This window comes from Brachyhypopomus gauderio, unplaced genomic scaffold (assembly GCF_052324685.1).
Source record: "Brachyhypopomus gauderio isolate BG-103 unplaced genomic scaffold, BGAUD_0.2 sc57, whole genome shotgun sequence".
Classification (NCBI taxonomy): Eukaryota; Metazoa; Chordata; class Actinopteri; order Gymnotiformes; family Hypopomidae; genus Brachyhypopomus; species Brachyhypopomus gauderio.
In genome coordinates, this window is record NW_027506880.1 from 2,321,230 (window position 1) to 2,393,318 (window position 72,089).

General features: G+C 45.0%; 2 long non-coding RNA genes across 2 annotated transcripts; one reads left to right on the plus strand and one right to left on the minus strand.

Annotated features, from left to right (window-relative positions):
- Positions 1-14,969: 14,969 nt before the first annotated feature.
- Positions 14,970-48,876, plus strand: LOC143488951 (uncharacterized). The gene is made up of 3 exons (XR_013124595.1): positions 14,970-15,005; positions 38,811-38,952; positions 47,866-48,876. It is a non-coding gene; the product is annotated as an uncharacterized LOC143488951 (long non-coding RNA).
- On the minus strand, positions 38,597-39,352 carry LOC143488950 (uncharacterized). Its single transcript, XR_013124594.1, has 2 exons — positions 39,141-39,352; positions 38,597-38,875 (listed from the first exon to the last, which is right to left on the minus strand). It is a non-coding gene; the product is annotated as an uncharacterized LOC143488950 (long non-coding RNA).
- Positions 48,877-72,089: the final 23,213 nt, after the last annotated feature.

The window sequence follows — 72,089 nt, forward strand, 5'->3', positions numbered from 1 at the left end:
CGAATCACGGCAGGAGCAGTTTCACGTGAAGCAGTGGAGGAGGCCTGGCGCTCATTCGTCTTTAGTGTCACGTGGGACCTGAACATCAAGGAACTTCTGGAAGTGTAGAGAGATACTTCACTTTAACTCCTTTACATCCAATCAATCATCCAGCTGCAACGTTCTCAGGCCGATTTATCAGTAACAATAAACACAAGTCAATCAACACCTATGAAAGACCATTACACACGACAGAGTGAAATCAAACAGACTTAATGGAGACTGATGGCACAAGATGCCAATGGGTTGGCTTCACTGGAGTGAGCATGTGTTCAAGTGACTCGGGTCAAGTGCTTTATGACTCTGCCCTCAGAAGGCCACAAGGGCATAGTGGGAATCCCCATTATGTTGCATGAGGGAGTGGATTGGAACGTGGCCTCAGAATGAAGAGCAGAAATGAATAGTGCTGAAAGATGTCTTTGAAGGACAGGAGGTTTAAGACTTTGACAGGCAGTAAAAGTGAGAGAGAGCAGAGGGTTGAGGGGGAGGAAACTCATCACACATGACACCCATCGGCCAAACACAAAAGACATCTACTAACACATCCAAGACAGCTCAGGGTGCTAATCATAGAGAACCCCAAAACTCAGCTGTGTTCAAGTTAGGCTGGGGTCTGTACATTTCCGTGACATCACTGTGTCTAAACTCAGAAGCATACACAGCTGCCTGGAAGGTCAGTGTTTGTATTAATGATTTCAGGGAGAGTTCACAGGACGCAGCAAAATATGTGATAAAAATGCTGCAAAATAGTTTTTTTTCTTTCCATGGCCTGATTTCCAGTATTGTCATAAGAGCATGTATTCTAATTCTGCTCCCAACTCCAAAAGCACAGTGGTTGTGGTCTTTAGCTTTTCTGTGCACATATACACCCACTTTCTTTCTGGCTCCTGGAGGACTTCATATCCCAGGGGTCTTTTCTCTCATACGTCTGCTCTAGTGGTTTTGACAAGTTTCCATGGTAATGAGTAGAAACAGGAAAAAGGAGAATGAGGTTAGTGAGACTGTTTTGCAATTGATCTATTTGGGCTTTACAACCCAGTCAGGGGATGAGAAAAAAAAATTATAAGCTCCTCACAAAAACGTCAAGGCAAATTTATTTCTTGTCTATGTCATTATTTCACTCACACTGCACATATAGATTATGACTTATTTAAGAGCAGTAAAATTGCTTGTAAAAAAAAGCTGGTGTAGGTCCTGCACAAACCAGAACTAGCATTGTCGTAAAATTTGCAACGGTTTCTTTGGATGTTGGTGGTTACCATTTATTGTGGACACAGGTGTGTTTCGAGTGACCTCTAGTCTGCTCAGGGTCATGACCCCTTTGAGCCATAGTTAGCTGGGTGTTTAGACATCCAACTGGCAAATTTCCATCCCTCCCACCTCGTTGTTCAGCATAATCCACAGTAAGTGTTCACAGACCCCTTCTGGACCATGGATCCTCAGTCAGGTCAACTGGATGTTCTCAAACTTTCCCTCATCCCACTTCAGCAGGAACTTGACAGAGCCGACGCAGAGGTCAACCAACCTCTCCAAAGCTTTATCACGTTTGTGTTTATTTAGAGCTCAGTCAAGCACACAGCACCACAAACACAGAGAGCAGGATTAAGGCAGACACAGCTTGTGAGGAGAAAAACCATTAAGAGAATTTGGAAGGCATCCACTTCCAGCTGTGCTACACCTGAGGCAACGTGTGGTGTATGATGTGCAGAGGAAAGTGTCTGATCTGAAGGTGCTGAAAAGTCATGGGTGTGGTTTCTGGGATTTTGTGTGCCAACATGTGTGTGTATACACACAGCGCGCGCACACATACACACACAGACCTACACACACAGACCTAAAGGGAAGCAGTTTGCCATGCATATGTATAATTACCAGGTATAATTGATTTATTTATCTTATGTTTACCTACTCCAGATTCTCCTCATTCCATCTGATGTGTAGAGCCAATTTATCAGGGGACTCCTTTCATCTCATGATCATTCATGGAAGTGAAAGAAAAACAGGCCATGAACTGCATTAGTCTTAAGGGTAAATACACTGTAAATTCACATTAGTCTTATGGGTAAATACACTATAAATACACGCTAGTCTTAAGCATAAATACACTTTAAATGCATATTAGTCTTAAGGATAAATACTGTAAATACACTTTAGTCTTAAGGGCAAATACACTATAAAAACACATTAGTCTTACGGGTAAATACACTAAATACATGCTAGACTTAAGAATAAATACTCACATCGGGAATACACTTTGATCTTAAGGGTAAATACACTATAAATACACGTTAGTCTTAAGGGTAAATACACTTTAAATGCACATTAGTCTTAAGGGTAAAAACACTGTAACTGTACTGCGCGCACGCACACCCTGTCCGTCCGTCCTTGGAATGGTCCATGGTGTGCCTGTGTTTTGTGCATGTCATTGTGCCACGCTCATTGTTAGCTTGTCTTAAGTTAGTGTGTTTCACCTGTCTCTTGTTTTTCACCTCTTTAGTCAGTTTTTGATTGCATTTGTGTTTGTATGTTTATTGTTGTCCTGTGTCCACACTGTTCTCTCTTGTTTATTGTTGTGTGTATTAAATGTCCTGTGTCCACACTGTTCTCTCTGCTTCCCCTCCCTTGCTCACCGTGACACACCGTGACACATGCAGCTGTGCTCTTTCTCTTTCTGACAGGTGCATGTTCTTTGTCTGCTTTGTTTGGGGACAGAGTTTGGCAGTTTGGTGGGTGGGTGTTACCATCTTATCATTCATTTATCTCTGAGCCTTCTTTCTCTACAGATTAATGCAACGAAGCCCTCGTGCACACACAAAAAAAATTATTCCCATGACATTTTCTAAAATATTGTTTGAAGAGAGAAATTCCTTTAGCATTGCAGAACAGTGTTTTGCAGTCTTGTTTTCTGCTGTGCACAGAGTAAACAGATGTTTTTACTGTGTGCATTCAGGCTGTCCATGAGATCCACACAGGATACCATGTGATTGGTGCCACTACAGTAAGAACCTCACAGCACACAGGGTGAATGTTTAGCTAACCTGGATCCCTGTAGTTTCAATACTGCTCCATGTTACACTAGTTGTGCTAAACCAACACACCTAGCTTCCTCTGAGACCCACGCTAGGCCCGGGATTACAGAGCTGATAATGTGCGCGTCCCTCAGTGTTAGCTTTCCCCCTGTGCGAAAACATTCTCGTGAACTAACATTTGAACTCATAACACTCCCAAAGGGTCCCCAGCAACCATGACTATGAGATAATTAGTTCCCATCCCAAAAGGATGTGCATAATTATGGAGCTGGTGGTATAGGTTTATGCTTTGAAACTGGCCTACCCTGCCTGACCTACGTTTTGATAGAACAGAATGAAGAGCGTGTTCATCTTACTGTGAAATATTTGGTTTATGTAAATCTTGGGCTTTTCATTTTATTTCTATTCTAAGCATCTTTGAGCATTGTGGAAAGCGCTATATAAATAAAATGTATTATTATTATTATTATTATTATTATTATTATTATTATTATTATTATTATATTCTCATTATATTATAGTTTATAATACCTGTCTTAAATGTATTCCTCAAAGGCTACAGAATATTACTTCTGGTCACTGCTGCACACTGGAGTTGACCTTTTGGGAGTGCTGATTGATTGCTTTTGGACTGTGTTTGTGGCCCCCATATGACCAGGATCAAATGTTTTCCGTTCTTTGCAAGACATGCAAATGGAAAATAGCGCGTCGTTCATATGTATCTAGTTACTCTCACCTTCACGGTGGAAGATCTTAATACCGATGCCAAATCTGTTGGATAGCTTTAGAGACTCCGCCTGAACTTCCTTTGATCTCTCTTCGTCTGTCTCTTTCTCTCTTATTATCTGTCTCTGTCTCTCTATCTTTTTCTGTCTCTCTGACTCTCTCGTTATGTCTCTCTCGTTATGTCTCTCTCATTATCTGTCTCTGTCTGTCTCGTTATCTATCTCTCTGTCTCTTGTTATCTGTCTCTGTCTCATTATCTTTCTCTCTCATTATCTGTCTCTCTCTCTCTCATCTATCTCTCTGTCTCTCGTATCCATCTCTCTCTTTCTCTTTCTCTCTCTCTGTCTCTCTCTATCTGAGGAAATCTTCCTAGGTAGTACACACGCAGGCTCCTTCACAGCTCTCCTCATGACTGTGACTCAATGAGCCAGAGAGGGCCCAACCTGTCTGAGCTGCGGGGGTCGTTGTGGAAACGGAGGCCACCTTGGAGCCTTCTCGCCCCCTAAGGAGGAGCAAGCAGAGGACACAGCCAATTGCGGAGTCCGTCACGGTGTCGTGGTGCGCAGTCATTGGGTGGGCACATCAAACGATGAGAAAAACACCGCTCCCGCCTCATGCTGGGCGGAGCAGTTGAAGCCATTGGGACTGAGGACAAACGGCCAACGGCCATTCGAACGGTGAAAACAAAAGCCAATATCAACACGTGAACTGCCTCCCATGGAGCCCTGTGTATAGCACAGATGCGAAATGTGCTCTGATGTTGTTTCTGGGCTGCTCTTCTCTGTTAAACTGCCATGACAGTTTAAGGAAGGAAGAGAAAGAAAAAACTTTGGAGCATTTCTTTCTTTCTTGTAACCATTTTTGTGATAAAAGAGAGCGTTCTATGTCCTATTTAAAAATCCTTACAGCTATTGACCATGATGAAGGAACATTAGAAGATCAGACTCAGTTTTGATGTTCACTGGAGGAGATTTTTGGTTTTTAGATGGAAAGTCGCTGCTGTCTGATCACAGGTCAGGGGAGGGCGACCTGCTCATGGATCCTGCATGAAAGCATCACTCTTCTTCCCGAAGGCTAGAACCTGGGCGGAGTGGACCTCCATCTGAGAGACACAGACAGGCCAAAAAAAACATTTACTAGGAACGGAACTTGAAGGTTAGATGTAAGAATCCTGGCTGGTAACTGTACGACATTGATCACTCAGCATCTGTTTCTGCTGAATGGCCGTAGCATGAAAAGGTCAGGAGGTCAGGAGCCAGTGTTGTCCTGTCAGTGGGGATATTTTTGCTCCCCTGAAAGGATGCCTCAGACCTCTTGCTCTGACGGTAGCTCCTCACCCACTAGGGTGAGCATCCCTCCTGCTGCTGTTTGTCCTCCTCAGCCAATGCCAAACTGGCGCAGAACCCTTGTGTGTGGGGCTGGCCTGTGGGGCTGGCCTGTGGGGCTTGCCTGTGGGGGAGGCCTGTGGGGGAGGCCTTTGGGGGAGGCCTTTGGGGGAGGCCTGTGGGGCAGGCCTGTGTGGGAGGTTCGGACATGACGGCCATGTACATATTTATTTCCACAGTAATCATGACCTTGTATAATCATGTATGCCTAGAGGACTACATGAGAGCCATTCAGGCCGATCTTGGAGAATTTAAAGGAGCTGTGTATCATTAGAATGTAAACTATTGTACTTATCTGCTTTTACTATAAATTGAATTCTGTGTTAAATATTAATGTTTTCTTAAAACTTACCATTGCTTATTGTTTTTTTTCTCTTGAACACAAAGCCATTCTTGTATTTAAACAATCATTTTAATCTACCTAATTAGAATTTAAAACATCAGATTGCTTCTTTGAGCTAGCCTTTTTTTTTTACTGCATTTTTAAAATAATAAATTGAGGTTGGGACCCTTTGCAGGTATCGTCATGTCATCCAAGAACAGGGAGGCAAATGACTTATGGGAGGACACTGATTTAGATTAAATCTCAACTTGTTGCCTTAAATACGTAATGGCCTCAGTCATTAGGAGCTCTTAACCTCGCTCACAAAAGCAAACAGAGCCGAAGTGTGAGGAACGGAGTGTTCAGCAGGGACAGGCACCCGGCCGGCAGTGCTCCAGTGTGAGGTGCCGTCTCCCCCGGCTGTATTGAAAGCAGCCGCCGGCTGTTTACAGGCCCCTGGTGACGTCACAGGAGCACGGGTGGTGTGCGAAGCTGAAGGCAGTACGGTCCGTTCCCCCGTCCGGACAAGAGCGCAAAGCACCAGTGCAGTTTACACAGATCGTTTATTTAGTCTCCACTAAAAACATAAACTCTTACTTACGCTTGTTATTAAAAGACGAGATTTTTCCCTCCCATTTCTGAGGGTGCTTGTTTAAAATTCCACTAATGACAAAGTTTTTTTTTCTTAATGTTGATAATTTATTGTTGATCTTTTACACTAATTTAATAGTTTAACCAATCATAGGATGTTTAGATTACAGAAGTAGAGTTTCTCGAGTTCAAACTGCATGCGTCTTTCTTCGTTCAGGACTGTTTTGCATCACTGTTTTCACACTTTGTGGAATGGTCTTGTGTCTGAGAAAGCTACTCTGCAAAATCAGGATTTCACTTGCATTTCCGATCACGTCAGGAGACAGAGAGGAGGCGTCTCAACTGACTCAGCTCTTTACATGGCCATTGGCACATGCGTTCAACGCTTTTACTCGCACGCGGCCATCTCACCGCAGGGGGCGAGCGCCAGAGGATTCAGTCACAGTGGCCTGATCGCCACGGAACAGTGTGGCCTGGTTGCCCTGACAACAGGCGGGGACGCTGAGGACGTCTCGACTGAAGTGCGTCCAGCACAGGACCCGGGACGACATCAGCTCCCAACACCGGGCCTAATGATACGATTATTTTGATGACGGAAATTAAGCCAAAGTCAGCAGCTGTGCGCCTGAGAGTCTGAAACGCTTCAGTGTGAGCGTGAACTGTGGAGAGGGGAGAGCACGCTTGCACACTGGAATTTGCACACTGCACACTGCTTGGATAATTATTTCATGATTTTTGGATTTTTTTTTTTTTTTTTATATCTTTGTTTTCCTGTAGGCTACTAGTATCTGATCTTGATTGAAATATTTCACAAATGTAAAGCTTTGGCATATATTTGTTGATATATAATGCCCTTTACTTTTAAAACAAAGTATTTGCGGTGTTCATGACATCTAGTCCATATTTATTGTTATTCATGCTGTCCTACATATTCCATCATTCCGAACCTGATAAAAGAGATCAAAGCACTCCAGGGAGCCGTGCACGTGCGTGCAGTAGCTTGGTGTGCTTGGCTGAAAGCGTATTTGTTCCTGTCACTGCTCCTATGCCCGCTCACATGCCCGCTTCTGTGGCCATTCCTGAGCCTACACCACACTCCCGTGCCTGTGCCTGCTGCCATGCCCGCTGCTGTATGAGTGTTCTCTTGGTCACACTAGTACCAGCTAGTCTAGGCCAGCCCTGCAGCCTCCTGTGGGTTGTAGAGCTGGCTATCCTTTGAGAGAAAACATCCTGTAAACACTGACAGCTGGATAAAAGCCAGACGTGAGCAGTTTCCAGCACCACATGCAGCTTGAACTAGGAGGTGCATATTGATAGATGGGACCCAAAATGCAGGCCGAAGCATGCAGCTTCCCTGATGCATCCAATAAATAACAACCACGTGCTCGGGAGTGTTTGGGTGTGTCTCTGTTTGCTCAAGCCCCACTCCAATCATTATATTCCATTATATTCCTTCGTACCATTTCCTAGCATGTAGCGCACTATTTCCTTCAAAAAGAAAAGCGAGGCGTCGTGTTCTTTGCCAGTAATAAGGCCGTGACGGTGAAGTAGCTCTCTGGTGGAGGATGACCACTTTGGCCGTGGTATACACACGACCTTGGCACTTCCAGCTTATGCTTCTTAGAACAACAGTGGGAGACATGATTTGATGCATCGTACACATTATGCTCCATCCTGGCCTGCGACTAACTGCAGGAAAAGTCCATAGGCACCGAAGGAGGAGAATTCTGCTCATAACGTTTGCTGGCACACCACTGTGGGCCAACGTCGTGCCGTCCGGCTGCCTCTGGGGCCCATGACTTATAGCTCCCACTCTGGCCTAAATCAGCCAGTGCCAGCTCAAAAATAACACTGGGGAGAGGGGAGATTAAGTGACTCAGGCTTAAGCATATATCTGCACTGAAATGAAGTGTGTGTGTGTATGTGTGTGGGTGTGGACGTGTGGGTGTGCTGCGGTCCATGTATGCCAAAAAGATTATGCTAGCATGGGCAGTGTTGGAAGTAGATCAACCAATCAACACCATGCAAACATCATATATGTCTCTCTATGTGAAGTATATTCGATTTTATTAAAACATGTGATATCGTCTGCTCAGCACAGTATGCTCGGAAACAATGATTAAGTGATAGATATTCTATTCTTATATTTCCCTGACCACTTTGAAAGATGAAACAGTGACCATACTGCAGCAATTGACTACAGGATTGACGTACTCCGTGGAAAGAAACCAAACCCCGAATTACAGGCGCCTCCTGCTTGCCAAACATGAGCTCTACAGGCATGGCTGAAAGATCTTCATCTCCCACCAGTATGACACCACCTTCTGGCTGCATGTCAAAACATCTCCTCGGATCTTTGGATAAGGAGGCTTCTCCCTAACTAACAAGCGCTGAAACAATTCCATGAACAGGCCGTGTGTGAACGAGCATGTCAAATTTGCAGGTTCTCCTGCCAGGCAAGACCCTGGAGCAGGAACCCGTCGCCCGCGTGGTAGCCGGTCCCGACTGGTATGGACCAATCAGAAAGCAGCAGCTTGAAATGTGGCTTAAAAGAAGCCTAACAGCTTCTGCTTGTTTAGCACCCCGTGACTTACAGCAGAACCAAACACCATGGTGGGTTTCCTGCATTATAATTATTTTAGTTTTATCATAATTAGTAATAATTGTTGATTATAATAATAATAGTTGTTGTAATAATTATTGTTTGGAGTCCAAAATGAGTCTAAATATTTTACACAAAGGTTTACACCTCATAATACCATGAAAATCACTAAATAACAGTGATGCTATTTTCCTCTCTAGAACTCGCACACATAGCTTCAGCCATGATTTTGATATGGATTTTGTGTACAATGTCATCAGTGGCGGATGAGGGCATGTGCTTCTGGTAACATGCCATTTATGTGATGAATTTTATCCTAAAATTATGTGAAAAGCATGTCTGGAGTGATGTGAAAGAGTCCACAAAATTCAAGGAAAGAGGGACAGTTGGTGGATTGTCATCTACGTCAACCCTCCAACCACCACCACCACCACACACACACACACACACACACACACACAGTGGAACAGCCCTGCTGCCTCGGGTCCTGGTCCCTGGCAGTGGATTTGGGGGAGTCAGGTTTTTATTAAGCTGTGGTCTTGGCCACTCCTGCAGGAGTAGGGGAGGGGGGGCGGGGGGGATAAGCTCCTCTTTGTGGAGGCAGACAGAGGTGAAAGGCTGTAGGGCCGGGAGCACCTCCTCCCCCTCCCCCCGCACGCACGCTGAGGGGTGCACCGTCTTCCGCCACTGACCGCAGCCCCGTGTGTGCGCGTGTGCACGGCAGCATGTGTATGTGAGCATGTGTGTGCGTGTGTATGGGAGCATGTGTATGTTTGTGTGTGTATATGAACATGTGGGTGTGGATGTGTGTTTGTTTATGTGCAGACATTGTGTCTGTATGCATGTGTGTGTGTGTGTGTCGGCGAGTATTTGTGTGTAAGACATTAAACAGAAGGTCTCCATGTGTGTGTTTGTGTGCACATGTACACGTGGGACATACCTGGACAGCTTTACAGTGAGTGTATTATGATGAACGAAGCCCAGGCAGAATGATGCTGATATCCGCCGTGCTTGCGGATGCTCAGATACGGACGGTGCTCCCACAAACACAGGGCAGCTGTAGCACATGCGCACCACGGACACTGTCTTGCACTTCAGCTCACTTTAGTCCCTGTGTTGAGACCAGGAGCCTTGTGCATGACATGCATCTCAGGGCACACTACTTGAATGACCAGGGGCTTTTGATGTGTGCTCACGGGATGTGTCCCAAAAGACCACATCACAATGAGCAACACTTGCTCCCTCCTTCCTGCATAACTGCCATCACCTGCCTAGTGACTGGGAACCGATTTAGTACACCGGAGAACAGCCGAGCATGGTGCCAGACCTCTGCACTGCACGCTGGGGAACGACGTTGCCATTACCACTACAAACACTCCTGCCACTGCATTTCATTTACAGCGGAATGAAAGATCACGTGTCTGTTCTGCAAAATATTATCAATAATAAATATTTAAAGCCAACAGGCAGCATGTGATGTATATTTGAGTCTGGTGTCTCCTTGTGATACACGTTTGCATTCACCAGGACCTTATTAGTCACTGGGGGGTACTTTAGGTGACCAGATCTCTTTGAGAGAAAGGAGGCCGCACTCTTACCTCACCACCCCCACACTGGTGCCTACTGACCCAACACACCCTCGCCTTCTCTCCCCTCCGCCAAGAGCCTGAAACGTCCTGCTTTAATACAAGGAGGCACCTTCAAACACATGTGGTACAAATTACACCCGCCACGGTGCCACAGGGCCATGGCTCGGGAAGCCAGTGAGCTATGAAACCCTGCCATGTCTGACTCCACGTCCCATAATTCAGCTGGCTCCCAGCACGCACCCATCATCCTTGGCCTTTTTACCGTCTTCTGGTCCGGGTCAGTTTAGATGCAGGGCATTGGCGGCTGTCTGCAGGAAGTCATTAAAGTGCTGATATAATTTGGTATTGTTTTGTGTTTTCAGATGGGGTGATGTGTGTGTGCGTGCGTGTGTGTGTGTGTGTGTGTGTGTGTGTGTGTATAATTCAGATTTTAATGCATATATTTACGGCATGTACAGATAGATCAACTGAAACAAGGATTAACTGAAAGGTAGCTGTGTGTGTGTGTGTGTGTGTGTGTGTGTGTGTGTGTGTGTGTGTGTGTGTGTGTGTGTGTGTGTGTAGAAGAGCCTGGCACAGACTGAAGCAGCTCCTGTTGCCAAACCGGCCCTCACTCATCTGATATGGACACTGGGTCTTTTGCCAGAAGCCTGGGTCCAGCCTGCCTGGTTAACACACGTAATTACGCCCTCATACTCATGTCAGTGAGCGAGCTTATCTGACTGACCACTAATGAGGCAGCGCCAGCATTCTAACTCTCCCACCAAGCACCCTACCTGCCTGACAAAGACCCGGACCAACAAGCCAGACGCACTCTTCTTTGAAAACTTCATAGAACATCTCCATCGCAGTTTCTCATGGGTCTCTGGGGAGGGCGCACAAGTTGAATGTAGATGCCATTACTGTCTGGTTCCAGGCCTGTCGTTCATTAAACGGCTGCCGGTTGTCCAACGAACAGTGTAATCTTATGCTTTTTAAATAGGTTTAAATGGATTTTTTAATGGATTTTTGTTTGCCTCCACTAAGACGAGTAGAAGACCCTTCTGTGTTGGTGCCACTGACACAGCCTCCTGATGAATGCTGCTGCTCCTGCTGCTGTTTTTGGAGGCGAACCCTCACTGGGCGTTTCCCTCCCCAAACGCTCAGCAAAATGAGAATGCAAGAGGGCAAAACAGAACGTCCGTCAAATAGCTTCGTACAACGCCTCGATTCGCTCCATCCGACACCACAGACCAAACAGTGTTTCTCCCTCGAATAATTGCACCAAATTATAACCTGATGTAATGATATGTGAAGATTTGCTGAGGGTAGGCAGTAAATGGAGCTTAATCAGATGCAAGACTCCTGATTCGAGCGCATTGTTTTTACGACTTCTGAAACACAGACCATGTGAGATTAAGACTGTTGAAACTGGTGGTCAAAAGTCTAATGGGACTCACTGTAACAGGAGATCTGATATCAAGCAAAGCCCCTATCACACTGTAACTGTGTGTGTTTGCCAGAACTTTTGAACACATTTGATTAGAACTGCAAAATGTCCCCACAATGTCAGAGCGTTCATGTTTTGCTGGAGTCCTCACAAAAACCTACACACCAAAAACAGGGAACACTCACACACCTGCAGAGACAATGATAAAATAATGTACGGCGCCTGCATCGTTGCTCTTAGAGGATGCTTCCAAACGTATTAAAGAACCTGGCACAGTAAAAGCGAGTGTAAATGTCTTGGCGCATTAGGAGATTTGCTGATTTTGGCTTTTGTGGACCTGAGTGGGCAAACAGGCGGAGTCCTAACTGGCCAGTAGCTCTGGGGGGCACACGCTTGATTGAGCGCTGGCTTTGAGAGGCCGCGGACAAACAGCTCTCTGTACAGCGGACAGTTTGCGAGCGGCTCATATCCGCCAAAGTTAAATAAACTGACTTTGGCTTGTGAACAAACTCTGCCCAAATCCTCTTCGGAACAGGGTGAGGAGATGTCTGGTCTGATATTAGCACATCGAATCAACAAGACCAAATACAAGCCGTGTTGTTTCATGAGGTTATGGTGAGGAAGGATCAGGCCCACTATCAAATTCCCAAACCCTGGGTACGGGCCAAACGTCCCTGTGTGTGACTGCAGTGTCTCATCAAATGTACCTGTGTGTTACTGTAGTGTCTCACCAAATGCCCCTATGTGTGACTGCAGTGTCTCACCAAATGTCCCTGTGTGTGACTGCAGTGTCTCAGCAAATGTACCTGTGTGTGATTGGTGTTTCACCACACGTCCCTGTGTATGACTGTAGTGTCTCACCAAACGTCCCTGTGTGTGACTGAAGTATTTCACCACACATCCCTGTGTATGACTGTAGTGTCTCACCAAACATTACTGTGTGAGACTGCAGTGTCTCACCAAACGTCCGTGTGTGACTGCAGTGTCTCACCAAACATCCCTGTGTGTGACTGCAGTGTCTCACCAAACATCTCTGTGTGTGACTGCAGTGTCTCACCAAACATCTCTGTGTGTGACTGCAGTGTCTCACCAAACGTCCCTGTATGTGATTGCAGTGTCTCACATGGAGAGCCATCTCCACGTGGAACTTTCTGCACATTGGTTCACTTTGTGGCTCAAACGAACGTGACTATACTAACATGGCTGCTGACAGCGGCGGAGGAATGGTCTATGTTCACCCGTCTGAGACATCCCACAAGCTCCAAGAAACACACCTTTCCTTCTTCCCTGACTGAGTTTTCCTGTGTCCACTTGGAAGAGGAGCTTTGATACATTTCTCAATTTCAAGGTGTGATGGATTCTTTGGCCTCGAGTGACTGCTGGACCAGGGAACGCGACTTCCAGCTTCAATGTTCGCTTTGCACTTTGCCTGCGACCACGGCAACATTCGCAAACACGCTGAGTGAAGGAGGAAGATAAACATAAAAGCTAAACATTTCACTGGAAGCACTGAGGATAGTTTCACTGAAAACGAAAACTAATGTCCATTTCAGGGTAATTATGTACAAACCAGACTTCCAGAGAAAGGCTGTAATAGACCAAGAGGAAAATAACAGATTAGGCTTTGATGGTAAACTGCTCCATCTTCAGTTCTAATATGTATAATCATTTATGCTCATGATCCTATATCTATACCAGTTGAGGGGTCCTGTTTGTCTTGGCCATGTGAATGGCGCGTCTTTATTATCATGTGCCCGCAAGCTGATGGGGTCAGAAAACAGGGTCCATTATAAGAGCAGCACTTGCTCTACCTTCAGTGCAGTGATGGACAGCCTGATGGCAGCCAAATGCAGGAGGGTGGAAAGAAATGAAATCGAATCAATACTTGAACATAACTTTTTAAATAAACATTTGTACTTGGCTAAGGCTGTTGGCAGCCTGCTTTCTGGTAACCTGTCCCTACTGGGAGAATTTAATACGAGACGCTCGTGAAAGGCTGGACACATTAGCGGCGATAGCTACTGGCAAGACAGGACGTGAGTAACATACTCTGTTTGCTTTAGGTCGGGAAACGCTGGCGTTTTCACGGGTCGTTACTTATTTTAAAGCCGCTTGGTTTCATCGGGTCAGTGTCTGGCGTGTTCCGTTTCTTCTCTGGGGGAGCGGGAGAGAGCTGGAGCAAGTGGACACGATCGGACCACCCTTAACCGCCGGCGGTCTGATCCCAAAGCTCACACAGCATGGACAAAGGAGCGTATCCCAGGAGATCCGGCTCCGCGGGGGAGCCGGTGGTTCAGGTGATGGACGTGCGGTGGACCTGGATGTCCGAAGCCTCGCTCCCAAACTCGACGGTCCGGATGAGTGAAGTTCATCCTTCTCACAGTGAGGCGGATCACCCTCCCAGCTCCATCTTCTCGAGGCCCATGTTCTTCACTCCCAGGTCTGGAGAGCCACTGTATCTCCCCACTTGCCTTTCCCTGAGCAGCACCAGCCTCGTCGTTTGCACTTCTCGTGTTCGGTCACACGTTGCAGTGGACATTGCACTAAACTGTCCTGTCAGGTTTTTAGCCTGCTCACAGTTTCCCTAAACTCATCAAAATTTGTGGTGGGTGTTAAAACCTTTAGTCTTTAGACAGTGATTCAGGTTTGGTTGGAGAAGGTCAGTTCAACTAGATAAACCAGCACACTGCTCTGCTCTGAGGTAATTCTTAACCCAGGGGACATGACAACCCATCAAATAATGACACATACACAGTCCTCTCCCAATCCAATGTGCCATTTCTTTAGGACTGAGCTATTCCTGGGCATGGATAGTATTTTTTTTGGTTTGCATTGTGTTCTCGCATCGTGACCGCACTATCTGCAGCCTAAGCCCTTTACTGCTGTGCAGAGGCTGTCACAAAGTGAGACACGGAGTCAGCCGCCAGGCGTCAGCACCAAGGTCCAATCAGCAGGACCACAGGCAGGCAAGTAGACATACCACAATGGGAAGTGCAAAGGTCAAAAGGAGAAGGAGATCAAAGACACCAGAGAGACAGGAGGACAAGATTTGCTCTGCATGGCCAGCTAGGCAGAGACGATACTTCACAGTGAGAGACTGGAGAAAGAGGGAAGTTAAATGGGAACAACAGGTGAAAGCAATCTGAACTCAGGAGACGATGAACAAGGTGGGTGTGGTTGCTTGGTGGTTCTGGGAGCGCAGTTGGCAGACGTGACAGAGAGATGGAATCAGCATAATGACTTTTATTCAACAAATAAAAGTATCTTTCACCGAGCTGACTATTTCTTTAAAGGTAGGCAATAAGATTAATTGTAAGTTACCTAATGCCTAACCACTGGCATTCCTCTCACAAGAAAGCATAATCAGCATGTGTTTAAAGACCTACCACAGACCAGAGTACTGTACTAACCTCTGATTTTACATGTTCTTATATAGTACTTATATAGTGATACACTTCAGACAATCTGGATGTTTATTGTCAGTTTGTTTGTTGTTTTGTTTTTGTTTTTTCTTTTTGGTGCTGTGGTATCTGAGCAAATCTGAGCTTGTGATGATGTCACAGTGCGCTTCTGACAGACATGCTGGGTGTGGCTCTGGCAAACCCCACCCCTCTTTCCATGGCTACAACTACAGTGGTCTCTGAATGCACTATCCTTGCTCAGTGTTTCTGGTTACTGGACAACTCATAAACTACAGCCTCACTGAATTTATGTGGTTAGGAATTCTACTAAATGAATAATGCCTGCTACTCTTCTGTTAAGCGACTGCTGCGCCTCATGTTTGGTGTGTTTTTGACACACATGATCTATAGGTCTGTAGCAGCGTTTGGACTGAAATGTCAATAGGCATCATGAGATCTGGACTTGCCCAGAACACTGCGTAGTTGGTGGTTATGGGCCAGTTTTCACTGCGTATAGGATACGTTACCTTCTCCATTTAATGTCTCGTCCAGAGCGCGCGCACGCACACACACACACACACGCACACACACACACACACACACACACACACACACACACACACACACACACACACACACACACACACACACACACACACACACACACACATATTTTCAATGTTATTTATACAGGGATAATACCAGCCAAGACCAAAGTCACTACAGGGCTATGTATACTCTGTATACACATATTAATAGTATAACAAATACTCAACATAAAAATAAAAGTTTTATTCATACACATAAAAACCCCACAGCTTTTTAAATTGGGATCAAATTGTTTAAATGATGTCCTATGATAAAAAATAATTCTGCCTTAAAAACTGAATAAATAAAACAGGAATGTAGCTCAGGACTGGTTGGAGGTGACCTTACAAGCCTAAAACTCATATAAAGACAATTGCAGATCATAGCCAAGGAGCAGGCCCAGGTGCCCAGCTGTGCAGAATATATGTGGGCTGAGTCTGACTGGACACTGTGTAGATACTGCACTGCGTAGAGTGTATGGGGGTTGAGTCTGACTGGATACTGGGTAGAGTGTATGGGGGTTGAGTCTGACTGGACACTGGGTAGAGTGTATGGGGGTTGAGTCTGACTGGACACTGGGTAGAGTGTATGAGGGTTGAGTCTGACTGGACACTGGGTAGATTCTGCACTGGATATAGTGTATGGGGGTTGAGTCTGACTGGACACTTTAGACACTGCACTGGGTAGAGTATGGGGGTTGAGTTTGACTGGACACTGGGTAGATACTGCACTGGGTAGAGTATGGGGGTTGAGTCTGAATGGACACTGGGTAGAGTATAGGGGTTGAGTTTGACTGGACACTGGGTAGATACTGCACTGGGTAGAGTATGGGGGTTGATTCTGACTTGACACTGGGTAGAGTGTATGGGGGTTGTGTCTGACTGGACACTGGGCAGATACTGCACTGGGTAGAGTATGGGGGTTGAGTCTGAATGGACACTGGGTAGAGTGTATGGGGGTTGAGTCTGACTGGACACTGGGTAGATACTGCACTGGGTAGAGTATGGGGGTTGAGTCTGACTGGACACTGGGTAGAGTGTATGGGGGTTGAGTCTGACTGGACACTGTGTAGATACTGCACTGGGTAGAGTATGGGGGTTGAGTCTGAATGGACACTGGGTAGAGTATGGGGTTGAGTCTGACTGGACACTGGGTAGAGTGTATGGTGGTTGTGTCTGACCAGTGTTGCGAATAACGCCGTTCAAAATAACGGCGTCATTTTGTCAGTAACGGGATAATATAATTAATTACTTTTCCTGTCGTTACAATGCCGTTGACGTTACTGGTCATTAAAAGTGGTGCGTTACTATATATTGATATACTAACAGTAATGAGAGCGGACCCCTGCCCAGGCTAGTGAGGAGTAACAGATCTCGCTCGATAGGTCACAGTTCTCTGTGTAACACCTGTTTAACTTAACAAGTCAGTAAGCGATTGGCTAAGGCAGCGTTATGGTAGCCAATCAGATCCAGTGTTTTTACACGCGTGCCGAAGCACACCAGTGACACACGACACAAACGGAGAAGAGGCAGAAATGGCAAGTCAGGAGCAAGCCGAAGAAAAATTAGCATTTTCAAGGTGACGATATAAACATTATTTAAGAAAATACTTGAACTTCCTGAATGTCTACCAGAATGGGTATTTGATTTATTTAATTAAGAATAGAGGTTTTATTGTTAAGTTTACTTCTGTTGTGAACAAACCAGTTGTCTCAGGTTGAGAGAATTTAATTTGATAGATGCACTTTATATAGTGTAACTTTGTTTTTTTTTACAAAGATTTGGGATTTTAAAGGGTTTTATCCTGCACTGGTCTGTTGATGGGCAATAAATATCAAAAGTTAAACACCTTTCTGATCTACTCATTTCAAACTGACTGTGAAAACTGCTTTTTCAAAAAATCCTTATTCATTGGCATATAACTTTTTTTACTGTAATGCAAATAGTTGATTTCCCTAGTAACAAGTTACTTTTATTATAGAGTAATTCAGTTACTAACTCAGTTACTTTTTTGAACAAGTAGTGAGTAACTATTTGTAATAATACTATACTGATTACTTTTTTAAAGTAACATTCCCAACACTGTGTCTGAATGGACACTGGGTAGAGTATGGGGGTTGAGTCTGACTGAACACTGGGTAGAGTGTACAGGGTCTAAGTCTGACTGGACACTGTGTAGATACTGCACTGTACTCAGTTAAGCGGCTCCAGATGGGCCTGACTGTAGTGGAAAAGTGTGTGCTCGCACATGAACACCCGCGCACACACACAAATACCACACACACGCATAGTCTCAGAGACACACACACACTTAGAAACACACACAGATGTGCACACATACCCACGCACTATATTGTGTGGGCTTAAGTGACACAAACAGATGAAGTCTTAGGGAGGACTCCTGCTCCACAGTAGGTGAAGGCTGGAGAGAGTGTGAGAGACATTAATACAAGCATAAAGACTGGCCAGGGACATATAAAGGACAAGTAATGCCAGTTAGCTATCAAAGTCGTCATTTGTTAAAATGGCCAACACTTCTGTTCATGGAGAAAGGCCGTCTTTTGGAGAGATATGCAAAATGAGTAACAAACTGCTTTGTAGTTGGTAGAAGTAGGCAGTAGGCATTGTTAGGGGTCCAAGCACTGAAGGTGCTGGAACCCTATTGTAATTGTTCCGATTATTAGGGTTCACACACGTAGTGTGGGAAACCTATTGTTATTGTTAGGTTTTTTCTTCTTTCTTATTATTATTATTATTATTATTATTTTTCTCCGCATAAAACGCATACTGCAGCCTAAACCGTAAGGCCCAGGGAGACCAAACTTGGCAGACTGGTGTAGACTGTTTGCGGGACCGTGCTAAAGTACAGAGACCCACATTGGCCTGATGGTGGCGCTATAGCGCAGCATTTTGCGTTTTGGTCCATATCTCCCACCCCGTAGGTCCTAGAAACAAAATTCCACTTCAGGTGCATTCCTTGGCTCTAGACAAACAAAAAAGCCTCAAGAACCATTAAGCTCCGCCTACTTAGATTTTTTGCTAATTTGCATAATATGCAAAACCTACTTTTTTATACTAGTCCCTGGTTTTTCATCGGATTTCTTCAATCTTGGTGTCAAAATATTCAGAAGAATCTCATTATCAATAAATTTGAACAAAATTGTTACATTTGCATACATTGTCGTTGTGACATGTCAATCAATAGCTCTGAGGCGTGGCCAAATTTACTTCAGCAGCTATATCTCAACAATGCTTTGACCTATCTTTATGAAAATTTATCAGTTGTTAGGGCACATGACTCAGAGGTCACAGGTCAAAGCTGGCCACGATTGTCCAATAGGGGGCGCTATAACATGGGGAAATTTGTTTCTCAGAAACCATTAGTCACATCAAGCCCAAACTTTACAGGCATCATCAGGGGCCCAAGTGGTATCAAGGCACACAATGATGACCTCATCACTCAAAAAACATGGCCGCCATGAGCCAATTAATTTTTATTTGAATTAATTGGCCATTTGACAGACTTACCATTGGCCAATCAACATGAAACCTCATCACTGTACATATCCCAGGACTATGTGTCATACTGTGCAGTGTTGAAACATTTGGCCACTAGGTGGCGCTATTTGTGAAAATCATACATAACTCCTCCAAATTTTCACTTAGGAACATGCAACTTGTTTCATTTTATACCTTGCAGTAGACCTGACAACTTTGCAATTACAAGTCCTATTAAAAAATGCATACTTTTGTCACATTCATCAATTGTTTGAAAATAGCTCTTTAAGAACTAGTCCTAGGAATTTGATCCAATGATGGCAAAAATGGCATAGGCATAATCTGTAGACACTGTAGTTAACTAAATAAGGAAAAAATGTTGCATTTTTATTTGTCTGATTGGTCAATTTTTCCATTATATCCTTCTGGCCATGCCATAAATGACCTTTATTGCTATCACTCATAAACCATGTAAGTGATCAACTCCCAATTTGAAAGGCTTTTATAGACTGAGGTCCTTGTGAGGTAGGCCAAGTTTGGTTCAAATTGGCCTGTCGGAGGCGCTACAGTACCCAAAAACCTGAGAAATCATAAAAACTCACGCAGCAATCTTGTTATGCAGAATACAGACAAGTAATGGGGCTTGTATGATTCAGATCAATGAGGTCTATAACATTGCAATTACATCTCATAACAAAAAGTGCACTGCCTGACCAGAAATGAACCTTTTAATTCACCAAAATGTCATTGCATTACTGAGATTAATGAGATATCAGTATGATAGTACTTGGGCTCCATCTAGTGGCCAAACACCGAAACTGACTGAAAACAATTGCTCACATGAAACACCACAAAAACGCACACAAAGCTGATCTCAGCATGTGATTTAGTTCTGTGATCTGAATCATTTTGCCAATACACATTATTTTGATCCTTTTGGGCCTTTAGTGCCTCAGTTGAATTGAATGTTTTGTCACATTGATTTACTTATGCATTTTTTCCACTCAAACAGCTTCTATTCACTTTTGGGTCTAAAGGACCTATTGGGCTTCTTTTTGCCTATTGAGGCCAAGAGGCCAATTTGTTGGTCTAAAAGACCCTTTGGGCTTTTTTGCCTTTTTGTGTGTGAACCCGCCAATCGCCGCTTGCGGCTATATTTATTATTATTCTTCTTTTTCTGCCCTAAAACGCGTTGTGCAGACCAAACCGTAACACCTACAGACTTCTCCTTTGGCCAACTTGTAGTACTCCTCTCCGCTACTCAGGCGCAACACGCCAGCCCGATCCGACCATAGGTGGCGCTATAGAGCGCAAAAAATTGTCACGCCTACACCGTATGTCATAAACAAAAAATTCCAATTGCATCTGATCAGTCATCTTCCATTCTACAAAAAATACATTTGAACCCATAAGCTCCGCCCCTTACATGTCGAGCTAATTTGCATAATATGCAAATTTGCACACATTTTTGAGCGCGTACTAGTCCCTGGATTTTTCACATACATGCACATATGTGGTATCAAAACGTTCAGAAGAGTCTGAACTTTAAAAGTTATGGAGCCAAAGTGCACATTTCTGCACATGGGCGTGGCCACATGCATCACAAGTCAAGCGTCGAAAATTCCTTCGCCAAAAATCCACATATTCTGCTGTATCTCAGGCATACTTTCATGTATTCACTCCAAATTTCACACACATGTACCTATTGGGTGTCTAGACCTGCACATGCATTTTGGCAGACATGCACACCTAGGTGGCGCTATAACGGCCAAAAAACTCTCCTGCCCACACCGATTGGCCAAATAACTCCAAACTTGGTACGCATCATCTATATGCACCTATGACACAGGTCCTTGACCTGCACCATCATATGTCCAATATGGCCGCCGCTATCGACCAATCAGCTTTCAGTACACCTTTCACAAGCTTTTCATATGCCAATTTTTTTTCTGCCTTAAAACGCGTTGTGCAGCCTAAACCGTAAGACCTACAGACTTCTCCTTTGGCCAACTTGTAGTACTCCTCTCCGCTACTCAGGCGCAACACGCCACCCCGATCCGACCATAGGTGGCGCTATAGCGCACAAAAACGCATGAAAAAGTTTAAACTGGTGTTTCTCCTAAACCGTATGTCCTAGAGACAAAATGTAAACTTCACCTGATCAGGCATGTGCTCATCTAAAAAAAGTTCCATTGAAGCCATATGCTCCGCCCCTTACATGTCGAGCTAATTTGCATAATATGCAAATTTGCACACATTTTTGAGCGCGTACTAGTCCCTGGATTTTTCACATACATGCACATATGTGGTATCCAGGCGCTCACAAGAGTCTGAACTTTAACTGTTATGGAGCCAAAGTGCACATTTCTGCACATGGGCATGGCCACATGCATCACAAGTCAAGCGTAGAAAATTCCTTCGCCAAAAATCCACATATTCTGCTGTATCTCAGCCATACTTTCATGTATTCACTCCAAATTTCACACACATGTACCTATTGGGTGTCTAGACCGGCACATACATTTTGGCAGACATGCACACCTAGGTGGCGCTATAACGGCCAAAAAACTCTCCTGCCCACACCGATTGGCCAAATAACTCCAAACTTGGTACGCATCATCTATATGCACCTATGACACAGGTCCTTGACCTGCACCATCATATGTCCAATATGGCCGCCGCTATCGACCAATCAGCTTTCAGTTCACATTTCACAAGCTTATCATATGCCAATCAACATGAAACTCACATATTATGTTCATCTACACACCCTCTAAGACATACTCAAGTATGACGGGAATTGCACCACTAGGTGGCGCTATACTAGAATTTCCTGAATTAACCCTACATCTTTCTTACACATGCACACACATGCAATGGCCTACCTATAGGTTTCATATACACATTGCTTCACCCATACCTACCCAGTGATTACACACACATGCTTACGCATCTCAGGCGTGCCAGATGGTGCCCATACCCTGTGCTTGGACCCCGTAATTGCCGCTTGCGGCTATATTTTTGGTTTATGTTTGTTTGTTTGTTTGTTTTTGACTCAGCCACACTAGCAGCACCGGGTTTAATATAGATTCTGATACATGACCAGGCTACATAAAACAGCAGGATGCATAGACTGGTCCTTGCTGGTGTGTCCATTCTCCTTACTTCATGTTTACTCACTGGTCTTTTTTAATGTGGAGGAGCCACCCAGCGTTTACAAGCAGGAAAGACAAACACACGTCTGACAAAAGTCAAACAACCAGTTCAAAATGCTGCTTTAAATAGCACACACTGTCCTGTCAGGGAGTCTGTGGCTACTGGTCGTTCTAAAGGAGTCTCAATCTGCCCACCTCTGTCACTCCCTCCTCTCTCTCTCTCTCTCTCTCTCTCTCTCTCTCTCTCTCTCTCTCTCTCTCTCTCTCTCTCTCTCTCTCTCTCTCTCTCTCTATCTCTCTCCCCTCCCCACCCTTAACTGGAACTGTGGGCAGGCTGTTCTAACTGTGCCTGTTTAAACGCCAGAGGTGATTCACATTTTGTAACCGAGTGCTGTTGGCATGGCTGATCCCTGATCAGGTGTACCGGGGCAATAAAATGGTCGTTAATTAGGGCGTTTAGGCAGACACTGCTCACGCATGTTCTCCATGTGGGTCATGGAGTCAGTATGTCAATAAACAAGGGCATGAAATAGGCTTTGTTAAGACCTCCTCGATGGGCAGAAAAGGTTAACAGTGCCCAGATCACCTGACGTTCACAGCCAGGAAATAAGAAGAGCATCTTCCATTCCTTTCCTGCACTGAAAAAAATAAAGCATTGGCTCAAATGTAATAAAATTGAATTAATCAATCACACAATTTTTTTTTCATTGACTCAATCTAAAAAACTAAATTCATGACTAAATGAATTTAGTTTTTTAGATTGAGTCAATGAAAAAAAAATTGTGTGATTGATTAATTCAATTTTATTACATTGAGCCAATGCTTTATTTCTTTCAGTGTGGAAAAGTGTGCTTGTGTGTGTGTGTGTGTGTGTGTGTGTGTGTGTGTGTGTGTGTGTGTGTGTGTGTGTGTGTGCGAGAGAGAGAGAGATAGAAAGAGAGTGAGTTCTTTATAAGATCGTTCTGGACCACTCAAACGAGTTTTGAGTGGAGTTCTGGTCAATTTTAGTTTGGGCTGGCTTACATGACAGCTTTTGCTGTAATACCACAAAGACACAATTCCAAAGTCCTTCTGTGTTCTGTGTTACAAAGACCTCTGTGGACTTTTTTTGCTGATGAGAGGTAACCAGTTGTCCTGAAAAAGTGTAAATGCCCTGGTTGCTTTAGCTTGCCTTTATACAGATCTTTGAGAATATCAGCTTTGGGCAGGGATACCTTTATCACTGCCAGAATTCCTCTATTCCATCTGGCCCAAGTAAAAATTCCAGCTAGTGAACCCTGCTCATGCAGCAGTGCGTCCCGACTAGTAAACACATCTCCATCTTGCTGCTGTCCCCCACTCTGTGAATCCATCACCAAGACACACTGCCAACTGCTTTGATTGGAGTGCAACTCTGTCCTGGCTTCAATTCTCTGGCAAGATTCCAAAAGAAACATATTTATTTATGCTAATACTTGAGCTATATGACACCTTCACAAGCCTTTCAAGATAATTCACATGAACCTACACAGTTAATTTATTTTAAGGTTTATTCCAACAGGTGTCAGCTGTCAGCTTTTTTATCGAGCATATAAACATTCATAAACACTGATTTATTGATTACGATTAAACGCACACTGAACCTGAAGACACCTTTACATGAAACACTGCGGTGTGTGCATATGTCTACTACCTCCCACTCCACCACACTCACACACACTTACACAGACACATCTTACTGGTATATCTACTGATATATTCTACTGTTTGGTGCCACCCAGAGGAAGGTGGCTTCCCTGTTCGAGATTTGGCTTCTCTGAGGGTTTCTTGAGACTTCAAAGGTATTGTTTTGTGACAGTGTGGCCAGCCCAGTAGGGGTCTGGACCCCAATTTATGTAAATGTACTTTGTAAGCAACCGTGATGATTCGTTGTGACTGTGTGTGCAGACATTGTAAATGTCAAACGCAGAGAAAAATGCAGCCATACGGTCATTTTTCCTAAGTGCTGGACACTCTTAAAAGGACATTCATGTACGTGTCCTGACGTTTTAAAGCGAGACAACAACAGTAGCCGTGTCACCGCGTTCTCAGCGCGCCGCTACGAACTATTCATAGACGCTTTTCCGTGCTGTTGGAATGGCCTAACGAGACGGAATTGGTCAGCCCACAGTAGCGGCGCTGTGTCGGGGCGCAGCAGGTGTGTTCTGTACACTCGCGACTTGGATCCATGCGAGCCTGTGAACGCGTGTCCAGCGGATACGTGCCCGCGTGTTTCCAAGGGAGGTGGAGGCGGGCGGGGAGGGCAGTGGCCGTGGTTCGGGGTGGTCACGGTCTCTCTCCTCGTGCAGCAGGGCTGGAGAAGAAGGCGTCTTTGATTCAGCAGGGCTCTTGTGCTCCTGGAGTCTGATAGTCTGGCTCCTGGGTGTGTTTTTTTGTGTGTGTTGTTGTTTTTTCACCCTCGCTTTGGCCAGAAGTGGTCAGGGCAAACCGGAGGGATGGAGAGAAGGATTTCTGAATCCATACCTCCACCGTGTGGCTTTTTGTCACGCGCAGTAGGGAGAGAGCGAAAGTGAGAGATCGAAAGAGAGAGAAAGAGAAGCTCTAGGCAGTTTCCTTCTAATTCTGATCATATTTTAGTTATCATTTCTGCTGCGAATGCCTTCATGAACACCCCCTACTTTGGCCAGTGTGCTGTGCCGACACCGAATCTGCTCCTCCATTAACATAACATTTTCACAAGTGCCCATCGCAGTGGAATAACAGTTCCAGACGAATTGAAGAAACGCCTCTAGATGAGTGGAGTGACACAGGCTATTAGTGTTCACCCCAGCTACCTCCTTCTCCGTATATTACCTCTTTCTCCGTATATTTTCACTAGCCAAGGAAAAACAGTTAATGCGTGTCTACTTTGTGTATGTGTGGTTGCAAGTGGGAGAGACCAATTTATCTCGGACGAACGTATCCACTTGGTAAACCTGAGTGTATGATGAATAGAGTATATGTAGGTAAGTCATCATTGTCATCAGCTCCTAGAGAACCATCCACCAGGCCTTTATATTGCACAAGCGTGGGGTCCAGGACCACACTCGGCTACAATAATATCTTATATCAAAACTGCCACAATGTCAAATACTGGGACATTACCCTTGCGCAAACTTCTTGTCACCTTTCTGGTCAGTGTGCAGTGAACGTTCGGTAGGTATCACAAGCGAGCCACTCAACCTCTCAAAGCTGCGTGCAGTCAGGGTCTTAACAAGGCCGTTTCGGGTGATTTATGGCTAAACACTCTTATTCTGCCACTTCGCAATCTGATATGAGTTTGAGAAAGACAGGCGGCTTCTCTGTAAGCTCTGTAAATGGAACAAGGAACGGGTGTGTACGGGTTAGGGGGTTGGGAAGCTAGCTCAGTCTGAACGGCGAACACTGGAACCCTCCCTGAACCAGCTCTCAGGCCAGTGGTAAAACTAATGACAAAATTGGAACAATCTGCAGCCTGAATGGAGTGCTTTTTTCACATCGCCGTCTTTATCGTCCAAACGGACAAATCCATACACTAATTTGTCCGGCGGGACTCGGTGCACCATTACAAGACCCGTGGCAGTAGCGTTTCTAATGAATTCAGCACGGGGGTTCCCGGCCACGAGACTGCAACGAGCCGTGTGGGCGGGACAGCTGCCCAGGCCGTGATGTACACAATAATAATAAAAAAATAAAAGATAGACTGTGTGAGAGTGCTCAAATCAGAGGTCTGAGGGAGGTTTGGCTTACCCCAGAGCTTACTGTTGGGATGTGCTCACATCCAGTATGTTTGAACAGAGTGTATTTCATAAGGGCAGCGGGTGTGTGACAGTGTTTCTGTCAGAGCAGGAGCAAACGGAGAAAGCAGGAGGCTCTGGACAAATGAGGAGCTGCAAAGGTGAACTGCTACTGTGAGCTCCATAGTCTGGCTCTGAGCCCCAACTGCAGATCTGCGATGGGATGGGAGGTGTGGTGAGGGGGTATGAGAGAGAAGGAGGGAGGGAGAGAAATATGGGGTAGAGGGGGAGAGAGGAGAGAGAGAGAGGGAGGAAGGGAGTGAAGTTTGACTTTAGCGTGGTTGAATCCACCTGTGTGTACAGTGTGCATAAGCCTTACAGTTTAGCTTGGCACGGCCTCCTGACGGGCATGGAAACATCACTGCCGTGGGGAAGCACACGCATCAAAGCAGATCCAGAGATAGGAAGTGAGGGAGAGGGACCCGAGACTCCCAGAGAAAGAGAGAAGCAATGTCTCAGCCAGGCAGCAGCCATTCATCCAGACACGTTGACATGCCGTCACGTCGAAATGGCAACGAATGAAGACCGGATATAAGCCCTGCTCTCGGGATGCTGGATTTACAGTTTGATGATGTATTCTTAATAACCAGCACTGCTAACACACTTGTGGAACAGACACAACCTCTTTTCACACATTGGCTTAAGTCATGGGCCCTTTAAGTGCTAATGAACACAGGGCCCATGTGGTGAGATTTGGTGCAGAATTCAATGCCACAGATGACTGTTGCCTGCAGATGCATCTTCATGTGTTTGGCGTGACATAGCAAGAACCCAAGTTGTGCACCTGAACTTTTAAAAACACCTGGTCATGGCATTGTCAGTCAAACAAAGAACCTTTCAGGAGTTGAATGGGGTGTATGAAATGTTAAAGGTGGTGGTCCATTTTTGTCAGTCTATGTTTCAGATACATTCGAATTCGAGACAGAATTGCATTCAAATTCCTCCAGCCTTTTGTAAGCTGATACAAGCATACATATTTATTACACAGAGTGTATGTATGATAGAGATCTAATTTTGGTCTAAATTTACAAGTTTACAACTATTAAAAATGGAAGGTACACTATGTCAAAAATAAATGCCATTTCTGTAGGTCACCGTGAGATGTGCAGTTCTGAGTTATATTTTGCACTACATGCTTTTAGGTTTTCCATTTCTGTCATGTGGTAAATGTTTGGAAAAAGGCTAAGTTTATCACCAGAGCCCAACTCTGCAGACGCTCAGGAGTTCTGAGGTAAACCAGCATGCGCCTCCCTGGGTATCAAAACACTTCGGCAGACATCCGTGCCCCAACGTCTCCTCATGTAGAGAGCAAGATTTATTTTATGGCTTCCTTGTGCTTAGTACATCTTTGATGCACCAGATTTGGCTTGTCTCAATCACATTGTGTTTAATTAATATGTGGTCTTATGATGATCTGGTCATCATTTACATTTATGGCATTTGGCAAACGCCCTTATCCAGAGCGACTTACATTTTTATCTCATTGTTTATACAAGTCAGCAGTTGAGGGTTAAGGGCCTTGCTCAGGGGCACCTCAGTCATGGCCTCAGGTCTGGGAATCGAACCCACGACCCTCCGGTCACAAGATCAGTTCCCTAACCACTAGGCCATGACTGCCTCATCATAACATAATTTGATTCTCCCAAGCAAGAGACTTCTCACATGTTTTCATCTGACAACACCATCAAAAATCTCTAGCCTGTGCATACACAGTGGTCACAGTGGAACTGTGGGAGACAGTGAGCAAAGCCGAGCTCCTCGTCCTCTGACAGACCAATGAACACGCTCCAGCTAGTTATGTTTCCCTGCAGGGGTTAGAGGCCCGACCAGGACGTAGCCGAGCTCCGGAACGGCCAGGCGCGGGGTGCTGACCTCATTCACACGCAAAGGAACTCAGAGGGTAAACAAACGAGCAGGTCTCTGGAGGTGTGGCTTTTTAATGGGGATTAGCGCTCCGTATGTTCCCCCAGCGACCCTTCATGCTGACAGCTTTATGGACGTGTGATCAGAGGTGCTAGGTCAGAGTAACAAGACGAGGCTGCTGCACAGGCCAAGTCTGCATTAGCGTGTGCGATGCTCATGCTAGCGACGAGGAAAGCCAATGGTATTTTGTTTTGCTTTATGATCGAAGATGTAGCTCATCCCGTGCCTTACAGGTGTATGCCTCTTCTGTGTGGCTCCAGCAGAGTGCCTGTAGTCACGTACAGCAGGCGTGTTCTGGAGCCCCGGAGGACAGTGACATTTCCCTTTCGGCTGGCCAGCTGAGTCAGTTCACCGGATAGGAACACGGTGGGAACAGTCTCTCCCCACCACTCTGTCAACTCAGTGTGCTGTGTCAGCCAGCCGTTGCAGCAGACAGAGTAAACACAGCGGATCACCTGGAAATCTCCGGGCGGAGCAGGGGCGTGGGGAGCCAGACCCCGCCGGCGCCCTCCGACACACAGGGTGACGGTGCAAAGCTCGTTCCGTCCACAACAGTCGAGGTGGAAAAACACAGATGACATCACCCTCATCGGCGTGGCCTTGCCAACACCTTACGGGTGACATGGTGCCATTTTACGGACGCCAGTTATGTGTGCCGGCAAACACAAAGGAAGCCTTTTGCGCTCTGGCTCAAGAGAACGCAATTTCAGGTGGAGGCAGGGGGTGGGGGCAGGGGTGGGGGCAGGGGGTGGGGTTGCTTGCGTCTGGAGTGGAAACGTGAGGTGGCAGAGGGGCGCCACCTCTCAAAGAACTGACGTCATATGTTTACTCTTTTGAACGTTTCCAGGAGATTTCCCCATGCTTGTTACTCCACACTCAAACAGGCTCTCGCTCTTCAGCGTTTACCTGCTCCAGATGAGCGCCAGTCCAGGAGAGGCTGCTCGGCGGGGCTGGCCTTTCTGGAAGGCGTCTGGCTTTTGCAGGAGGGTGGGGGAGTTTTGGAAGGAGCAAGAGCATGTGTTGTGTAGCAAGTAATCGACGTAATCTAGAAAAGTGCCATTGACGATCAAGCTGCCCTTTTCTTCTCTGTTAAAATTCCCATTGTTAAATCAGACATAATGATTGCATGGTGGAATTTTTTATCCAAGGGCATCATGGTTACCTTGTGTGATGATACAGCATAGCGCAAACTGAGGTCATCTTGAATGCGGATGAGCAAACAAACCCACAATTCTGCCATGTCTGTATTTTTCCACTGATTCTCCCTGCTGTCTTTAGCTAGAGGAACACTTACTGGTCAATATCCAGTGTTTGGTGTGGCTGTAGACAGACAAAGACATTCTGTTCATACACATGACAGCTCACTGAATGCTGCTCAGAATGCAGATGGACTGGTAACAGGTACAGTATTGTTTTTGTACAGTATTGTACAGTATTTTTGTGCAGTATTGTACAGTATGGTTTACAAGCAGGTACTGATATTCACAGGCAAGATGATAGTCTCCTGAAAATGTATGTTCAAGGTAGGAGCATGTGGACAGTCAGACCAGATACTCAGTGCTACTGGTTTTGTCTCCGCTTTACGGTGTGAGACAGCTTCATCCTCGCCCGCATCACGAGCCGGAAACGGTCGGCATGTGCCATCGAGCAGATCAAGGTGTTCAGATTCTCCCCTTTTCAGATCATCTCTCCCTTTTCTTGAGATGGAGGTGTGTTTCTGACCCAGGGCAAAGCAGTTAGAGTGACATTGAACTGAGGTTTATTTAATTCAGTCCAGATATGACACAATACGCCTCCGTCTTCATGTCTACATTTCTCAAAACCTAATATGTTCCGATAAGCCAACACAGTCGAAATGCAAAATATTTCCACACCTAGTTAGGTGTGTTTTTGAGAGTGTACTGACAGAAGCCGCCATCGCTGCTATTGAGATTATCGTCATGGAGTAACTGACAGTGACTTCGATACCATGCCCACATGTTAAAGTTTATTTAAACAAGGCTCCTTCTGGGCTTGTGGAGGTGAGGGCTGAGTCCTCAGGAATGGGTCATTCTCTAAAAGCAGTCTGACAAAAGACCAAGAAACGAAGGAGAAGATTCTCTGGTGGTTCCAGCAGAGATTACAAGGACAGAAGATCGCAGATAATGAGGCCCATTTTGATTCGATCTGTCTTATTATTCCCCTCCGTTTTTCACAGTGATTGTAGATTTCCTGTTCCACATCTGTCTTGGAACAGGATGAAAAGTGTAAATGCAATAAGCTGTCCAGAATAGGGAGAGTTTTAAAGACTTTTTCTGTGTTGGAGTTGCGTTTCATGGTGAAACATGAGGGTAAGCTCTCCTGCAGCACAGACTAAACATAGAGTTGGCTATTGTTACCTGACATGGTGCCGTTTTCTGTGACGCAGCCAAAGATCTGAATCAATCTATGTGTTGAACATTCTAAAACGATTTTACACTGAGCAAAAAACAGAATGTCGATAGTTTCAGACTTATCTCTGTACGTTTGTGCAGTCCGTTTCTTGTGGTCATTTCTCAGGGCTTATGAACATAATGTTGTGTAGGATCGAATGGTCACTTTAACCAAGTCACCGTATGGAATGCTTCAGACCAGCACAAAACCCAGTGGGTGGTGAAACACCATTTAAACCTAAAAGTTCACATTACTGGAAATAGCAGAGAAAAATTAGACTTTACTGGAACATGTGCTGAAGAATGCACTTTTTCCCCTGTCTTAAATTCAGCTTCTGTAACCCTATAGGAGCATTGCAGCTCTGTTGAAGGTCACACAACCAGTTTTTCCATCTGATTCATTGAGAGCTCACAGCCTTGATTGCAGATTTTCGTTTTGGGCATTCCACAGAGGACTACTAGAAGCATGTAATCTCATAAAAAGCATACTGACTACAGTTTTGTCAGGGCCATGGTTTAGCATGTCAGTCAGCATCCCTCAAAATCCCCCCATGCCACTGTTAATAGTATAATACCTGCTAATAACCGTGCAGCTGACAACACATTTTTAGTTTGGTTTCTTCTGAAAACAATGTAAAACTATCTATATCTATATCTCATTTATATCTTTAAGACATTACCACAAACAAACCGCATCGCTATATTGGAGACAAAAAGAAAGAGGTTCCTGCACAGTGCAGATAAGAGAGTGTAAGAAGATCATGTGGGGATGAATACGCCAGAAACACATCCCGCTGGTTTCAAGAAATCTTGAAATCATATTTTGACCTGTTCTCTTTACATTACATTGAATAAATGTGCTAGATTAGTACATTGGTATAACAATCTATTGCACAATCTAACACAGTTTATTTTATAAAAAAATAAAATAAAAAAAAACATTCATTGACTTATATGACAGACTCCTGGCCAAGCAGTCTCCTTATTGTACCATATATGCAGCTGTAGCATGTATTTAACAGCTTTTTAGAGGCACGTGTGGTCCGGCTGGCTATGGGACCATCGTCAGGAAAGTGCAGATATACACTTTGGTACAAATGCGGCTTTAACTCCTGTAGCTGCCCTAACAGAGCAGACAGAGCAAGGTGGTAGCAGTTCCACAGCCACTGGCTAATTCCCCAGGAATCACAAACTCAAACTGCCATATATGCTCTACTACAGGGATGTCAAAGTCAAATACACCGAGGGCCAAAAAACCAAATTTGCTACAAGCCGAGGGCCGGACTGGTTCAATGTTTATTTAAACGTATTGAAATGATTGCACATAGCCTATTGAACCAAGACCTAACACAGTGTATATTATTTAATGCTTAAATGAATAAAGCAATATTTTCTTATGGATCTGTCAGTAATTTCAAGTGAAAACATTTTTCAACAAGCAAACACAGGGCTCTGTGGCGTGTGAAGATGGTCAAATGCGTGTGTCATACGCTCAATGCGTGAGACTTGAGAACACTGAGCAAACAGACAAAAACAAACTTCCTTCAAAGAAAACATGTCCTGTACATTAAATACATTAAAGTAATAAAGGTGTGAAAAGTGCTGGAATTTAGGCGAAAGTACTTGAAAATGCTTGAAATTGTAACGACTTCGTTTCACAACAAATATCTGTCTGACTGAACAGTTCTCTTGTATTACGTTAACAAATACGAGCCTCTTGTAATTCCAGGACGAAACATGAGAGAACGTGAAGACATTAAGATTGGGCGTTTTGAAAATAAACAACCATTAAATAATGGGAATAAAAAAGCGAATTATTTCGAATCATTTCGACTATATGTATAAATATTTACCTTAATTAAGTTTAACTGGTGCGCGCAGTTACAAAATTCGAGAGGTGCATGACCTTGCGAATCGACAGAGTGCGACGCCCTCGCGCACGGGCGGAGCCACTGCGATTACATCATTTTCGCCGCGCAGACTCTCGCCGCTTGTATGCGCTGCAGTGACTTCGCGGGCTACCGTTGCATTGTGGGGAATGTAGTGTTTGTGCGTGCAAAACACCATCGGGCGGCTGTGGCCTGCGGGCCGGTTTTAATAGTAATTAAATATCATCCAAGGGTACATAGATAATCAATTCGCTGGCCGGATCTGCCCCGCGGGCCTTGACTTTGACATATGTGCTCTACTACATCTCTATAGCTCACTCTGTGCAAGAGTGTCGGCAAAGTACTGAAAATGTAATGATAAATCCACTACCCTGGGCCCTCTCACCACCCTGAATTCTCCTCTACTATGACTAACATTACCAACCATCAAGACGTTTGGGACTGAACAGAAATTACATAAAGAACTCATGTATAACATTACCAACCATCAAGATGTTTGGGACTGAACAGGAATTACATAAAGAACTCATGTTTAGCAAGATGGACTTTATTTATCCCTCACATCTTTTCCTTTTTTCTCTCTTTTTAAATTGTTGTCATGGTGACCGGCATCGACCAGAGGAGGATGGGTTCCCCCCCTGAGTCTTGGTTCCTCTCAAGGTTTCTTCCTCATGCCCTTAGGGAGTTTTTCCTTACCACTGTCACCCTTGGCTTGCTCACTGGGGGCTTGGACTCGGACACTTGTAAAGCTGCTTTGTGACAACAACTGTTGTAAAAAGCACTATATAAATAAAATTTGATTGATTGATTGATTGATAATGCAGTAGTCCATATTTGTCTGACCTCTCAAATGAATTCAGTAGCCTGTTCATTGAAAGCACCTGACATACAGGTACACCTTGTAGGTATACCACAAGCATCTGCCATTCTGGACTGTTGGAGACAGGGAAGGCATATTCTGCCTATTTCTCAAACATCTGAACCTCCTTATGAAATTTAGCACTTCTACAATATCATCTTGAGTCATGTGCCCTTTGAATGAATGCTAACTCAGTTACAAGAGCCAGTGTGTATTTTATTTCTATTAAAACTCTATTAAAACTCTATTAGGCTCTGGTAACCTGACAGAACTGACACAAAATGATAAATAGGGAGATAAGAGGGGCATATCGCTTTTGCGTATGCCTCTGTGTGAGTGCAATAACGATCGAGTTAGTCTAATTCAAACCATACTGCTTAGCGCTGAACCCTGCAGACAGGATCATCCCCATTCCCTTGTCTGAGGTAAATAGTGAAACTTCATTTACAAAACCCTGGTGCCGTGGCTTTGTTTGGTCTTAAAAGTCCGTCAGTGGGTTTTTACCGGGCTAGAGAGGGCTAACTCGAACCATATGCCCCTTGACCAGTTTACATAACGTCAAAGCCAGTGGGTTTCCATCATACACATGGCACTGTAAAATCTGCGCACCGGTCGGGTTTCCGTCCTCCCCGGAGGTGGTCCTCCTGAGCCGCCTTCTTACTGTATGTAATCTGGCGAAGTCAGCCCAGGTTGCGGATTACATACTGTGGAGAACACCGCACAGAAGGGCGGTCAGGGCATGACCACAGTCAGCAAACAAAACGGCAAGAAAGAGCAAAATCGAATTCCATAATACCTTGACTACGATAATAGGCCGACTTCAGGGAGGGATTACAGTGAGGGATGATCAGATGACTCGATAAGGGTAAGATGGTCATGTGGTGGAGTCAGATGGGGGTGGGGGGGTACACCATCACTCCATGTTTAAAGAGAAAATATATGAGGCATATGTTCAGCTCTGGTGCAGAAGAGTGTTGAAAAGTAACGGTTCCAGAACCGGAGGCCCGCGTGCTGGGGGAGACCGCGCTGACAGATGCTGGCGAAGGTTTCCTGAAATGCTCATGGCTACGTAGGCCGAACACAGGAATCGGCCGAAATAACGAAATAATACCAACCTGGACCACAGACAGTTTAGCAGTGGGCAAAGCAGGTTTGTCAGCAATTGCCGGCATGGGGAACTCATTGTGGGGCCAGCTGATGGAGCCCCATCCTTCATGATCCCAGTGGATCTTCTGGAACGTCATTATGCCGAAGAACAAAAGGGGAATATTCCAAGGCAGCTCCTCTCAGGGCAGGAGGGACAGACGTGTGGGCGATCTGAAGCACCCCCATGCTTCCGACCCTCGGATGTCTGTTTATCCAAAACAATGAAACACAAAAGGGAACGGGGTGTCTGTCCATCTTTTGGAACTCTTTGTTTTCACGTTGTGATTCTTTGCCCTGCCTCAGTGTGGCTAGCATGCTAACGAGAAACAGATGCTCCAAAACAGAGAGCGACAGGAAGTGAGGAGACAGGAGACAGGAGCCGGAGTCAGAGGGAGTAAGGAGGCTCTCTGAGGCAAGGAGGTGTAATTTAATCACTCCGAGTTCGAGACAGGGCCAACTGCTCCTGCAACCACCATCCAATAACAGCCGTCGGGCCTTGTTTGTAGGTGCTCTGCTAAAATGCTTAAACACAATGGATTCTGGACATAAATATGAACCCTTCTAGCTCCCAGCCATGTATGTAGTCCTGAGGAACTCCCACTGGGACACCTCCAAGATAAACGTGACAGAGCTGCAATGCCGCGAGCGGATTGCTCTCAGATTCTGTGCATGCTTCCTGTAGCACGCCAACTGTGATTTTCAGCATCATAACTGTTGACATGCCCATGCCTCATGAGATCATGGGATCTGGTGGCTCGGCACGCTTCGCTGGGGTCGCAGAAGGGGCTCTGCTGGAGGAGGGGGGAGCAGGAGAAAGAGCTGAGGTGTGCATGTGCTTCATTCATTGCTCAGCGGGTGCATTCAAGGTCTTTCATCGGGGTGCCTTCATCAGTCTTTTCTCACTAAGACTGCATGGAGCATGTCTGACATTGCCGCCACTCGCGCATGCTGGGAACGTGTGCTTGTCTGTGTGCATGCATTTTTGTGTGTGTGTGTGTGTGTGTGTGTGGGTGTGTGTGTGTGTGTGTGTACCAGAGGGATTAGTCTCCACTTGCTCGTTATCATCATTTTGAACAATGGGTCATTGCAGTACCCCATGCAACCCCTTGGGGGCGTGGTAATCCATTGCTTTGTCCAACTGCCCCCACCCATGGTGGCAGAACCGCCCATGAAAGAGGAGGTGAGGCCCGCTGTGTGCCCACACTGCGCTGTAAAGAGCAGTCTGGATGGGTTACGGGCCCAGCTGGCTCCCTCATTAGCCTGCATATAAAACTCAAGCCACATCAGTACCATGTGATTTAACAGCTCAGGCTCAATGAACTACAGCCCCCAGATGTACTGTCCCCTCACCACTCCCTGGATGCAATGGCTGGCTTACACATACATATGTGATGCCGCTTTGACATTCTATATATAAACAATTTGATTTATAATCCACTTGCTGACTGCATAATAAACTGGATAAAAAAATTTGGAAAAAGTGTTTCCCAGTCCAAACGTTTCACACTTATGACTGCAATACAAGACACGTGTGACTTCTTGTGTTTAAATCCTTGTCCCTTAGTGAATCAAGGTGTTGTGTGAGTACCATTGCTGGTAGAAACAAACATTTGTATTAAATGTAATTCATTCATCAGACTCCTATTAGCCACAAGTCCTCGATTCGTTCTGATGTTTCACTGTGGTCTGGCATGGCCACCCAACATTCCCACGAAAATCTTGGAACATGCATTCATTGTAAAAGTTTTGATTGACCCATGTTTAATATAATGTTATCCAGATCTTCTCATGGTCAAATCTGGATAACTTTTCAAAGTGTTAGTGGAACAATTTCTTCAAGTAGATGGGCAAGGTCCATTTGTGTGGGTTTCTAATGGCATTTTTATGAGAAACACACAGGTTACTACCTTTTCATTGTTTTAAAATGGCCACCAAAGCTTCCAATGTAGCAGAATTAGAGCAGAATTTGTCCTTGTTCTAAGTACTTAAAAAGAAGAAAAGGAAACGTTACGTTTCTGGAAGCACTTTAAGACATGTCCTGGAGAGATGCATTTAAACAAACCAGAATCGTCATTCCAAACATCAAAGAATGGACACAGCCTTGCAAAATCGTAAGATGTCCTCGCAGAACAGATAGCAACCACCTCAAACTCTGTGGAGAAACGTCTGCTTTTTTTATTCTGTGAGCTATTGAATAATCAGGCCTGACAGTACTGAAGGCTAGGAGACCATTGCTAGATTCTAAGTCTCCTTCCCTCTCCTCCTGTTTCCTTATTTAAATCAGTTTCTCATTTAAAGGAACTGTTGGGTATCTCCTGGGAGGACACTCTATCAGCGCTTTCTTCCTGGAATCTGCAGTCTGCAGGCCGACCACATTTACACTAACATCATCGGCAATGTGAGATAGTCTCATACTGTATATTCAAATGTTCAGACATCCGTGAAAAAGACGATTTTCCATGTTGAGGCGAGTTAAGAGTAAGTTAGCTAGGCTGGCCAGTTGGCGTCTAAAAAAGATAAACCATGTTCTGGGGTATTTCTAAAATTAAGGTACAGGACTGCTATAACTTTGAATGTAAATCATGATAAGCTAAATAAATATTGGATGAGCAACTGCTTCATATATATGTCGTTTTTTAAATCTTTACTGAAAAGGTGTGTTATAACTGAATAGCAAAAATAAAAGACTGTTGAGAATATTACAAATGTTGTACCATTTTATTTCTGCTGGAATAAAAAACTTGTCACCCAGCAGGACATTGAAGGTGCACTGGCATCGTTGTCACAACGTGGGCATTTTACGTGGATGGGGTGGATTTTAAGGCTATTCCAAACTTTCCATATACTATTTTCATACTAATACTAATTTCATTTTTCATAATAAATGCCATTTCCATACTAAAACCATATTATTTCCATACTTTTCCAGGCATGGTATCATGGTAGCAATGACGGTAAGGCAGGCTGTCACTGGTTCAGACTCGCTGCACAAAGAGTCTCTGTGTCGGAGCATTAACGCCGTTGTGATGAGAAGGAGCGATCGGTTTGGCCATCTGTGTAATTACCGGGCAGGAAATGCAATGCTGGCACCTGGATGCATGCACACGGGCACGCCTCGGACTTCTACCAGTCTTACACAACAGCGACGGTGTCAGAATGCAGCGTGTTCGTGCGTGAGAACTCAAGTTTTTTGCTATCGATGTTCCGCCCACTTGGGGTGAGGGTGGAGCTGGTCTCCAATATTAATGAATTTCGAGTCATGGTAAGAAGTTATTATGCTGCTGTTTGGCTAACTGACACAAACGACCTTACTTCACTGTCTGTCAATCTGCAAGGTCCTTATAGTCAACGAGCTGGGTTCTACAACACTTGCTACATTATTCATCATTATTATGGCCTAGGCAGAACCTATCCCTCTTTGTCAGCTTTCTCACATCCAATCAAAACCCAGACCTGTGTCAGCTTTCTTGCATCCAATCAAAACCCAGCTGGGGATCAGAGCACAACAGCCAGTACACTCTCCACATGTGTGAGTCTTTGGGTGTGGGGCAAGTTGCCTTTGCCAGAACACGAGAGCGAGTCAGAGTCGCTATGCTGTGCTGCACTCACTCAGCAGGCTACTGCACTCACGCTGGGTCTGTGATGCTGAGTGCACTCACGTCGGCTCTGGTTCCAGAACGGGCCGATCTCTTGTATTTGCATTGTGAGAACATCTGTTTTATTTAGTGGTCATGCTTGACTCTAGCTTAGAAGCTGCCAATGCCAGTATGGGCAGATCATTTGTGCGGTGTGTGTGAATGTGTGTGTTGGGGCGGTGTACGTGAGCATGTGGCCTATAAGCATGTGACCCAGCTATGTAATTTATAATAAAAAATAATCTGTGAGATTTGAAGGAATCACATATACAGGACAAGACACACATGTCCACTGTAGGACAAATGGGACCCAGCATAAACAGCCCCCCTGTGGGACAGACAGGTCCCAGCACAGGCAGGACCCCTATAGGACAGACAGACCTCCTGTGACACAAACTTCCTTTGCGTGTGCATCCATGTGTTCTGCTGCTGTTGTCTCAGGCTGCACGACCTCACAGTCAGACAGAGGCAGAAGTGACTAGAACAGGCTGGGAGTAAGTCCAGTATTACACCCTCAGAGGTAGATTAAGAAGCAGAAAGAGGCAAAATAGCTAAAGTCATTGAGACAGCAATAAAATACACAGTGGAGTTTGCATTAATGTTTACTCTCTCTCTCTCTTTCTCTCTATTTTTAGTGTGTGTGTGTGTGTGTGTGTGTGTGTGTGTGTGTGTGTGTGTGTGTGTGTGTGTGTGTGTGTGTGTGTGTGTGTGCGTACTTGAGTGTTTGCTTCAGCAGCAACAGTGAAAATAGCTTTTTTGGACATATCTTTGGTTACGAGATGACTCAATGCTCTTTGCAGGTTAGTGGTGTCTGGAGACATGATGCAGTTGTCTGCACTGAGGTCTGCATGACTGTTCAAGAGGACTACAGGGAAAAAGGAAGAAGAAACAATAACCACAAATCTCTATGAGCATCTCCGTGGCGGCTGCACACACTCTCATGTATGTAATTCATGATGAACAAATAATCTGTGGGATTTGAAGTTGAAAATCTTAAAAACTACACTTCAAACCCCTAGAAATTCTCAGTGTTTTTCATGCCAAGGCTTTGTGAGTTTAAGTGAATTTACCGGCAGCTTTGCTCATTTGATGTAAACAGGCCACAGCAACCCTTAAACGACCAGGCTTACCTCACTCAGCCCCAGAAAAGCCAGCAGACCATTTCAGAGCAAATTGCAGCAATGAGTAACATGACATTCCAACTCAACTTTGACCTAATTCATCGCAATATGCCCATGGTTTTTAGTCAGGGAACTGCGCGTACTGCAGGTCTTATATAAAAGAAGGCTTTCGTCTCATCCGATTGGCTGAACAGGCACCCAGACGAACGGACAGACGGATAGACGTGCAGACATGGCGTGTTGGGTTTCGGCGCAGTGTGCCCGTTGCACTCTCTTGCATCATGCGGGTCTTGTTTCAGCTTGGAAGGCAAGTCCAGCATGCTCTGCCAGAGGGCGATAAATGGAGGGCGTGCGCTCTTGGGCGGCGCTCCGCTCTTTCGTCCGCTCGTTCGTCTGCGTCATCCATGCATTCGCTCCGCTGGACGCTTCGCGTGGGCGACAGTGACGTCGGGGAATGGGACCTGAACTGCTGTAAACAGATGGAGACTCTCACAGTACAAAGAATGTCACCCATCTGAACAATAAAAAAAACAAATGCAGACGAAGCATGTCATTGGCTTGAGCACAGAGCAGTGGGTGTGGTTTGATTTATTTATGGATGCTGTCAGTTGTCACCATGGTAGTGGTTGAGTTTTACCAGAGTTGCCCAAGCCACTGAAATACTGTACACCTAAAGACATCTGCAATTGATTAATTATAGTCAGATATTGGCTGCCCATTAGAAACTCTGCAGGACAGCTTACATTTGTGAAAGGAGAAGTCCACAGTGTTACCTAAAGGTTTTATTTAACCCAGTGATCATTTGGGTTATTTAAAAATCGCAGAGAAACCTACACATATTTTGGAATAAAGGACCATTTTAATGACACAGTTAGAATCTGAGAGGGTGTCGCTCAGTGACTCTGAGAAAACAGCCTCCCTCAGAGTCTGGCTTCCTCTGCTGGGTAACTGCAAATGATGGTAACCCAGATTACAGGGGCCAAGCGGGAGTTACCTGATCTGTAGCATACTGTATATCAGGCATAGAAACCCTTTATGAATCCGAACAATTTTTGAGAGTTGACGGATGAGATTTAAATCTGTGAATCATAAGGTCGAAATCTGCCATCTACAAGCAAAACATGCCCGTATGAGACTGAGGTGCTTTTGTTAATTGTAGGGACTTTCTGCTGAAGATTAGCTGTGTGGTTACTGTTTCCGTCTCATTCTTGACCTGCTTTAATAAGCCAGCGCAGATGTTGTTTCATTGCTCCTTCAGTCTCCTTCTGTAGGTGTATCAGTCTGGACAGACGAGTGTAACATGAGGTACACAAACCTCCCTCTCGTGGACTGACTGGCTTCAGACAGGGCACAGGGCATATAGGGGGCACCCTGAAGCACTGCCTCCTACGGGCCGCTGCTCCAGGCGTTAGTGATGCAGCTTCACCCTCCACAACCCCCAGGGGCACCATCAGCGGGTGCTTTCTAGGATAGTAGACAGTGAGGTAAGGGAAGGGTTGGTGGGGTAACAACTAGGTGGCGCTGACAGTGTTGCTGTGTGAAAGGTCAAAGGGGTGGAACCACCAGAGGCCGGATGGATGTGAGTTGAGATCCCCACAGGCTGTGACCAGAGGATACAACAGAGACAGCCACAGCCCCACAGGCTGTGACCAGAGGATACAACAGAGACAGCCACTGCCCCACAGGCTGTGATTAGAGGACACCACAGAGACAGCCATAGCCCCACAGGCTGTGATCAGAGGACACCACAGAGACAGCCATAGCCCCACAGGCTGTGATCAGAGGACACCACAGAGACAGCCCCACAGGCTGTGACCAGAGGATACAACAGAAATAGCCACAGCCTCACAGGCAGGCCAGGGTAACGTCTCTATCACATTGGGTGATTTTAAAACAGAAGCGATTAATCTGTGATTATGTTCTTTGATGGTGTGAAGGGAAATAAGACAGCAGCTGTGGGCCACTGGGAGAGAAACCTTAACTCAAAGTCATTATTTTATTCTGATAGTTGGACTTGCATGTCATGTGGAACCAATTATGAAGCAATACAAAGCGATTACTGGGGACCATTTTTTTCATCTGCTCTCTCTTGTTGTTTTTTTTTTTTTTTGCTCACAGCCATCATACGCAGGTAGACGTTTAAACCTTTGACTCCTGAACTATTGGCTCCCTGGCGCCTGACTTCACAGGCTGTGTGCACACTACAGAGTACCATGAGCTGTATAACGACCCAGCACACTGGATGTGCTCATTACAGGGCATAAGAAGCCCTGTCGAAGGCTCTCAAACAAGTGACCGATTGAGTCAAAGACTTTCCTGGTTTCCTTGATTATGAGCTCACAATGGCATCTTTTAAAAGGCTGTAATGTCTGGCTGTAATGTTCTTTAGCTGAAGATACATAACCATCATTTCCTTCTCTAGATGTAACTTCATCCACACATGAATTTGATGCAGCTCGCACAGGTTCAACACGCTTGACATGGCATTTATCAAGCACCTGCATGAATTTGCATGAAATTACCAAAATTCCACATGTTTAACTTGTGCATTTCTGCTGTTGCCAGAACTGTATGTTACAAGTAAATGTACATACCAACTGCATTGGTGGTTTGGTCCTGTTTAACGTCACAGTGGTGTGAGCACACCTTTGCCACATGAGGTGGATCTGGGTGGCCAGTTTAATGAACAAACATGGCATATGCAGAGATTGTTTCCATGCTACTGAAATGAGACATGAGTATGCATATTCAGTAGACTCTATTAAAACAGGGACTTTTTCAACAAGTCAAGTACCCATTTTGTGTACAGCGACCGGTCACAAAGCAGAACTGTTCATTCCAGGTTCTTGTGTTTGTACTGACCTCACAATTATTTATGCATGGATGAGGGTGAAGCAAAAGATGGCTGACCACGTAAAGGGTCATCAGTCTCGTTAGCATTTGAGTGCTTTAATTAGCTGTGAATCGCTTGGTCAAGCGTTGTACAAGTTATGCAGATGGCCTGATTTTAAACAGCCATCATATCTATAAAAACATATTTACAATAGCTAATAAAATGTTTAAGTAGCATTGAAAATGATTTATTAAAATAAATGAAAGGTGTTTGAACATTGCTTACAGCTTTGTGGTAGAAAGGAAACTATTGCTCGGTGGAAATGAAGGAATTGATTTGGACAGGGCCTGGTGTTTTCTTTTAACGTGCACACACACACACCCACACATGCACGCACGCACACGCACGCACACGCACACACATTCAGTTACACACGTGCAGGAACATGGGCGCACACACACACATTCAGTCACACACGTGCAGTTACATGGGAGCGTACACACACACACACACACACACACACACACACACACACACGCACACACACTAGGGTGCTTCATGGCCAGAGGCCAGAGTCAGAGCCATCATTAGGCCGAAAAGAGTGAAAATAAACCTCCTAGGCAGAGCCTGGAGGAGCTGCTCTTATTATTGCTATTAATAACAGAGATCAGGCGTAACAAACAGAGGTAGCCTCACTTTAAAAAATGACATTTACCTCCATTTTGTTGGGTGGGGGGTGAGGAGGGGGTTATAGGGGTGGCGAAATAGCTCCCACATGTGTGAATGTTAGTGCTCTGCTTATTACCCATAAAGACCTGCACAGAAAGAAACTTGATTAATTGGGCATGTCCTCTAAGCCCTGGAAATGCCAACTGCCGACAATGAAATTGCCATCGATTTTTCGTTGTTTATTTGAACTGCCCGGCCAAACCTGCACAAAGATGGACCTGGCTGGATAGACACTGGTAATGGATGGAGAGATTCAGACCTGGATCAATTCAACGTTTTTCCTTTAACCATGTCCTGCTTTTAAGAGTAAGCGGCGGAGGGGTTAGGAGGAGCTGATCACATAGTTGGTGTTTTCATTACGAGTAGAGAGGGCTTGATTGAGAAATCTCCCGCTTAGTAAACTGCCCTTATGTTGTAAACAGGGGGTGGGGCTGGGGGCAGGGGGGGCAGGGTTTTTGCATGCTGGCAGGGGCTGTATCAGGCTCACAGACGCCCGCTCCAGAGTCACACGCCCAAGATCTCCACTGTAGCCTGCCAAACCCTTATCCCTCTGGGCCACGGAGGGAGACGCCACTTCTGCTTGGATGTTACCGTTGGCTGTGCTTACCATCTGAGTCTGAGATTGGTTTCAAACCCAACTGCATTGTGATAGATGAAGAGAAATAAACAATTACCAGATTGTTAAGCATCAGACTGCCAGAGCGGGACTCTGGACTTCAGCAAACTCCTGGGAGTTTTCACGAGAAACAGCTTCCATATGAGACAAAAAACTCTGCTTTGTGGAATCAACAGGGGACAACTTACCAATTCATATTTAAATTTCCCCACAAAATAAAAGTCGCAAAAATGTGCCCCTGGAAGGTTAGAATAAATTTTACGGTGTCCCTATAGAAAACTCTACACACATGTGAAGAACTAAAAATGTTAAAATAATATTAATACTGCCCCATGTTCATCCTGTACCGCACAGACAGAGGGTACACTAAAACACATTAAAAAAACATGAAAATAAAACAGATATTTACTCTTGCATGACAGCCAACAGGAACCCCCCCCCATACGAACAAAAGTGAATGACAAACCAAGAGCTCATCAAACCAAGATTAATATCAAAATAACTGTTTAAGAAAAAGAGACATATTTTGAGCACCTACAGATTATCTGTTGAAGCAATAAAAACAAGCTTACAGTGTTCTCTATTTTCATATTTCTGTGTGGTTTCCATCTTGTGTGTATGTAACTTCAACATCTATGTAAATATGCAGCTCCTTCAATTTTCCCCCCGTGTCTGTTGAGGACCTGGATCTATTTTTCTAAAAGCACCATGTCAATATTAACCAGGTTACCACATAAATAAAAAGTGTTCCCTTCCCTGACCTATTAAAATACGCTTGCTATTTTTATGTTTGGTGAAGTAATACAGCCACCTGTAGCAGTGTGTCTGAAAAGCAAAAAATCAAAGTCAGTTAGGTTTTTACCACGGCATTTATAATGACTTATAATGGTCGAGTGAAGCCTCAGTCCTCGTAGGGTCTTGGCAGCTTTGCGTCTACTCAGTCCGCCCTTCTGTCTAGACTAAAGCCTTGTCCCACTGTCATCTAGGAAGAGAGCCAAGCTGGAAATGGTATTGTGCAGAGACAGATATAGCAGTTTCAGAATACTGAAATTATTCTGACATCAGGGTCCGTGTTTATGTGTTAAAGGCCTGATCCAGGATCATTTCCCATAAATCCAGTTAATTGTGCTCAACATGATTTGAAAGGCAAAACCTGGTCTTAAATCAGTACTCTTTAGCCGCTTTTACAAATCAGATTTAGTTCCCTGGCATGGTTTCCTGTAGTGTTTTTCAAATGATCTCCAGAACACATTGTTGTTCGCATTCACAAAATTTGACCTTTCATGGTACGGTTTGTTCATTTTCTGTTTTCTGGTTTCCAAAGTGCAGTGAAGCACATGTTATTGCACCATAATCCTCGGAGCTCTGGTGGTTTTGACCCGCAGGTACCAGGACCTTTTTGGGTTAGAGTTCATGACTTTAAATTTTTTTGGAGCAGATTAGGTTTCTTGATAATCTGCTAAAAACATCCAGAACACCATTAGATTTAATTTGCCATTACTCCAATCCACAGCCTTTTCTCTATCCATTTCAGTAGGAACAATCAGCGTATTCTGATGCACTGCGGGAGTGGAAATGAGCACACAGGGCAGAACTGATGATGGAGCCACTGCAACAACAGCTGCAGCTCTTGAGGGCAAAACAAACGCTGTGCCTACATGCATTAAACGCCGGCAGTTCGTGGCTACGCCAAAGAGGAGCAGAATGAGGTGAGAAGCCTGAAAAGCTTCCAAGACTCATGATGGTTTGTACCAGGGTTTGTTCCAGAAGCTTAGGAGTCCAACAAAAGGATGAAACTGGGATATCTGAAAGGGAACTTGATGCAGAAAGATTTTCATGACACATATCAAGTTGACCTGTTTAATAATCTCTGAAGTCGTGCCTTGAGGATACAGTGGAAGCAGCAAGATTAAATTGAGGTTGTAACAGCAATCATAGACATCTGAGGAATCTCTGACTGGTGTACCAAACTTGTCCTTAGAAATCATTTAAGATGTTAAAATATATTATTAATGAGTTCTCAAGTGCACGGTTGCCACACGGACCTTTAAAATCCATCATTCAAAATTAGACATGGAGGAACAGGAATGAGAGTCAAGAAGATAGCAGAAACCGATGTGCCTTAAGCTCAACTTTCTGTGTTTTTGATTTATCTACCACATGACAAACATCTGAAAATGCATTTCTAAGACTACAGGTTGAGAAGAAAGAAAGTGATGAAGAGAATGAAAGTCTGCAAAATGGGACTGAGCCAAAATGCAGGAATGGAGTAAGACAAACAGAAAATTATGGTGACTACACATGACTACAGTCTCTATCTGCACAGCATGGTCCTGCCTGAATTTTCCAGGTGTCAGAGTTGTACTGTTTGATTTCAGTTTAGCACCAGCTGTATTTACAGATTGTACCTAACTTTTGTTGCTAGGTCTACCTGCTTTCTCCTAAAGATGACAAGAAATTTGAGCATTTTATAGAAATAACATTCAGGGAGAAGCTGTTGTCCATTCATCAGTCAGCAAGCAGGTCAACTTCTTACCTGCAAGTAAACATGGCCACCATCTTGATGCTGTGTGAGGATAAAAGAGAAGCACAGACCTGGTCCAAGCACACAGGCCTGTAGGACGCTCACTGTCTCCTAGCTGAGAGTGCTAATAGACCTGCCAGATGTGACATTCTGAGGTCAATTCATTCAAGTTCCCATGGTGCTATAAATTATTTTACTAAACCTAAGTATGCTGAGTTAATGATTGCATGTAAGGTAGAATTCAAATAAATGAAAAGCATGTTTATGTAAATCTTTTTCTTCTGGAGGTGGATCAAGCCGGATTTCTTTTCTTCTAAGAAAAGAAATGTTTTTTCTTTAAAGCGTTAAGTAGATAAAATCGAAAATAATTTACGGAGAAACGTAGATATGCTTAAGTATCTTTTTGGTTTCTGGTACTGTGATACACTGGTGCAGCAGATTAGGAGCTGATTCCCCATTAGCATCACCAAGAATGACCCCACACTCAGCAGCTTAGTGGAGGGTCTTCATGACACCATAAATGGACCAGAATGTCGTGTGCTGACTCATATATGTTTTTTTTGTTTTGTGCACTGCATCTGCTCAGGGCATATCAGTGTGATTATTGGGGAAATTGTGTTTGTACACTGTAATGCACTGAATGATCACTAGGCACCAAACAGTCTACCATATATTATACAGTCAGTTGTAAATTGAAACCTACCACTGCTGTCATTACTATTTTACTGTGATGTAATACTAGAGACACTGTACATTATGTACATATATATTACACATAAGTGACGGAAAAGGGACTGGTAACTTACAGCTAATAAAATGATCGTTAATGATCATTCAGTGTGTGGCATACAGTCCAGTTAAGCCATTCTCATTTTGACAGATAAAATGACAAATAAATGCTGGGTCAAATAAGTAGGCTTGAGAGAGCGTTGGGGTGAAGCATTACGATGCAGTAAAGCGAGAGCTACTTTCACATACTGTTTAAATGTAGTCTGGAGGTTCACTGGCAGGTCAGGCCCCACTATCCACAGATCAAGTGTTAAATAAGGCGTTTTAATCTTACTTCGCACTGGACTGATTTGAAGGGTTCAGTCCCAAAGGAGGCCAACAATAAAATTGTCCTCCATTTTACGCAATCATCAGCGGTTTTAATCATGCATATTAGTCCTCCAATAACTTAAATGTCACCTAATCCGGTTTTAAAAAAACAGTGGAAAAAAGAAAGCTGGTGCTCTTGCTTAATTTGCCCCTGGTGGCTTGGGAGGGCGTCTGGGTGGCTTGGGGGGGGGGGGGGGGGGGGCATCTGGAGAGATTCAAACTCCTGCACGGTTGGGCCAGCACAAAGGAGAATGATGGTGGACCTTTGGAAAGCTGCAGTATGGAGAAATCACCCAAGCGGCAGCCCAATGAAAGATTATCACGTAGGAATGATCACCTCTATCAAGGAGCCATTACTATGAGTGATACTAGCCCCTTGCTAACATCTTGCATTTAATGTAATGCTTTCGGCAGAGATGGTGGGGAACATTTGCGTGTACACGTGTGATAACTTCAGGTGTTCAGAGGTGTGTTTAATCATGCATCGACAGGCTTCTATCTCTTCTTCACCCACTACTTTACGCTCTTGCACTCCCAGCTGGCTCCCAGCAGTAGAAAGCCGCAGAGACACGGCCATGCACACATCCTCCAACCCTTACTCCAAACAACTCGCTTCCTCTTCCCTGGAACAGCACACTCCATCTCACCCGCTCTGTTTTCCTAAGGAAATAATTACAACGAGGACAGGGCCGTTCCAACAAAAGTCCCTCGTCTGGCCCCCTCCCGTATTAGTTGCGTCTCGTACACCGTTGCTCTTTGTTTTATGTGCCTGTACGTCCCACATCATGGAGAGACTCCTGCCAGGGATATATATCTCTGTATGTCTCACTGAGAGCTCAGGCCTCATTATAAACAGCCTGGGCTGTTCAAACAAACATCAGCGTTTCTTCTTCTCTGTCATTTTTTAAATGATTTTCTTCTTCCCCTTTCCCAGCTTGCCCGATGGTGTGCAGCCGATTGCAGGAGGGTTTCTTCTCCGGTCCCTCACCACAGGTGTTGAGCCTGTATTAGACGGCAGGACACGCACCGCGAGACTACCATGAGATGTACCACGAGACATACTGCCAGCACTGGCCACGCAGAGAAACCAACAGACTGAAGTGTTTTAGTATCATCTCATATGACAGATAAGGGCACCCCTACAATTTTTTCGAAGCCATTTTGGTAAAACAACGCGGGAGGTTCTTTGTTGTCTCGGTTGTACTGCAAACCGAGCTTGACGACAATCAAAGTGAAAAAAGCTGCCTTATTAGTGCAACGGTCAGAATCAGATAAAACTGCCTGTGTGTTTCTTACATTAATTTCAAATTGTTTTCTGCTGCTTCTGTAAGGTTCCTTGAGTGCAATTTACACAAGCAGAATGCTATGTTGATATACTGTGGACTGTGCAGACACCAGAATGATCAAACATTACATGGGGACAGTCGTCATGCAGAGGCGGTTTAGGTTAAATGCTAAAGACCCGTTACCTGCACACACAGATTCAGATCAGAGAGCTGTAAATGCAGGGGCTTCGTGATAATACACCTCTCAATGTTCACAGCAACTGAGCCGTCAGACCCAAATGTTTTTCTAAACTTTTGAAACGTGGACATTTTCAATTCTGTAGGGGCTTTCTCACCAGTCCAGTCAGTCACGGTCACTGCAGGCCTGTGGTCTTCATTAAACAGCCTAGGCCTTATAGTACAGTGAGGACCCTTGGGACCCAGTGATAAACATGCATGAGTAAGAGTTTGCCCTGCGAAGCTTTCTACCCCTCAGTCCCCAATGAACCTCAAGACCTGCCACTAAAGCCAGAAAACACCCAAAAGTGCTTTGACCTGGCCCACATCTCACCATGGGAACCCTGGCCACGCCCCCCTGCAGCACAGATTGCAGGAGATTTATAGAATCAGTAGGTGTGAATAACTGGGAGACTGTAAAAAGCAGAGTGCTGGGCTTTTATAGAGGCTGTGGACCAGTGAGGAAGAATTACATACAGTCAGATACAGCATCTAAGATGACCTTACTGATTAATCCACTAGCACACACCTTTGATCTGAGACCACCCGAGTTTCAAAAAGTGAAGCCAAAAGAGTAATCACCAACATCCAGGATTGCAAAAAGTCTATTTCTGAATTAATAACACTGTTATTACTAACATTAGACTTTGATTGTAATCAGAGATATCTTATGTTTTCTTCAATAAACTGAGATACTTTTTTTTCCTTGTAATATCTTCCTATAACCTCGTAACACAGATTCAAGCCTGTTTTGTTAGTATGTGAGTAAGATAAAAGTAAAATCTACATTGGCAGATGACCTTGCTGACTCTGGGGTCCCGTTTTCGGTGTCGGCGAGTCTTAATAATTTCCCAATAATTTCCTCTGTCCTTCTGTCCGATCCCCATCATCCCTCCTTCTCTTCGGATCATCTCCTGGTGCGTCGGCCTGAGTGACTGCAGTAATAATGTCCCTGCACATGTCCTGCCCAGCCTACCACCGTCCCTAGGCAGGAAATTAAAGTGAAAAAGTGAACCCAAGGTCCACTAGCACACTTTCCCGTGCTAATAAAACAGCGCTAACCTGAATGTCACGTTTATGACCTACATGGCCATTAAGGGGAATTTTCTGTGTTCGGCAGTAAATCACCACTTCAGAGTAGGATGTTTGCCTAGGAAAGAGAAGATCAGAAAGAAAGGATCAGCACATCTGAAATACACCCAGCCCCCAGAGCTTTAAATGTATCATTGGCACAATGAAACATTTTGGACATTTGAAAGGATTTGTGAGCTTGCCCCTCCCTCTACAGTGGAAGCAACACATGTGAAGACACCTAAATGAGGATATTTACTCAACCAGTCCAAGTGTGGAAAAAAGACCTGTGTTCACTTGTTCAGATAGAAACACTCACTACTCACTCACTAATAGTTACAATATTTGTGATTTTGCAGCGTAGGGATTTTAAGCTTTCAAAAATAACACATCCAGGTGAGTGTGAGTGGAATTCTGGTGAATTCCAGTCATAACTCTGTACCATAAACATTTTACTGATTTCTTTCGTGGCTTTTCTTTTCACCTGAACAGTATTTTAAAAATAGACTTTTAAAAATATAGCCTAAATAATATAGCCTTTAAATATATAGATAGCATACACATCTAGCACAGAAAACCTGCCTGTTAGGTGAGCCGGCGGAGAACCACAGGACTGTTTATCCCATTGGGCCGATGCTCTAGGAGATGACACAGCATTCCAGGAAAATGGCCTTTCTCTACCACCTGACAGCTGCATATCATTTATAACAGAAATTAGATACTAGATTCCAGGCCAGGAGAAAAGGCAAGAGTGAGAGAAATCCTAGGACTAAACAGCTTCCTGTTAATTCAACGCACATTGCCTAAAACCACAGGACTTAAGTGAATTTGACTTTTCGGCGTATTGGAAGGAGCACTTTCTTTAAGCTCCAAAGTAAATCACATCACCTGAAGGACAAAATACCAAATATAGAATTTCGGGCCGGTCCTTCCAAATGCCAACACATTCTGTTTCTGAAACCAACCTGGAGTTTAACCATAGGGGTGAGATCACTGCTCCATGTAAATGGTAACAGGCCCAAATTATCCTGGAAGTTACACAAAGGTTTTATATGACATAAATATGAATACAAGTGGGACAAGGACTGAATTACGCACCAGGTCACTGGAGTCAAAACGTGTCAGTCAAAAGGTGCAGTCAGTTATTTGTACAATAAAGCAAACTCTAATTACTTGAATTTTACATATGTGACTGAACAATTATCTGGTCTGTCTTTGTAACTGATATGACGAAAGTCTGTAGTGTGCAGAGTATACAAAAATAGTACATTTAAATTTGACAGATTATCAGCTTGTCTTGATTCAGACTATTATTAACAAATATTACCACCACCTACTTTGTGAAAACAGAAATAATACTAAAGTAATCAAATAATTGCAAATGTTGTCACAGCTAAAATGCTTATTAATTAATTTTGCCTGTGTAGCTGTCATCGATAATAACCTTTCCACAAGCACCTATATTTGCAAATATAATTACGGTCTATAATTAGATAACTCATTGTTTAATTGTGTAATGTCAAAATAACAATTGCAATCTCTGAATGGCACCTGACCCTATTTTCCCAAGGGAGCAACTATTCGGTGTCTGATCTTTACAAGAGACATCTAATAAACCTGTAGGTAATAAAACTGACTTGTGGACTGGTGATGTTTCATCAATTTCTATCATTGCAACATAAGATAGGAAACCACTTTTTTTTTTACCAGAAACCTACCATTTACCAATGTATTATGCAGTAATGGAGTAATGTAATTCGGAATCAGAATCTGCTGAGTATGCTCACACATACAAGTAATTTTTGTTTGGCCACAGTAGCCCACAGTGCACAACATTACACAAAACATTACACAACCTACACACGCACATACACACACCAGTAAGGAGTAGAAGGTTCAGAGAGCAGAATAAGAGGACGTCCCCATATGTGGAGAGTTTGGATGTAGGCTGTATCTGGAAATAGCAACGTTATGTCCAACTGTTCATGAGTGTGATGGCGTGTGGGAAGGAGCTTCTCTGGAGTCTGGTGGTCATAGTCCTCATTTGACACAAATGCCGGCCTGAGGGGAAACGCTGGAGCAGGTGATGTCCTGGGTGTGAAGGATCAGAGATGATGTTCTCTGCACACTTCATGGTTCTGGAGGTGTGCAGAGCCGACTGGGTGGGTAGCTTCACAGTGGAGAGAAAACAAAGCCATGTGGAGCTCCTGTGCTGATGGTCCTGGTTCCTGAGGTGATCTTCTTTCCCAGCCTCACGTGCTGCTCTCTGTCAGTGAGGAAGTTTGTGATCCACTGGCAGGTGGAGGCCGGTACACTGAGTTGGGTCAGTTTGGTGTAGTTGTCCGGGTATGATTGTGTTAGAAGCCGAGCTGAAGTCCAGTAACAGAACTCTTGCGTAAGTTCTTGGGCAGTCGAGGTGCTGGAGGATGTGGTGAAGTCCCATGTTCACTGCATCATCCAGCGACCTGTTGGCCCAATAAGCAAACTGCATGGGGTCGCTGGTGGTTGGTGATCTCCTTCAGGTGGGTCAGGACCAGCCTCTCAAAGGCTTGACTACAGACATCAGTGTAACTGGTCTTTCAGTCCTGTGATGGTTGGTCCTGTGATTGGCTTTTTGGGGATGGGTTTTATTATGGAGCATTTAAATCATAATGGTACCACACACAGCTTCAGTGATTTATTGAAGATCTTTGTTAAGACAGGGGCAAGCTGTCCATCTGGGCATCTGTCCGTCTGTGCATGTCTACTTTGCAGATCTTCAGGACAGGCTGGATGGGTGGCTGGAGTTGGTGCTGTATTGCTGTGTGGAACTGGACTTTTTAAAACTACAGTAGAAACTGTTAAGGTCGTCAGCCAGCCGATGACTCCCTATTGTCTGGTGGGAGGTCATCTTGTAGCCTGAGAGATTGTGTGGACATGTCCAGACAGCTGATTGCTCGTTTGTGGACATCATGTTGAGCATACTGGAATGTTTGGTCCAAAGCTGCAGTGCATGAAGGTTGTTGTATCATGTGAAAAGACTGTGGATTTGTGCTGATTATCCAAATATGCAAGGTAAAACAAGAATTTGCTTAATGAGGCAAATACATGTAAAAGTGATAAAAGACCCAGAATGCCATATTCCACGTCTTTAGATTACTGAATATGCTAAGCTGCTTTGACTGCTTCGTTGGCATTTTGTATCTGTTACTAAGGTGCATCGGGACCTTTACATTACACTGTTTACTGTACATAACACTTTGGCCTGCAATATCAGATATGCACAGCATCAGTCTGGCTAAACATTCACACCACTTCTGAATAAATGTATTCTGTAAAGACACACGTAATCTGTATGTGTAACTGCATCTGCGTAGTGAAGCGATTGCAAGGCAGACACATGTTGAGAAGAGTGAGATTCATAACGGGCAAATCCATAATCAGAACTGTTAATACGGTCCAAGTCCTGACAACGAGAGCAATCTGAAACAGACATATAACACACACAATGAGACATGATTGAAAAAAACACAATGAACACCAGGCTACTAAATAACTAAATACACAGGCTAAGTACACAAAACATTGACAGGTTAAAGACAACAATGATAAAAAGAAACAAAAAACACAATAAGGCTAAGTGAAATACACATGGCAGTACAATACACATGGGGGTAAACAGGGCAATGTACAACGGGATGTAGAAACTAAGACTAGAAAAGCATACAACAAAACATAAATACATGAGATAATGAAGGGACTAAACTAGACACAGCTGATAACACTAACAAGGGGAGGAGTTACACATGAACAGGCATGAACAAGTGAAATAACAACACAAGCACATGGAACACAACAAAGACATGACAGGCAGGTGGGGGCGGGACCAGGCGTGACAGTATGAGTGACATATAAGCTATAAACTTCAAATCTGTTATTAACCTAATGTTATTAGTAAAATGGGACCACTTAGGACTTATGTTAAAAAATGTACCACACACCAGCTTGGCATTCCACACAGGGAAAATGAGTCACGATCAGAATTTTGGTAGCGTGTGGTCTGCATCTCAGGACACAGTGTTTCTGTGACAGTGACAGACCACTCTGATGCCAAGTCTTTACTTGGTGAGGTTGTTGCTATGGTGGAGTACTGGCCATAATAAATCACTGGGAGTGTCACAAATTCGAATTCTGGTCCAGCAATCATTTTTTTTGCTAATCAAGGAAATGAGGGTTGACTGAAGCCGTGTTTTTGTGTCTCAATAAACTAGTCAACAGCTAGCCGTCAACACCAGCTTTTGAGGGATGATACAAACAGAGTCGTCTCATCAGTACCACTGCTGATTCTCCAATGCGCAGGAAGAGGGAGACGTCTACAGATTCACCTATAGGCACAATGAACAGATTCTACTTAAGTTAGGAAGCTATCAACATTTTTAACATGAAAACTTGAGAATATCCAGAGCACTCTGATAACCCCACAGCAACAGAAACAACATTGAGTGTTAAACATTGACTGTTAAATGTGCATTTTGGCCAGGGGAAAAGATCCCTGTTATCACTTGAACCTTATGTTAGTTTGCTAAGGTGCATTACATTCTGCCTTCCAAAGGAGTTTGAAAATGTTCGATATTGCTTAAAACCTGAAAAAAAAAATTCACATGGTTAGAAGACACACCATGTTATGAAGATTAGCAGTAGCAAAAGCAGCAATATTGCTAAGGTGCTACTTTCTCATCTGCACAATGTGACGTGCTGCTATATGGTAGGTTTTCATGTGCTGCATGTTATGTACATGTTTTAAGAAGACTAAGTCTTCCATATTAAACCTGTTTTCTCTATTTTCTGCCCCCGTCCCACCTTTCTGCCCCAGCTCCGCCCTCTCTCTCCACCTACAGTGTCTTCAGTATGTGCTGTCAGCAGACAAGTGTCCTCCTAACCCAAACAGTTTGTTAATGTTAGTTTTGGCTACAAACGGCCCACACTTCCCACTTAGGCTCATGTTCCTGGAACCATCCTCCACGGTCCATCAGGTCCTGTTTACTTAGGACAAATCAGCTTCTCTGCGTAGACTTCCTCAGCGGGCCTGTGTGATTTGTGCGTGTGTACAGGGGTGGGCGTGAGTGTAAGCAGACTCGTCTGGGCCATCATTTCACGACCATGCTGCCGTTTTCTGAGGGCTCGCCACTTTCAGGCACTCGTGGAGTGTCTGTGTTGGGTGACCACAGTTAAACGTGGCATGACGAGAACCACACAGGTGCCTGCTTTGGCCAACACATGGTCCCTGGAGGTTATGGAGCTCTGCAGAAAGGTAAAGGCTCACAGAGGGCCGTTGCTGGGAAGTGAATCGCCACCCTGGTTCTAGAGTACATCAACATGATAGGATTGCTCTAGGTAATTATTATTTACTTGTAAACATGCTAAATCTTGCTTGGTGGATATTTAAACACTTTCCCCCAGCCTGCCCTGATGCACTGTCTGCAGCTCTCTGTCGCGTTTCAAAAGAATTTTTGAGAAGCCAAGTCCTGAAGAACAGCTCTAGCTATTGGTAATCAGGGTTTTTGGCACCACCCACACTTTTCCTTTTCCTACAAGTATTACTTTCACTGTCCGTGTTTTGGTTGGGAGGGGGATGGGCGATACCATTAGGGCAAAATCAGATATTAGTGCTTTATCATTCCACGAGTTATTTACAATGGCAACATGAGCTGAGGCCCTGTCCCGCCCAGGAGCCATGAGCTTCTTATATCTCCATCAGTGTGACGGCTAGCTCCACCGAACCACCGATCGGCCGGCTGGGACGGCCACTGACCCGAAACTGTTGGAAATTACGCCGCTGCCTCAGAGTCTGAGTAATGCCCAGGCTTTCTTGGCCCTAGCATGAACACGAGGAACCACAGAGAACGGAACCCGGTGGAACTGGACAGCAGTCAGGCCAACATGTGCGAGATAGCGATCATTAGTGTGGCTGACCAACCTCTCTGGCGTCCTACGTCAATCCGTAATGTGACCTATTAAGACAAACAAATTGAGGTAAATTTACAAAGCCATTTACCATTTGTGAGCCATTAAAATAATGTCTTTTCTATAACGGGCAAGAAAACAAATACATTCCAGTACGGGTGATTTTTGGTAAATTTTAAAACTTCACATCAAGTTTACTGAAATGGTTTCATCATCTAAAAAGAATGTTTGTGTGTGACGTGTGTGATGCTACCTGCAGAGCATTTCTGGTTGAAATGGAATAGCTGTTTATGTGTTATGTTTGGTGTTATGAGAATTATGAGTGAACAACCACCATGGATCACCACTACAGCAGCAAATAGTATTTCGAGATTGAAGAATTCCAGTAAAGAGCCCATTTTTGTGGCAGATGACTTCGAGGAGTGTTTTCTGGATCAGGTATCTTTGAGAAGTGCTTTCTGGGTCAGACTACAGCTGAGGGAGGGCTGGAGAGAGCAGTGTAAGAACATTTTGAAAAGTTGCACAATGAAATAAAAATGTTATTTATCAGCAACATTTATTTTCGAACGCACCACCTCTATCTCTGGCACACTGGCTTCAGTCTGATCTTCTTCGCCGCCTGGTCATATTCTTCACAGCTGTGTCTGAGACTGTGGTGATGCAACCCTGGCAAAATCAGTGATTGCCCAGATGTCCTTTGCCGTTCAACTACACCAACAGCTATTAAGCTGACTGTGGCCTCTGCGTAGCCTTACATTCTGAATCACATGGTGTATTTGGACATCAAAACCGAACTGCAGAGTTGGAGCTGACTGCCACTGCTGAGCGGCGCGTTTATTGAGCAAGCCACCGGGGGGCGACGAGCGTTCCAAGTTAAATTGCTAAGAACACAGTGAAAAATGCAAATGAACCCTGTGGGTTTTACCCCTCCCTTCTTTTATAGGCCTATGTTCAAAAATCACTTCCAGGTGTGAAGGGAACACACTCAGTCCCAAGAGTGGCAGTGCGTTCTTTTTTGCCGGCAGAACTCCTGACATAAACCAGGTCGTCTCACCTGACAACGCAGATTCTTCCTGCCTACATCATTTCTCTACTTATACCAAATACCAATAAGTACCCAAAGAAAATCCATCAAAGTTCACTCACAATTTATTGGAGTTCTGGGGCACAAAAAATTAGTCAATCTAGTTCCAGGATGGAAGTAAAAAAAACCAAAGCTACATTCTTTCATTGTTTCAACTTTTCCAATTGCCATCAATAAGAGTTTCATCCTCTGTCAGGACCACCAAGAATATGGCATGATACATGCATAATAAAACAAGTTTTAATCCAATTTCAAATGTGCGTAGGTATCCCTTTATGCCTTTGGATTTTTTTTACACAAAACATGAAACACGTTTTGCAGACAAGGTCTGAAAAGGTCTAAGAAAAACAACCTCCTACGCATCTTCTATGAACTTTGAACATTTTCCACATTCAGACTGCAATTCTTAGGATTAGGGTTCCTAATAAATGATCTTTCCTGCAACTTGCAAGTGCAGACGCTTGCCTCGGCAGGCAGAAACACAGTCCCAACAGTAGCGCCAGAGAAAACCAAAGGAAAACTTCCAACCTCTTATTTACTGATAAACTGTTGGTCTGGTTTTTAATGTGCGTAATGTGAATGTGGGGCAGGGTGAGTCTATCCTGTGGCGACCCGGGGGAGTTGTGCATTGCAGCTGCCTTTGCTCCTCGCCAGAGACACTAATTGGTTGTCTCTCGTCTCCACCGTCTCCCCTCCTCTGAGGAAACTCTGGGGGAGCTTGGCTGTGCAACGGCTTCTGGGAAAATGGGCTAGAATCTTAGATGGGCGAGAAATCAGCTGCAGACTGCGAACTGCATTGTGGGCAAAGGAGGGGTTTCATTATTGAAACCGCCCTGAGACACGAGCCCAAGGCAAATGGTACAAGAAATATAACAATTGCGAAACTGCTGGGGATATCAGTGATTATCAAAACATGCTAAATTGCACGCACATTAACAGCACAACCATTGTTGTGACTGCACTCTCACGTTTGTCCACACTGAACTCGTGCCGTTCGCTCGATTTGTGCGTATTTGCATCAGTACTTGCACCTGCATGCCACGGCCGCAGGGCTGTAAGGCAGCTGGGAGCGTCGGGATGACAGAGTGTCATGATGACAGGGCACACACTAATTGAAGGGGATTGCAGGCAGCTCACTTCTGATGTCGGAGGGGCCCCCAACCTGCTGCCCTGGTCGGTAACGACCAAGCCAGGCTTGCGGAAGCTTTGAACCAGCTATGGGGCGAACGCAGTTTAGGGAGGGGGGACAGGGCGCTGTGAGGACTTGGTAAGGACTATGAAGCCATCCTCCCACCTTCTCTGATTTCCAGCTGTGAAGACACCTGGAAGCATTGACAGGTGCAGAAGATGTCGTGAATATTACATGCTGACAGGACACAATGGTTGTGCAGAAGGTAACCTGATTTGACACATCAGCAAAAACCCCATTGATCGAGTTTTATGACTTTTAGAATGGAAGATTTATCACAGTTTCTGCAAGAAGACAAGAGGTGCATATTCACTTCAGTGAAGAGCCCCGTGTCTCATAAATATCCTGTGAAGGGATCACTGGTTATGTCCTTAGTTGTCCTCAAATTAGGGCAAACCTGTCTCCTTCAGCACCAATTTGTCTCTGAAGCCTATGTGTACCCCACGGTGACACCTGAGGTTCCTGCCTTACAGGACTACACGCTCTTCGCATTTCTCACTGGTCTTGTGGGCTTGTGAGATCTCTCAGGCTCCCTGGTCTCGCGAGCTTGCTGGACAGTTGTGTGGTGCCGAGCTCCTCCAGACCTGCAGCGAGTCCACCCACACCATCGGCCCCAGCCGTTACGCTCGCCTCCCCCGCTTATTTGGTCTGCCTTTCATAAACAAGTCCCAGGGTCAAATAATCTCCCCGTATTTCTGTCTGCGACTCGCACCAGCTGTTTTTAGTATCTAGACAAGCCGTAACGTTCCTTATGCGGAATATACTTCTCTGACAGGCCCCTTAAAAGTCCTGGAGCAAATGCCAAGTGACTCTGCAGGGTCAAAGTTTGGCTTCCCTAAAAAGTTTAATCATGTTTGGTCGTAGATTTGAGCTGTGTTTGGTGATTACAGTGTTTATTTATGGATTCCTTATCAAACACTGGCGACCCACTTTCTGAGCTCATTCTCCCAGTGGATGTCTGATGACATCATCACACTACACCGTAGACTCATGGTCGCAGGAAGCAAACTGAGAATCCTTTAGATCTTCCCTACTAGACCAGACAGCCCCAACATTAAAAATGATTAGAATAATTTCAGAATTAGTCTCTGATATTGAACTTTAAAAGTGTATATTTTAATGAATTAATTTATAACTAGTTTAATGTCTTTGAACAGCACTAATTTGTATAGCCCTATGTGCATAGCCCTCTCTTTGTCATTTAATTTCTATAAAATCTATAAAAATTTAAACCGTTTGCTATGGTCTGGTTATTACTGTTACACAGCTTCTGTATTTTTTATTAAAATGTTTTGCTCCACTTACTTTAACTACAATATTCACAGTGTTTAGTACATGTCCACATATGATCATTACATCACTATAACTGGCATGGACCTGGTTAATATTGCTATTATTCTCTTCTCATGCATTTCCATGCAGACATCTTTTAGATTAATCAATTAAAACTATTATATTGAAGTGAATCACATGAAAAAGTAAAAGTCTGTGTTGTTACTTATACAACTCCCAAATTAAGACTCTGATTGATAAATATTTGAAATAGACTGAGGCAAGTAAATATACAGTGGCCCATCTACACGTAATGTTGCATATCCACCATGCTGTATGAGAAACAGGTGTGTGTGTGTGTGTGTGTGTGTGTGTGTGTGCGCGCGCGCGTGTGCTGTGTGTGTGGTGAAGGTGGACCTGGACACATATGATATGCCTGGGATTAAAGCAAAACATGTGAGGTCAAAAAACAGGCGATATCCTGATGCAGCCACCGAAAGAGCGCGAAGAGCAAGCAAACAAGGCACGTGCGTGGGCGAGAATGGGCTGTTTTCTTGGACGGAGAAGTTTTTCAAGCCCGAACAAAATCAAGAACAGGCACGGACGCAAATGACACACTCGTTCGCGCCGTGAGCAGCTCCTCGAAGCCAAGCTGCGTGCCGGTGCCCACTGCCTTACGTATGCGTGCGCGCGTACATGCGCTGTGTGTTGCGCCTGTGTGCGGTTATATAATCAGCCTGGAGGCAGTCTGTCTGTAATTACGGGTTAAACACCTTCGCAGAGGCGGGCGGCAGGGAGGGGCGGAGCACATATGGTGTCAATACGTTTTAATTACTCTTTCTAATTCCCCCTTTCCTGTGCGGGACGTGCTAAGACACATTTCCCCTCTGCGATTTATCATTAGTCTGACGATACCAGCTGAGCCTCTCCAGTGGAGCTATAGTGCCCTCTATTGGCCATACGTGAAAACTTTAATACAGTAATGAAAAGAGGGTTGTTAGTATTACATTCAATTTTACCTAAGTGCTCAGTTATCGTTGCAGTCCTTAGTCTAATCAAAACCACGATGAGCCAAAATAATACCTTTTAAAACACTGAAAGGAAACACACATTTTGTTGTTGCTGATGATGGATATGTATGGCTTCATGCACTGCTCTGATATCACAGTTTTTTTAGCTTTCAAAATAAACAATTTAGTACTTCTTGAATGAAGTGGAATACAGTCTTTTTATTCAAGAGTGTGTTTTGATGCAACATTGTACCAGCCAATAAAGATAAAAAAGACTTGGACAAATAATATAAATAAACCTAAGTAATAAAGCCTGATATGACAAACACCATCACTGTGTGGATGATTATACACCCATTTTGGCTTCGAGAGTTCCCAAGGACACGTGTGTGCCTCTTCAGGTATAACTAGCTCACTGACTCCGTTGAATCTCACCTCCCTCTTTTTTGTTAAGGCCTTGTCATTATTAACGTTTGTCTTTGCTCTGCCTTTCACAGGTCAGGCTGAAAGATGGCAGCAGACTCTGTGAGTCAGGAAACATCTAATCAGAATTTGTGTGGCCTGGTTCCATTCACCTATCTCTTATAAAAGGGAGCAGACAGAGTCACATCTGCCTCTTCATTACATGACAGTTTTGTAAAGAGGAGAGAGTTGGTCGATACCCAGAGAATATCGGACACTGAATACTATGGAAGTTCTACAGTGGCAAACTATATAGTCTGACTGACAGCTGTGGCAAACCGTAATCTGACTGACCAAGAGGTCGAATTGCCCTACTGCCCTAAGCAGCCCGAATCTACAGCAGAAAGTACACGAAATGCACGTTGTTGCTGCTGAAAACAACTACAAGACAGCTAGAGGCCGGAAGTGTGACCTCTGTGTGGAGGTTTTCCAGTTTAGCTGTTAAGGAGGGAGCGATGTCACTGGTCGAATGAGAATGAACAATTTATGAATTTGAATTGTCATGCATGGTACGAACACCAGTCACAAGACATTTCGAAAGGACATTTTGGCAAGAAAATATGGAAGACTTTAATCATATTGCAAAACCTGCCATATTATAAAACAAACCCAATTATATTAGGTTACACACAGTAAAAAATGGAATATCGCCATGACACCGCAAACCTGGCATGCAATAACGTTATGCCCCATTAGGAGTGAGTACCTACAGGTTGCCGTCTCATGGACTTCACTGAGCGGTCATGGTCTCCCCATGCCAAAGTAATGAGACCTGCGGTAGCTGGATTCTCCAGTAATTGACATGAAAAATTATTGCTACAGAAAGGGAAACCATAAGCCTAAATGCCACTTATTTCTGTTGTTTCCCATGATGAGATTTCTGGCTCTTTCGTGTCAAATTCACCTATGGATTGCTGCAAATTATTGTATGAATAGCATTCCAGAGCCACAAGTGAGGATCAGATTGCAGTTCTGAGTGGAGTAATTTGGCTGACTGCATCTCTAAGCAGTTAGAAATACAATAAAGGCATGAAGTTTCAACTATTGAAGCAATAGCTTGCAAATGAAATATCTTGATCATGACTAATCCCATTCAGATAGGGAACCACGCAGCAGCAGATCTGTCCAGCCATTTGGAATTCACCCTAGTGTTCCATGAGGGATACCAGTACAGAACACTCAGACATGGAAATCATGTACTAAAGTCTCTCTTGAGGGAACAGTAGATGGAATATACTTAAGTGAGTATAAATGATCACTGTAGAGAGCAGGCGGATTGGAGATCTGACAGAACTGAGAAAGGTCAATGGTTTAATGTTTAGGCTCGGATTGGGCAGTGAGAAGCGCTGTGTTTTGGTAAGACGATGAGGATGATGAGTACTATTCTTCACAGTGTTTCAGGACAGCAAATCTGACAGAGGAGGAGCCCTAGACCAGTTCTCTGTCTTGTCTTCTGGATTGGTACAGACAAAAGAGATGTTACTAAAGCTGTTTTTAAAAATACTACTTACAGACGCTTTACATAAGAGACTGATTGTATTTATTCCATGGGGAGGGAGCTTTAGTGCAATATATTTTATTCAGACAAGAACCAGCGGGATGTTATTAGCCCATGGCTCAGGACAGTGTCTGTAATATCTTTATTTTCTCTCTGAAGAGTTGAACAAAGAAATAACAATGATGGAATGTCCAGCCAGAGTTGAGCGCCAAGTAAAACTACAGCAGATGTCTGCAAAGGAATTTCACTTATTCTTCCAGGCCCTTGGGAATTTCTGGCCATTGGGCCAGAAATGGACCAGCACCTCTAGGGTAATGGCACTGGCCTGACAGCAGCTCAGAAAGCCTCAGTTCTCGTAGGGATGAAGGTGGTTTAAGTGAAAGCACAGCAGTGTAGCTGGACAGTATCATGTGCAATAAACACTTCTACCAAACCGCACGGCCATGAAACCAGACCAAACAATGTGTTTTGCTCCTCTAAAAGCAATATCACTACTGCAGACACAATAGTGATTTAATCAATGTTTTTCATTCTTAAAATCCCTTGTTACTACTTCAATATAAGCATAAATCTCAGTGAAAGTTTTAGCAGTGCTATAAAACCTCTACAGTTGGGGGAAAAGGCAACAATATTTGCAGCATTTAGCTTCCCACTACAAAAAAAAAAAAAAAATCATATTCCAAAGATTTTTGCTTGCCTATGCAAAACTCAAAATTGGTCTGGGAATAGAAGGAGGAGCTAAGCTAAACATGTCTGAGCTCACAATGTCCCATACTGTTTCTCCAAACATTGCATCATCCCAAGTGAGATAAAAGAAAAGGTCAGGGGATGAGGCCACGGCTTCTAAACAGCGCGTTGGTGTCATTGCTCCAATGTTATCCTTCCATTACTTAAAGCTGGTCCTAAACTGCCTTGCTCCAACGTCTCTTCTGAAATGCTTTAACCCACCCTTGGGAAAGTGCTGTGAGATCGAGTTCCCCTGCTGGTGTCTAGAAATGGTCAATTGCCTTTGCACTATGAAGAAAAAATATTTTAGATGGAAATCGGATTTTATGGTACTGTTCACATTTTCTCAGAAGGTACACTGGTCTCACTTAAAGTGAACAACAGTTCACCCATTTCTGATACACCACAGTTACCACAGGAGTGTTTGGATAAACGGCCATTTGTGCAGTTTTCTTGGTTCTGTTGCATGCGGGTCAAAGTGCTTCTATAGCAAAGCATGTTTTCCTGCCTGCATATTTATATACACAACATGATGTTGAGTCCAACTTAAAGAGTAAAGGATTCAACAACACTCCATCACTCTAAGGAATCACTGATAAAGTATCTCAGAAGGTCAAACTAGTCAAAAAATCCTCTAAGCCTTGCTAGTCACAATACCAAGCCGACATTGTGTTGTATTTTGCTTGTACAAAATTATATAATTAAAGGATGATGTGTCCATGCAATGTACAGTAGCTTCCACAGAAAAACTATAGTCCCAAACCATAGTAGAATCTTCACAGTGAATCAAAGACAAATAAGATCTTTATGCATGCTGGGCGTCCACCGTTATGCCCAACTAATTTTTACAGTCTGGTTTATTGGGGTGGCCAGTGGAGGCACATATGGACAAGCATCTGAACAGGTATCCCAGGTGTCCCCCAGCCTAAGTGTTGTCAGTGGCCGATAAAGAAGAGAGCAAAGGCGACGGCGCCATTAGACGACCATGAAATCTTCCGCCAGGGAGACTGAAGGAGTGTAGGACATGCTAGAGTAAAATAATTCCACCTACTGGACAACCTAACCTACATACATGTCCCCTTATGACTCATTACCACCTGAAACGGAGAAAGTACATTTACAAGCTTCTAACCCCACGGTGCCTAGCATGCTCAAGCCGAGAGAAGCTCTGGAAAATAGGCGAGGATAAATACCATCAATCAAGTCAAAAATTTACTGTCCTTTTGCAGTTGGCTGCAAATGTGATCCCCTTTGCTAGCCCTTGCGGTGGTGTTATGGTCTATGCATATATTCAGTATCACCAGTTTAACAGTGTTGCAGTAGGTCGATCCCCATCCTTTCTCCCTGTGTAAGAGTGGCTCGTCATGGGGTAATCCATCACTGTGAGTAAGGCTGTGGACCAAGGGAAAGGCTACAGTGGATTTACAGAAGGAGGGGTGAGGAAGCTGTGGGCGTGGGGAGACATCAACAATGGCACAGCCTCGGCAGTGATTGGTTTTAAGTCAAACACCATCGAGGGGCCAGACGGTGTTCTGCTTTGGCAAGGTACTCTGCAGGGATGTTTTTGCAGTGCAGCAATGGAATTACAAAAACAGACAGTCTGATATAGAATGGTAGATTATGTCAGATTTATTTTCTCTTGACTTAAGTGATACTTCTACCATCTCTGGCTCTTTTGCTGTTGTTATATTTTCTAACCTTATTTTCGGCAGGCAGGACCCTGATAAGTGGGGTGGAGAGACATGGGTGAAGCATTCACAGCAGCTCACAAGAGTTGAACTTCTGAAGTTCACCTCAAACCCTTGTTATCCTTGCTTTGCACACATAAGGGAAAACAGTGATATTTGAGATTTGATATTGATATTTGACATTTCAGTACATCTGTTCCTTTTTACATTACAGTGAAACACTTGCAAAAAGACATGTATGCATTTCAGTAAATTCTTAAAATCACAATCCAGTATAAAGGGTATCAAATAACTGATCAGTATAATATAGTTACAGTTCCCTGTTAGAAACCAGCATTTGCCTCAGTTACTTCCACACATATACAATGCATTGTCATCAGCTTCACAAAATGAGTTTTTCCCCCGTAACCATCTTTGTACCTAACAAAAACTAACAAAAACAGTTCAGCAGTAACTTTACAGGACATTGGTCCAATAACTTTTTCATCTCTGCCCATCACTGGCTTTACAGGTTCAGTATTTTTTTTATTTCTGAATATTTCTGGCCCCTGGTAAAAGAGCTCTGAAACAGATTTCTTCTGATAATCATTAAAATGATATAGGAGACTACTTGTTTTCACAATGGCCTCTTTGGTCTGTTTCAACAATTTTGCCTCATAAATGAATCTTGAGTCTAGGTCATACAACTGATCAATTCACATATAAAGCAAATTATGATCACAAGGGTAATAAGTGACTTTCTTTTACTATTTACATGTGTACGTAGAAGAGCACACACTCTATGATAGGAATATCAGTCAAATGTGTGTAGTCTATGAAAGGACTATAGAAGAGACTAGTTCACTTATTCAGTTACACAGAACTCTTGCTAACTCAGCTATCAGGATCTATTAAGTCTTTGGTTGGCTATTGTCTGGAAACAGGAGAACCCATTGACATTTTAAAATAGGAAATGATAGAATGTATTTCAACATTTTCTTCAACATTTCAATATGAATATGTCCTCATACACTTTATTATCTGTTTTAGAGTGATTCTGTTCAGTTTGGAATGTCTGAACCAATTGTGGTGTGACGTCAGCAGGTTCTGGGGGGCAAAGGTTTCTTTCAGCTTCAGGAGCAACATTGTCTTTTCATCGCCTTCATTTGTAAACAGTGACAGCTTGACCTGATGACATTACCACCCTTGCAATGACAGCTGCATGGTGATATTATCCTCTCAATGACACTCGACACATCTCTGCTTCCAGATCTGCACCTTGTCAGTGGTTCTATTTTCTTCTACCTTTCACTTTATCATGCAGTGCTGTCCCATGCTGTCTGCAGGAGAACATCAGACAGCCTTGCTCTCTCTCCCACAATCTCCTTTGGCTGCATTTCTTAGCACTTCCTACTTTAAATTACCCTCCTACAGGCAGCCTTTTTGCATCAAGTTTGGGTCCTCTACCAAAGGCCTCGAGCTTGAGAGTCCTCCACAGTATCTTCTCTGTGGACTCTGGATGAATATCTCTGATGATGTTCCATGGATCTCCTTTCTCCCAGTTTAGGGCTCACAGCCCCTAGTACGGGGGTCAGCAACCCACGGCTCTTTGGCGCTACCCTAGCGGCTCCCTGGAACTTTTTCAAAAATGTTTGAAAATGTAAAAAGATGGGGGAGAGAAATATATTTTTAGTTTTAATATAGTATTCGGAGGAGACAAACATGACACCAACATTCTTAACGAAATTAAATTTCAACATTTATGTCAACGGAGATTTGCGTCATAGCCTGCGACGCACGTTTCTATTAGCAGGGCGAGAAAGCTCAGCTTGGCCAAAGCCACAAATGGAGCGAAATTGAAAGCCTCCCAACACCCGAGAAACTTGTCTCTGACACATGGAATGCTCTTCCTGACAATTATAGGAACATGAAGGTATATGCATTTGTGGTATTATCCATCTTTGTATCAACATACCTGTGTGAAGATATTTTCAAACATGAACTACATCAAATCAAAATATCGCACCCGCCTCACAGATGAGAGCTTGCAGTCCTGCGTCAAGATTAAAGTTACATCTTTACATGCCCGATGTTGAGAAGCTGACCAGTGATGTCCGAAAACAGAAATCACATTAAAACGGGTTGCGGTTTTATTTTTATAAACGGAGCCTGCGTTTTATCGCACTTTGTTTAGTGACCAAATAAAGGGGCAATGTTATGCGCGTTCCATTTTGTTGTTGTTTTTTCGAATCGTAAAAATAAAAATGACATCAAAAATCGGATTTATTTATTGAATTTCATTAATTTCATCAACATAATTCATTAGCCTAATATTGTAATGAAGTTAAACTTGAGGCAGCGTCCTACAACAGAGGAGTCACGTGGTGTGTTGTTCTCTACAGAACACACTGCGAATAAACAGTGTGAAGAATAAACATTTAATCGTGAATGCTCATTATGTCAGGGTTGCCAACTCTCACACAATGAACGTGAGACACACGCATTTGACTGTCTTCACACGCTCACACGCCACACACCCAACTTCTCACGCTGAAAAAAAAATCTAGTCTATTTATCTCTGATTTACATCTATGATTCAACGAGTTACTAGTTCGCCAACCACTGGCAAACGATCGATCGTGATATAATACTTAATTTGTGTACATTTTACACCCTCCCCCCCCAAAGATTAAATCTCACTCCAAGTGATCTTGAAAAGTTGGCAAAAGTTGTAGCTAACTTAGTCATTTTGATAGTAGGCTAGGCTAATATCAGTAGCGAACCGTGACCCCCCCCGAATTTTTTTTGTTTTTCCTCTCCTAATAAACTGCAATAAAGAATAAAGAAAAAACCGAGACGACAGTATAGCTTTAGAAGCACAATAAACAATAACATTTGTACTAGATAACTTGTTAGGCAAAATAAGTTTCCAAACAAAATAAGGTTCACAGCTCTGTGGTTCTCGGAAGCAGAATATGTAAATATGTAAATGAGGACGTCAAAGGGATGAATCGAAACTAGATAGCGGCGGTAGGCTAACGACAGCTAGCGTCGCCACAGCGGGCGGAAATTATCATACAATTAAGCCCGCCCACTAAGACGGCAGATATGATTGGTCAATTTTACTGTCATTTGAAACTGGTATTGCGCTGAATTATAACTGCCAGGCCCTCTGTAAATGAACAGCGGGCATCACAGTCCTGATAGGGGGAGACACAGGCTCACTTAACCCCTCACCTTCCAACACAGATTGAATAGACACGGGTGAATAATTTATTTGCTTATATTTCTGTAATTGTTTAGATGTCGATTGTAAAACTGTAAGTAGATAAATTTAAATTGGATAATTATATATATATTGTGACGCCGGAGGCGTCAGGACAGAGGCAGCCGGAGACGGAGGTTGAACAGAAGGATGTTTATTGTCCATGGCAACCAAACCAGTAAAGCTCTTAGCGCACACACTGCAAGTGATGCAAGGTAAAGCTCGTAGCGCACACCAGTAAAGCTCTTAGCGCACACACTATAAGTGATGCAAGGTAAAGCTCGTAGCGCACACTAGTAAGGCTCCTAAAGCACGCACTGCAGGTGATGCAAGGTAAAGCTCGTAGCGCGCACGCAGGTAGGGAACGCGGTGACGGACACGCAGAGACCAGAGATGCTCATGTAGCGGCAATGTGCAGCACTGGACCAGACGACCTGCGGGCTTAAGAAGAGCAAAGTAAACAAGAAACAGGTGCTCAGTATGATGGTGATTGCGACTGTGGGAGTGGTTGCGTGCGCGGGGGTGTGTGCTGGGATCGGCTGCTGGCCGGGATGCGCTCCCTCTGGTGGCGACCCGGCCCCCTCACCGTGACAGAGCCCTCCCCCAAGGACCCCTCCCGTCGACTCCCACGCGGTCTTCCCCGTCGCCGCGGAGCTGGCCGGTCTGGATGTTCCCTGTGGAAGTCGGCGATAAGGGAGGGGCCTACCACTTGAGAGGCCGGTATCCAGGAGCGCTCCTCCGGTCCGTATCCGACCCAGTCCACCAGGTACTGTAAGCCACCTTTTCTGCGCCTCGAGTAACCTCTCCACGAGATACGCGGGTCCGTCCGACAACTGCAGCGGCGAGGGCGGCCGTGACATCGAGGCCTCCTCCAATGCACCTGCTCTGTATGGCTTGAGAGCAGACACATGAAACGCACGCGACACACGTCTGTCTTCGGGCAGACTGATGCGATATGTAACTGGGTTAAGCCGCCTCAGGATGACGTACGGGCCGGCATATCTCTCCCCCAGTTTACCTCTCCTGCCCAGGCGTCCATCTTCGGTGGAGACCCACACCTTATCCCCTACCTGATAAGATGGGGCCTCTCCCCTCCGACGGTCGGCTTTCCTTTTGAATCGCCGGATCGCCTCCCTCAGCCGCTGATGGGTGTCCTCCCACACCCGCTTGCTCCTCTTACACCACTCCTCGACGATGGGCTGGTCTGAGGACGCGGCGTTCCAAGGATAGAGCGGCGGCTGGCGACCGAGCACGCACTCGAATGGTGTCATCCCCGTGCTGGAATGTGTGAGGGAGTTCTGTGCGTACTCGGCCCAGGGCAGAAGGGCGCACCATGTGTCAGCGTGCTCGCTGCAGTACGCGAGCAGGAACTTTCCCACCTCCTGGTTCGCTCGCTCCACCTGTCCGTTAGCCTGCGGATGGTAACCAGAGGTTAGGCTAACCGTGATGTTGAGCTTGGACAGGAACTCCCGCCACACACGCGAGGTGAACTGCGGTCCCCTGTCCGACACGATATCCTCAGGCAGACCGAACTGCCGGAATACGTGCCGAAACAAGAGATCCACAGTCTCCCACGCGGTGAGCAGGCCCCGCAGGGGAAGGAAGCGAACCATCTTCGAGAACCGATCTATCACCACCATGATGACCGTGTTCTCCTCGGACGGGGGGATGTCCGTGACGAAGTCCAGAGCGATGTGCGTCCATGGCTGCTTGGGTGCAGGGAGAGGGGAGAGCTTACCCGCAGGAGGAAGTGTGTGGCACCTTGCACCGCGCACACACCGCGCAGGACGCCACCTGCTGCAGTACGTCCCGGTGCAGCCCCGGCCACCAGTAGCGAGCCCCCAACAACTGAGCCGTTTTTGACACCCCTGGGTGCCCTGTCCCCACTGACGTATGAGCCCAGCTGATGAGGGCACTACGGTGCGCGGGGGGAACGTACTTACGGTGCGGCGGGCAATCTGGATGTGGGTTCGCTTCCTCGATCTCCCAATCGATCTTCCACTCCAAAGCTCCTACGACGCACTCAGGCGTAAGCACCGGCTCCTCGCTCGTTGACTCCATACTGCCAGGATAGGACCTAGATAGCGCATCCGCACGCTGGTTCTTCTCTCCTGGCCGGTATGTCACCTGGAACTTGAAACAAGAGAAATACAGGGACCACCTGGCTTGACGGGCGTTCATCCGTTTCGTGGTCCTGATATATTCCAGGTTTTTGTGGTCAGTAAGCACGGTGAATGGATGCTTAGCTCCCTCCAGCCAATGTCTCCACTCACCGAACGCCTTACGCATGGCCAACAACTCACGGTCTCCCACCCCGTAGTTGCGCTCTGCGGCGGTGAGCTTCTTAGAGTAGAAGGCTATGGGACGGAGAAAGCTATGCTTCTTCGGTCGCTGTGACAGCACCGCGCCTACTCTCACGTTCGACGCGTCTACCTCCACTATAAAGGAACGGTTAAGATCCGATTGGTGCAGAACCGGCGCGTCGACAAACGCTTGCTTCAGCTGGTTGAACGCTCTTGTAGATCTCTCTGTCCAGCGAAGCTTAACTCCTCCTCCTCTCAGCATGTCAGTAAGGGGCTCTGCGATCTGGCTATATGCGCGAATGAACCGCCTGTAGAAATTCGCGAAGCCCAGAAATCTCTGCAGCTCGCGCCGTGTGTGAGGCTGCGTCCATTTCACGACCGCCTCCACCTTCCTGTGCTGCATGTGCACGGAGCCTGACCTAATGGTGTAGCCTAGGAAGTTCATCTCACTGAGATGGAACTCGCACTTCTTGAGCTTGCAATACAAACGATTGTGCAAGAGCGTGCCCAGAACTGCCCGTACATCACGCACATGTTGGTCGTAGGAGGGAGAATAGATCAGGATGTCATCGATGTAAGCGACAACGCATCTATTCAGATACTCCCTTAAGACCTCGTTAATGAACGCCTGGAAGAACGACGGAGCAGACACCAAGCCATAAGGCAAGACGCGATACTCGTAGTGCCCCGTAGAGGTACTAAACGCCGTCTTCCATTCATCACCCTCGCGTATGCGAATAAGGTTGTAGGCGCTGCGCAGATCTAGTTTAGTGAAGACTTTAGCCTTCCTTAACTGCTCCAGCACCGACGGCACTAGAGGCAGCGGGTAGGCAAAGTTCACTAAGAGGGAATTGAGCCCTCGGTAATCTACGCATGGCCTCAGCCCACCGTCTTTCTTCTTTACGAAGAAGATGCTGGCTGAGGCGGGAGAGGTGGAGGGAGTAATATAGCCCTGAGCGAGAGCCTCCTTAACATACTGAGCCATGACCCGCTCCTCTTCCTGAGAAAGTGGATAGACTCGACCGCGCGGTGGCGTAGTACCTGCCTTGAGGGTGATGTGACAGTCCCAGGGTCGGTGGGGTGGTAACTGGGTGGCCTTGGCAGCGCTGAACACCTCCGCTAGATCACGGTACGGAGCAGGAATGACTGGGGTGGAGCTGATGTTAGGGCTCTCAACGCTGGTGGATTGCGCGAACACACGGGAGGGAGACCGGGTGCCCTATAGGGGCGCTACCCACTTTAGCTGCTTACCCGTGGACCAGTCGATGACGGGGTTGTGAAGCCTAAACCAGGGGAGACCTAACGTGATGGAATAACGTGTGTAAGGGATTACGTAAAAACTGATCTGTTCCCTTCGGCCCTGAACATGTATGGTGACTGGTGCAGTGCGGTGAGAAATAAAACCCCCGCCCACAGGTCGCCCGTCCAGTGCGTGCACGCGTCTCGGTCTCTCCAGCTGGATCAGGCGCACCCTCAGCTGCTCGGCAACGCTCCTCCGGATCAGGTTCCCCGAGGCTCCCGAGTCCACTAGGGCAAACACAGGTAGAGACACCGCCCCGTAAGACACCGACGCTTTCCACGTTAACAGCCCACCCATCAAAGAGATACTTACCCTGGCGCGCCCCCTCCTCAGACCAGCGGCCCGAGTGAGAGGGGGGGCGGTAGTACCCAAATCCATGGGCTCGACTGTCGTGGTCTCACGGGGCGGCGTGTGCACGGGAGCCTGCGGGGTGAGAGGAAGCGCCGCTCCTCCTTTTCGCTGCTGCAGCAACCTGTCGACGGTTATCGCTCGGTGCACCACCTGGTTCAGGTCTTCTCCCTCGGGCCGACAGCTCAGTTCCGCCCTTAGGTCGGGTTTCAGCCCCGCTATGAAGACGTCTGTCTGGGCGGCTTCTTCCCAACCGGTCCTGGCGGCCAGGGTCCGGAACTCCAGGGCATAGTCAGCAGCGCTACGGTTACCCTGACGTAGCTGCAACAGGCTCTGACCACAAACCCTCCCGCGGCTAGGGTGGTTGAACACCGCCCGCAGTTCGTGAACGAACTGGTCGTAGCTGCGGGTACAGGGTTTCTCTGCGCTGACCTGGGCTGCTCCCCAGTCCAGTGCCTTACCCTGCAGTCGGTTCACCGTGAAGGCGACTTTCTCCGCATCCACAAGGTGGGGCATGC